This window comes from Bombus vancouverensis, chromosome 9 (assembly GCF_051014615.1).
Source record: "Bombus vancouverensis nearcticus chromosome 9, iyBomVanc1_principal, whole genome shotgun sequence".
Taxonomy (NCBI): domain Eukaryota; kingdom Metazoa; phylum Arthropoda; class Insecta; order Hymenoptera; family Apidae; genus Bombus; species Bombus vancouverensis.
The window spans coordinates 14,583,676-14,653,613 of record NC_134919.1 but is presented as its reverse complement, the minus strand read 5'-3'; the positions used below and the strand labels follow the sequence as shown (position 1 = coordinate 14,653,613).

Sequence of the window (69,938 nt, the reverse complement as noted above, 5' to 3'; positions counted from 1 at the left end):
GTAAATTGTCTCCTTAATGTCAGTGATTACGCGGTGACAAGTTAATTTCGAAGTGTATTCCCGTGTTTCAGATAGTTATTGCTTATCTATAGTTATTTCATTCAACGAATTCCGAAACGTGTGACGTCGGGACCGGATACACATTGCAATCCAAGATAAACGATATGTTATCGTCGAGCAGTATGCAAAATTAGCATAAAACTAATCACCGTGGAGTTTGTGACAATCCCTCGAGACAGCTAATGCCATTAACCGACAAATTAGTTTATTTGTTTATTCATATGTTTCCTCCATAGCGTATAATAAAACGATACGTATTAATATAACTTTGTTTTACGCTCAAGTCTTTTGTATAAATAATGTTTTTCTATTTTCTTTTCTTAACCGCGATTATTTAAAAAATCCTACCTGATAAATTAAAAGAAGAAATTGTTTCTCTTAAATCGTCTCAAACTATCTTCAATTTCTGTCTCGATTATATTTTTATTTTTTATCGATATCCGTGTATTTTCCTCGTGATTCAAGCGTAGTTGTGTACGTTGTGCATAGAGTGAAATCATGATAGTCGTATCTCGTTATAGAGCTGATAAAATTGCAAAATCTTTCGTATTACGTATAACGGTAGTTCATCGAGTGTTTTAACAACAGTTCAAATACTTTCACGAGCCTTTGTAATTAGGGTAACGTGTACTCCATGGTATCTCAAGTATCGTATTTCTAATATCTACGTATAAAGGCGTTTAAATAACCTTTAAATCGCGTAATATCAGTATAATTATTACGATATGGTAAGTTGATCGTAGGTCGTTCGTTATCATCTGGAATGGAACTATTTACGAGATCCACGGCTACCTTATTTAAAAGTTCGTGATCGAGAGTAGAAAAGTTTCGGCGTGTAATCATTTTCCGATCTTGTCGGTTGGAAAAGAAGGAGGGTCGGAAGTTCAGCAACTACCCTCGTGAACGGTTCGACGATTTCCGGTCGGCTGCGAAAGTGGATTGCCATTCGTGACAATAAATTATTTCACGCCCGTTAAAGCAACCTTTTTTGTCACGACGAAACGTTACAAAAGAGGAAATCGTAAAACGAGCTGTGAAACGATCCGCGATGTTGTAAGCCCGTGCTTCGCTTCTTCGAAGGCTTATTTCTTCGAGAGGAAAGAAACCGATTGTACCAAGAAAAATTTCTATCGATCAGTGTTTGGTATAATATCGATCGTAACTTACGATTATCTTTCGCCTTTCTCATAACTAATCCATTCCATTATTTCTAAATTGTCATTATTGTTACCTAAACGAGGCTCGATAAGCCCAGAAACCTGATTTTCAGTAGATTATGGTTTTCGAATAATTTCAGCTTTACTTAGATATCGATCGTCTCTCGTATATCTTTTCTTTTTTTTTCTTTTTTATTTAAAATTTCACATTCACAATTTGTCCAATTTGGACATTTGGTAGAATTTTTTATCTGTTCTCGTACATCTGACAATTCATTTACGGCATCGTTTTGGAATTTGTCAAATCCGGTAAACGAGGAAATTTGAAAAATTTCTATCAATCAGTGTTTGCTATAATATCGATCGTAACTTACGATTATCTTTCGCCTTTCTCATAACTAATCCATTCCATTATTTTTAAATTGTCATCGTTGTTACCTAAACGAGGCTCGATAAGCCCAGAAACCTGATTTTCAGTAGATTATGGTTTTCGAATAATTTCAGCTTTACTTAAATATCGATCGTCTCTCGTATATCTAACTATTCATTTACGGTATCGCTTTGGAATTTGTCAAATCCGGTAAACGAGGAAATTTGAAAATTTCTATCAATCGGTGTTTGCTATAATATCGATCGTAACTTACGATTATCTTTCGCCTTTCTCATAACTAATCCATTCCATTATTTTTAAATTGTCATTATTGTTACCTAAACGAGGCTCGATAAGCCCAGAAACCTGATTTTCAGTAGATTATGGTTTTCGAATAATTTCAGCTTTACTTAGATATCGATCGCCTCTCGTATATCTGACAATTCATTTACGGTATCGCTTTGGAATTTGTCAAGTTACTCCAACTCCGGTAAACAAGGAAATTTTCTACCAACGTTCCAAGCCAAAGGATATGAAATAGAAGACTTGCATAATATTTTCTACTTGTAGAATATAATTAACGTAATTTCAATAATCGACCATTGAATGTACGTATCGTGTCGTCTAACGCATATTCACAGGCCGTGAAAAATCGAGAAACAGGTCGTACGAGTTCGCGTATATTTCTGACGCACTGCAAACAGGAACGTAATATGTTTCGATTAATTGGCCTTGCCGTAATGGTGCCACCGTCTGATTCATTATCCACGTCGACCGTTCGACGACAGAATAACCGCGTGTTTTACAACGTCGCTGGATTTCGGGTTTAAACAACGAACCGGAGAAAACCGGTTGGCTTTTCACAGACTTCCACCCTATTCACCCCTTGTTCCGTTGGTTTCTCGTATTTTCCTCCTATCACTTAATAGGATATTTTCGATTCAGGCGACTTCGTGAAGCGTGTTACTTGTCTTTTATTCTAGTCCACTCTTATTTGAAAAAGAACGCTGTTCTGTACATCTAAGTATCTTCGTGAACGTTTAGATATTATTATTATTGCCACGAGGTGTAGAGTATTCGAAGAAAGTATTCGAATACTCGCAGAAACGTCTGACGAATAAATATTTACGATTATCTTCCAGCTCTCTTATAAATAATCCATTGGATTTTTTTTAAATTGTCATCGTTGTTACCTAAGCGAGGTTCGATATGCCTCTGAAATTACCTTGAAATAAATCTAAAACATTCTGAAATTTCATAAAGAATATAACCTAACAAACACGAAGATGGTACCCCGCTGGGGGTAGCCACCCATATGATGATCAAACAGCTAAAAAATTCTACCAAATGTCCAAATTGGACAAATTGTGAATGTGAAATATTAAATAAAAAAAAAAAAATTCTGAAATTTCATAAAAGCCAAAACCTAGAAAATGTGAAATTAAACGTATCCATGTGAACTTTGATTCTCTGAATTTTACGTTGAACCGGTTTGTACAGTAAGAAAAAGCCAAATATTTTCTCAGCGAGACGAAGACGAATCTTTTCCTGCCGAGCCAACTAATTACGAGAAAACGTATTTGAATCGTCGATGAAGTTTTATGCGGTACAAGAAAGTGGTAAAATTTTCCATGACAAATATGGATACCTTCGTAGAATATTTACACAGAAATCATTGTTCTCTGTGAGATTAATTTCTAAGGGTTGTAATAGCAGAGGTGTAAAATATATTAAAATTACACGAGAAGAAGTAACCGAAGGCAAACGAAACGAATTAACTTTTGTCGGTCTAACATGCGTTCTGTTCACAAGCCGGATAAGAAACTCGTTCCATTTCGGTTCAGATAGACGAGTTGCTTGAACAAATAACCGATCCACGAAAGTACTAGCGGAAAAGACAATGGCACGCGAGCCAAGATCGTCTCGAGCCGTTTCCTCGTCTCGTGTATGCCCTCGAAACCGTGAAAGCGACTAACAAAGAACCGTGTTGTAATTATTTTAGCAAGGAAAGCCCGTGCCGCGCGAAATCGCTGCAATCGAAAGGATAATTCACGAATTCGCCAGATAACTATTCATCGTAATCGAAAATTAAACGGCCACTTTTTAAAAAAGGAAATTTAATTACTTATTTTGTTACATTTGGGAAAATATTCTGCAAACAATTCGTACGTTTTATATACAAATACAAATTGTTGCTATGTTATTTATCGTTTATCTACGATAAAATTATCCCAAACAAAGATTCATTGGTATTAAATAAAAAGCCAATTGATGCGAGAAGAACTCTCGATGGTATCTCTTTTTCTACAAAAACATCGAAGCTATGTTGTGTTCTTTAAGGTAGGTGCCATAAATATTTATCTGTAATATTTAATCGGGGTTTTTAATCTTCTACGGATAAACAAATTTATGTATTGAAGTTATTTATCGGTCCTTTAATTTTCAAGTTCCACGTTTCCGAAGATTACGTTCGAGTAAAATTCCAAGCCAACGTTAAGAGACAGAAACAAGCGAAATGTTATAACGAGGACAGCACGTGATAATAAATTACGAATCGATGTGAAATTAAATAGTACAAAGTTCCAAGGCATTCAAGTTTCATGGAACAATTGTTTCCCTGGAACGATAATAAACTCACGATTTATACCAAGACCGTTTTGCAATTTCCTTTAAAAGCGAAACACATTCGGTAGCTACAAGGCCAGTCGTCGAATAACGAAGTAGCCACCAAGGCGCGTGTATTATAGTATTTCCAATTATTTGCCATTTTTAAACAATATCGTTGGAAAATGCTCGTGGGATGAACTTAATAACACGAATTACTAGCAAATAGTTTTGTTCGATCGATTATCGAAAAAATAACGGTTCCCGTATCGCGTTATTCTTTGGTTAAAATACGATCAGGTAAGCTAATTATTATTAGACTGCAGAGTTTTATGCATCTATGAAAAGTTTAAAGGCGTAAACGTGCAGAGAATGCATATACGTTATCGCTAATCAATATCCGGACATTTTACAATGCATAAAACAGTGGATGAATATTAATGAAATACAATAATACGATAAAACGTAGTCAAATGATATTGCAATAAATTCGACATTTAAATTCGTAATGATAAAGCATAGAAGTAAAAGCGAATCGATAATTCAGACATTCCTTTTGGAGGAAGAAAAATATAAAGAAATATTACAGAGGTAATTATTGGACAATAAATCAGGCAGAAATTAAAAAGCACGCAATTTATGGCTATTAAAGCGTCATCAAATGATTTGCTGTTAGCATAAATTCATTAAAATAATGATAAACTTTAACCCGTTTATAATCAAGCTGCGTTTAAAGCAAATAATTTCGTAGATAGTTGCAAGCGAATATAACGTTTCTACGCTTGAAATATTGTAAATAAGTCGTTAATTAACGATAAGTTTATTTGTTACGGGTAACTGTGATTTAAAAATTCACCGAATTCTATCTTCTTTGATTTATATTGTTCTGTAATTTTCTACCGAACGATTTAACCACCTAGATAAGTAGATAAGTATTGACAAATTAAATAAATAATAAATAAATAAATGTTTTCGTTTCTAAGTAAAAGGAGAGCAATTCATTGTGTTTGCGATTCATTAGTCAACCATGATAAACGAAGTTTCGACGGAGCTATTATCACTGCTATTGACTAGTTTCTGCGTCAAAGACTTTATCATGCCTGCACGCGTTCAATAAATCCGGCCAAGTACGTTCTTCCGATACTGCGCTCGATTTCATTGCCCTCAAAACCTTGAACAATGTTATTAATTGTGCAACTCATCGCGGAACTGCTTCCTTGTGTGGCTGCACGATCGTCCCATATTACGTGGGTGGTCAAGAACAATTATGAGAATGTGCTACATGAGAGAGAAATGGAGGCAGAGAGAGGGGGAGGGAGAAAGAATTTATCAGTCCGTGTATTTTTCTTCTTCGCTGGTTTTTTCATTTTTTGATGTTGCGAAAGACTGTCCAGGGTTATCGGTTTCAACATAATTTAGATTTACGATAAGAATTATGGCGAGTTGACAATTCTACGAGCATTAATTTTCAAGATATGGAAATTCTAATAACAGGTATATACTTATATTATCGCTCAAAACCAGCCAGACGCTGGTTTATTTCTCGAAATGAAAGAACCTTAAGGAAGAACACCTTTCTTTTTACAGATCTTTTAATTATAAATCAAATTACGAAATTAGAAATTACGTCACAGGTTGGAAGACTGAACGGAGGATAACGAAATCACAATGAAGTCAATAAAATGCTCACACGTGACTTTTACGTTAAAGGAAGAAAAGACAAAAGGGCCAACTTTCGTAAGTCAGAAATCCAGCAAACAAATTTCCTCAAATATTTTGGTCTTTGTTTGGACAACAAACTAATCTGGAAAATACACAGGCGAGAGAAAACGAAAGAAATAAAAAGTAACAGGGAAATTATGAACTGTTTCATAACCAGCAACTCCAAACTGAATACAAACAGTAAACTGCGAATCTATAATACAAGACCATCGCCAAACCTATATGGACATATTGAATTCAAATCTGGAGCATGGCTGTCAAATATCCTAAAGTAAAGAAAATAGACAGTCTACTGCGATCGTTTGTTCCAAGAAGTGTATTAAATGCACCGTGATATGTAAGAAACAGGAACAGATAACAGATAACACAAGGAAAAAATTCCAACAGGAAATTAAAAGATATTCCAAAGCACATGAACACGGTATAAAAGGCCACGAGAACCAACTTGCGAAAGTTGTTACTTTGGTTTATCCAGAAGCCTCTGAAGGAGACATCCTTTGGATCTACCTATACCCAAGTATCAACAGTTGATTTTATACCGATACAACATTAACATTTACTCTAGCGATTATGATAAATGCATCGAAAAGTACGTCGAAGTCCGCGCATTGTGTTAAAGTATTGCCATAAGATAAACGCAAATAATTGTAAGTATAAAATTAGGAATATTCGATAAAGGGACACTTAAAAAAAAAAAAAAAAAAGGAAGAAAGAAAAAAGAAGATTATAAGTTAGATCAGTTTCTATAAGGTACATTTTAATTAAAAATTGCGGATAAAACAAAAATTATAAATTTCCAGCGAAAATTGTATTGATCCGCAGGGTTCTATTCTCCCGAGATCTCTTCAAGATGCCCAACGAGAACTCATCTCTCGACGAACGATACAATCATAAGAAGCTATACTATTTTCCTTCTTGCGAATTTCCTTCGTATTCACCGAGAAAGGAACTCGAGCCTGGCCTAGTTCCCCGATCCACCCTCTTCGTGTATATTTCAAACAATGTGAAAGGACTTCGACTCAGCTTCATTCTTCGACTACTGTTACGATGCCTACCATACAGCGAGTTACAGAACAGAGAGTCAACCTCTATCTAAGAAACCTGTTATTCTAAACTTGTTCGTTCGAAAAATGACGAAAACGTAACCGGCGTTCGTCTACGATCGCCGGATTGGTGTTACCATATTTCAGAGCCTCGCTTTTAGATAAAAAGTTCTGCAACGTTTCTTGTTTTCGTCGACAGATAAGAAACGTAGAAACTGCGCGTTGCTTGCATTCGTAGGAAGATTTTGTTAAAGGGAATTGACTCTGCCGCGTTGCTTCGTAAATGGAATTGGAAGGTGACTGGCCAACAGGCTCAAACTCGATTAAACAGACTGTACCGTCTTCTGGTGCTTGGCCTGCAAAACTCGAGGTCCTCGCTATAAAATACGTCCTGAGTTGCAGATGCGCCGATTGAAAGCTCGCAAATTGCAGAGTTTAATTCCGATTCGTTACATCGACAAATTAATTATACAACGTTGATAATGCACCTCGTTAGATGTTGGTATGAACAATGGTTTAGATAAATAAAATCTTGTCATGGTGTTTCTTGGTGTAAAACCTGACAGGGTAGATCGGATAGTTTTAACAATTATACGCGGAATAGGACAAAGTCTGTTTTCCATCAGTCACGTTGTATCGACCTTCGAACAGCGTGGTAAAATGAAGAAGAATTCGGAACGAACGAGTTGGGAAATAATTGTCTCTTTATCTTTGAGAATTCCTGCATTTCTGCTATCAGACGCAAAAGATAATTCCAACTTTTTACAGAAAACGAATATTAATAATTGCACTACGTATGACTGCGTTTAAAACGCGAAACTTACGGTACTACGTTTCACGGTTTGCTCTTCGTCTCTTCGATCTCTTCGAAAGAAAATTACGGAAGCTTAACCTACCAAAGTCCCGATAGTACGATAATACGATAGCAAGCCTAATTCAAAATTTTCGTTTCTATCTACGGAAGCTACATCCTACTCAATTCTTGTGCTTGCAATTTTTTTTGTTTTTATTTATTATCTATCGTCACATCTGCTGGTAGGGTATTAGCGATTAGGATATTAATATAATTACAAGTATTACTTACATGTCTAAATATTTAAATGGTATTTACGTGCTTAATTTGGTAACCATAGTTTGTAATGTTAATTAGCAAATATTTAGATAGCTCTAAAATAGTTAACGAATTAATACAGTTTGTATATGTACGTATATCTATTTCTTTTAGGCAACTTAGTCTTTTCATGTTGTATTCTGTCAGTTAGAAACGATCGCATATTGTTGGGTATTTTTAAGTTGCGTTTCGTGTCCTCAAATTTGGTGCGCTAGCAAAGTAGATGTCCGAATTTTACCGTGCCAAAAAATTTCTGGGTCGACAATGCACAAACGCTACCAACTGCTTCGAATCATCATATATATAGACTGTCTAGTTGGAGATCAAAAAGGAATACGATAAAAATGTTAATTTCGATACCATCGTTGTTGAGAGACGTGTAAACGATTTGCCGACAAGGTTATCTTTGTAGAATGAAATTTCCCGGAAACACGGCGACAGTTTGCCCCGTGGAGGTTTAACTTAATTTTAATCTAATTCTAATCTGGAACTAACCCAGATTCTGCCGCGTTTAAATTGAATTAACCATCATTTCCTGGTGTCGTGTCATGAGCGCATTAATTAAATAATGATGAAAAAATAGGAGAAGATGTTAACGTGGTACGAACGTGAGAAATGTTAAACAGGCTTTAGATTCGTTGCTCTGAACATTTGTTCGTGATTTTCCATTTTAGAACGATGTCGGATGAGACAGTACGCGAACAAATTTTTTAAATCTTTTCACCTTTACGAAGACCGATTTCAATTTCTCGAGCGATTTAATGCGACGAAATTCTTGTGCATGATCCCTAAATCTCTTATCTTGAAAATTTCTTACAGTCCTTACAAAAACTATATTCGATCCCAAGAAGCTTTGATTCGCAAAAATATATAAAGTATACAATCATCGAAGTAAATTCAAGACATTGTATATAATATTTTTGAAAATTTTCCTGTCTTAGTAAAAACCCAATTTTACGTTTCTTCTGCGATATTAATCGGAATAAGATCGGTGCGATTGTATCAATACGATTGACTCGAGCGCAGAATTCTAATTTCGATGCAGGCGTGGTAATATTAATCCGAGCCAAATGAAATTCGGCCGATCTGGCGTAATTACATGCCTCGTAAATATTAACAAAGGATGCGCGTTCGCTGGATTTTCGTTTCGACGTGGAACACAATGGAATCGTTTTCAGAAAAACGAAAAAAAAAAACTACCGACTGGCTGCTGGTAACGAGTTTCTGATGCGTTTTTATTCCTTTTTTCCCCCGCGATCCCTTTTGTCGGTAGCTTGAAAAACATTAGTCGACTTTTTTCCACGTGAAACGTTTCACGTTGTAAATTGCTCCAAATTTTAAAACTCGCCTGTTTTTCGTTAACATTTCCATGAATAACAGATATTAAAATAATATTTGTCGTATAGTATTAAATGAGGCCCGTGAGACGATAAAAGGAAGCGAAATAGTGAAAATTCGTACGTAAAATAATTTCTAAAAAAGTTCCATGTGAATTAGATCGTAATCGTGACTGGTATTTCCGTTTTTGTCCTAATTAAATTAACGGAATCTTTGGTTTAAAAACACGACGAGATAAGTGAATACAGCGAGTGTAACAACCACTTTGCGGTTGACTTTAATCGCATCTCGCGTTGGTAAGAATATAAAATATTAATATTATATATAGATATGAATATAAAATATAAATATAAAAATATGAACGAACGAATATAATGGAAATGAATGAAAAATATGAATGAATATAAAATATGAATACCAATGACTAAAAAACATTGGAAATGCAAAGTGGCTTTGAAACAAAACAATATGATACACGACGTTGCTAATGTAGAAGCCTACTTGCTCAAGTATTTCTAAAAAATGTATGGGTCAGAAGGAACGGCAAACAGGTAATATTCATCTCTGTATAACATCATGCGAAGACATTCTTTAAAAACACAATTAATCGCCATTAAAAGATTCCTATCGTGAACGGTCTAAGACTTTTGCAGAGTACTGTATGCAAACGGAGTTCGCGTCCTCTGCGAAACTCTTCGCAGAATGAGCGGTAATCACGATGCATTTAAACATCGATTTGTATCAGGTTTTAAACCTTTAAAGGTCCGCAGATTTATTAGAGTGTCAGTAGCGGCCGCTGCTCTGAACGCGACCCGATCAATTCCTCCTCCAAAGTGATCGCGTCCTACTGAACCGCGTCACGTCACGCTTCCTCGAGAACTTCTCTCACATAACATACATCGTGGATAGTCCTTTCCATTCACCTGTGCCCCACAAAGATATGGCCACACGTAGGAGTCGGCGTACAGAGGCCGTACGTGTAAATACAGGGTGTCTCAGTAATCGTGGTACGATTGCCGATAGAACGATTCTATGTAAAGAAGCAAGTCAAGAATATAAAATAAAATTGTTCGTGTAATACTTTTTTTGCTGAGAAAAATAATTTATGAAAATTTATCACGCGCGTGTATCTATTAGATCAGTTTCCAATTAAACACGTCCAAATTTTATTTTCCTGACAATATGGCCTTCAACGGAAAAACTTTATCGTACGTTTTTAACTTCTTTTTACATGTAGAATAATCTGCTGTCGACTATTTGCTCATACCTAGATGGTAATCGGCCAAGTTTAATTTGACAGATTTCTAAACTCCATTTCCTCGAAAACGGAGCATCATATGGAAAAATGGTATTCTACATTTTCCACTTGTCTTTTCACGTAGAGTCATTCTGTAGCCGATTGTACGACGATTGCTAGGTCACCCCGTATACATGTAAATAGGTTACGCCTTTGTCCGTGTATACATAGTACGATATACACGAGCGTCTCTATAAGCTAGCCAAACGCGCGACAGGGGACAACAAACCGTAAAAACGGTCCAACTACGGGCTGACAGGGCAAGAATCTGGCTGGAATACGCGGTCGAAAATCGATGCAGCGGGAGGAACGCGTGAAACGCTTTGTACCACGCGACTAAAGCGGTGCCGGATTGGTAAGTGTACTCACCTAACCTTGCTCCGCAGGACAGCTTCTTAGCTTGCGTTATCCGCGTTGTCCTCTCTCCACGAGGAAACTTCCATGAACCGGTTTTTCTCTTTTAATCGATCTTCGGCTTAGCGTTCGGGGTATACCAGGTATACCGTCGATTTATGCAGCTTTAGGGGAGGCATCGAAACGGAGAAACGTTCGTGAATAACGGTATATCCCTACCATGTCGAAAAAAAATAAGAAAAAAAGAGGCACACAATTTGCTGCCCGCACGCGCTCTTAACGACTTCGTTACTCGAAATCAGCGAGACACCGAAGCCGCTGAAGCGTACTTCGTCGCGCACGCATCTGTCCGTCACTCACCGACCAGATCTCCCACGGAATCGAAAGCGTCCGTACGCTTTTGCCTCTCCCGCGCCTCTACATTACGCTCAGCAGCACGCTCAGATAAGCGAGTCACAGTCACAATACTAACGAGCTACACTCGCGACACTCGGTCGCTGACTGAACGTGTTGCTCCCGACTGCAGAGACATCTGGAGGCAGAAAAGAGAACTAGCAGCGCCATCGTAGGTTTCGAAGTCGCTTTGAATGAATTACGGATGAGTTGTGGGGATGGTATTTACGTGTTCTGAAATACCGACCTCAAAAAAGATTACATTTTACACAATCACAATTCGATATGAAGAATGAGGAAATTATGTTTAGACTTTTTTTTATTGTCGAACATAGTGGAGACAATGGTTATATAAAATTCTTCCTTTATTAAACCGGCAACGATAGGTACGCTTTTATTTGGTAATTACGCGTCTCTGTTACGCGTATAAAGCGAATCTTCAGCTTGCTGTAATTTACTTACATACATACTTATTTACTTTACGTACATGCTGTCATTTCTCTATTAAGTATTTCCTATTCTCTAAATGTTAGAAACAAGAAAGTGTCATATGCATGTTATGTGGTTTTATAAGGCAGAAATGTAAGAACTTTTTCTTCCTTATCTGTATCTTATCTGTCATCATTTTATATCATTTTATGCTATATATTTTTGTGCTTTGTTATTTTAGAAACTGTATTAAGAAGATATAAGAGATCATGATATACACCTTAGACCATTTGAATTACCCGCGAAAATTTAAAAATCGTATTTTAAAGTACGAACTTTATATACTACAAAAATTACATGGCTTAATTAGAAAATGATTTCTTTAAACAGTTTTATTTAATTTAATTGCTCACATTTCTTTTCGCAATTGCTCTAGTTATGTAGAAATCGATTTATAAAAGTCGATTTGACTTTGATAATACTATATCATAATCGGTATAATACAGTGGCAATGTGGCAATTGACCAATAAAGGGAAGGGTTTAGGCTATTAATATTATACCAAATTATACGTATGCAAACGTTATTGTAAATGTAACGTGTGCTGATACGTATCTACAAGTGCAATAGTTTTCTAGTTGCGTGATCTTTATAAAGATTTTTGAAATGTTTCATACTGTTAGAAATAGAAGGTTAGGGTGCTTCTAACAATATTTGACGTGTCAATGCAACTGCAAATGGCGGACACCAATGGTGACATTTCCTCGGTAGAGCAGAAAATCGAGAAACTGGCGATATCTGCGGAGGACTTGGCGAAAAACAAAAATGACAAGGAGAGTGGAAAGAGGTGGGAGCCTCATCTATGGGGTTTTGAAACTAAGGAACTGTACAAAATCGCAGTCAATTTTTATAAAGGTGAGTCAATCATATTGTCAGTTTATTAAAGTAGTATCGCTATTCGCTTCTTTGAGTTATGTTAGAAAAACCATATGTCTGTGCGGATACGTGCTGTTACATTGTTATGTTATATATTTCCAACACGTCTAAAGTTTGAAGTATAAAATTTCATGAGAACTTCACTGTTGATTGGTGTATATGTATATAGTTTACTGTTGATTTTGTAACTTATGTTTTCTTTCCATCAGTAGTTTAATGTATAGATAATATTATCTTCCTTCGATGTCAACATGTCAATTATACAAATTGTGTAAAAATTGTAGAAAAGGAAGGCAAAGCTGTCCATTTGTCTTATGAAGACAAATTAAAGCTAGTGGCTTTTACCCAGCAAGTAACGCATGGCAAATGTACTGCAGAGAATGCACCACCTTTGGGTGTGTTGGATGTAATTGGAAAGGACAGACGCTTAGCATGGCAAAATCTAGGAAACATATCCAAGGAACAGGCAATGGAAGGATTTATAGTTTTGCTAGACAAGCTATGTCCCCTGTTTAGAACAGTTGTAGAAGCACAAAGAAGGGACATCGAAGAGAAGTTAAGGTTGAAAAGGGAGGAGGAAGCAAGAAAAGTAGAAGAAGAAAGGAGGTTAAAAGAATTAGATGAACAAAGAAAGAAAGAGGAGGAAGCTAGATTAAAGGAAGAAATACAGAGGAGACAAATTCAAGATGCCTTAAATCAACAAACATATTACCAATTCAAAATGTATGCGGAGCAACAATATCCTGGCAATCCAGAGCAACAAGGAGTACTAATAAGACAGTTGCAAGAACAACATTATCATCAGTACATGCAACAATTACATCAAAACCAATTAGTCATAGAAGATCAAATTCCAGAAATAAACACTGCCACAACAGAAAATGCTGAGAAGGAAGAGCCAAAAGAAACAAATGAAACGGCCACATTGAACAGAGAAGATTCTGATGAATTGCCAGATGATTACCCACCTATAGCTCCACCAGAAATGTGGACTAGACAGGGTGTAGATGCCTTCAAGCAACTCATTAGGAGAGAAGATGGTGATGCAGTTATTAAAGTTGGTCATGGAGAAATCGTAACGGTTAGGGTGCCAACGCACGAAGATGGCTTGTGTTTATTTTGGGAATTTGCAACGGATGGCTATGATATAGGTTTTGGACTATATTTTGAATGGTCAAAACCAGAAACAAATCAAGTATCAGTACATATTAGTGAGTCTGAAGAGGAAGAGGAAGAGGATGATGAATATGAAACAAGAGATGATTTAGAAAGTGGAGTAACAAATGGTATAATTCAGTCTGATTACAAACCATTGCCACCACCTATAAGCGTGATAATACCTGTAAATATATCAGTTTACCTTTTAACTTTAGAAATAGAAATAAAATTTCCATGGTTCTAGTATTTTTATGCTAATTGTTTTTGCAGATTTTCAGGAGAGATTCACAAGAAGAAGTCTACGCAGGAAGTCATAGATACCCAGGGCAGGTAAATGAAAATATATCTTTGAAAAAATCTAATATTTGTAAATATTATCGTACTTATATATTCCAATTACAGGGTGTGTATCTTCTTAAATTCGATAATACATATTCACTTTGGCGAAGTAAGACGCTTTATTACCGAGTCTACTACACACAAAATGGTTATGTGAAAAATTAGCTTTATTAAGAAAAAAAGCTACTGCGCAATTCACTATCGTTGAGAACTAGCCTGATGCGATTATTTGCCAATATTGCTAGTCCAACTAAATGAAGAGTCCTATATGTTATTTCTGTTCACACCAAGTGTTTACAAGAAGAAACACAAATATATATTTATTATGGTTATGTAAAGACACTTTATTGTTTAATATGGCAAGCAAAGTGGGCACAAGTAAAAAAAGAAAGGTTCCTATCTTTTCCTTTCCCATGGATGTTTATAAAAAACAAAGTAAAACGAAAAAGTAAAGTGTATAAACGTCGGTAACAACAGCAAACCGTGTATCACGAATAATTGTTTTAACAGTCCGATATATTAATGTCATATTCGATTGTATAATATGCCAGTAATGTATCGGTCATTTTATGCGTAATAATTTTTTTTTATGATAAAGATTTTACCCCATCTTTGTTATTATCTCATTCGTGTCTGTACTTATACTTTTATTAATACTCTCCCACGTTTTAGAAAAATACATTGGAATCAAACCATTTCGTTATTTCACTTTTTCCTCATAATGGTTTTTATATGTGTGTAAAAGATTAATCAAAAGTAGTAAATATTTCGAGGAAACAAGTTCCTTTTTTTGTGTCAACGTTTATTATACTATACCATATCGTTTCCTTCTTTTTTTTTTTTGTTTTTACAAGAATGATTTGTATATCGTCGTTAATAATAATCATAATAATTACATATGCAGCAGTATACAATTACAGGCTTTTTTACGCAAACGAATATGCGTGTACGTAACGCATGTAAACGCATTACCCAATTATCGCGCAATAATGGACAGAATTCACCGCATATTAACAATTTTTTATTTAGAAGAGCACTTTTTTTGAGACGGCATGGGTACGTTTATGTTCTTAAACATTGCATGGCAATGAGTATTCCAATACCACGGTTTCAGATCGTGTGAGCATTAAGCAATAATCCGCGAAAGCCTTCTTGGCGTACAATTTCTTTCTTGCTATAGCCAAATTTTCGTAATATTCATTTTTAATCGAAATGCTTTGACGGATGGTTGATTCGTAACAACGCAAAGTTCAATTCACGTTTAAGGATAAACACCATTCGACTATTCAAACTTGGATAGTTAATGTTCAAAATCGTCGATTACATCTTAAAGCCTAGATATCTGCCACTATAAACTTATGAATCGATGAACGTTGAATTCTCAAACGTTAAAGGCTCGAATATTTCGTTGGAAGAGACACTTTCAAATTTTAACGTTTAATTCTGATGTTAATCAATGTGCATCCTATTTAATAAAATTATTTTTCTACAGCTATTAAGTTGTAATTTAATTCTCGTGTTAATTAATTATACTATTTATATTTTAATTATATCATATCAAATTCCAACACGATGTAACTGCATTTTTAAATATTTTGCGTTTAGTTTCTGCATTATGTATTCGAGTCATGATATCCGCTGCTACGGAAAGTGCCTCTTTGCAGTTAGTTTTGGTCAGACGTATTTATCGAACGTTCTATCGTACGCAGAGCAAAAAATTCGTCATACGCTGTTCGTTTTAAACTTAAAAAGTAGTTACACGCGTTATCCTGAGATGCTTAACATTTATACATACATACATCGTGAGTATCGAATTTCATTATCACATGCTTCGTCGATCGTCATTTAACAAATTGCAATAAGCCTACGTCTATATAGCGGTTCAACTACGCTTTTGTTCGTTTGAATTTCGCGCTAAAATGACAGGCGAGACTTGATTGCGATTCTCGCGATATTCTTGCGATTCTCGCATCGTAATTGTGATTCTCGGTGATTTGGTAGTTCGAAATGCGAACGTGTGTACGTCGTGTGATCCGGTAGCGTCGAAAATCGAATAAATATCGGGATATTTTGGAAATTTTGGTGATTTTGTGAAAGATTTTGTTAGCTGGACGAAAATTTAGTGACTATGGAGCAAATTTTGTCGGTGTTCTCGTAATTAGAATCCGGAAATCGTAAGTACAGACTCAACAGCTAACTGGTATTCGAATTTTCGAATTTCAGATATTTCTACGATGCGTCTAACGAATCTCAACCCATTCGAATATACGTTTTTTTGCAGAATAAATGTCAAAATTGAGTATTACATTAGAAAAAAGATTTATACGATCATGTAGTATTTCATACATATTCTTCGTTATTTTTGAAAGAATTCAAATTTCGATTAAAGATTTAGTTATCCTTTTTCTATCAATAAATAGATTAAAATCGAATGGGTTGATAAGTAGCACTTACAATTAGTTCATCTTGCTTTTCGTTAAAGGCGAATCATCGTGTAAAATTACACGTACAAACACATGTATATATTACAGATACCAGAATCTTGTGTGTTTAATTTATTCTAGATAAAAATAATCATGCTATAATTAAGGTTATTAATTCTTTCGTTGACTAGCCTCATATGCATCAAATGAATATTAAACAATATTATCTATGTACTATGTAAAAGATATAGAATATAATAATCAAATACTTTTCAAGAATACACCGTCGACTTGTTAGTTCATTTAGAGACAATGGAAAATGGAAGAAAAATTTTAGACCCTTAATCATACCATGATTATTTTCTTTTAATATAGTGACTTCTATCAATGATTATCACGATCAGCAATTGGCATCAATACACATTATTCGTATATGAAAAATATCCTCCTAAAAGCATTAACGGTGCGTTTTGTTTCCTCGCGATAATATTACGATAATAATAGTATATGTATATATATATATATCTAATAAATACAAAGTTCTCGGTCAAAATTTCGAGAGACCGGTAAAAATGATCGGAATTACGGATAGCTTCTTTCTTCTCTGTTGCAGCGAGCAAACATGTAGACAAAAATATATATGTGTGTATGTATATTGTATATATGTATATATATACTTATGTACTTTTTTTTCGTAATTCTATGTGCACGGAGAAGCGAAAACTTTCAATCGTTTTTCGGCACGGATTTTTCCTTTTCGATTTATTCGATTATTATTTCGATTTCCTATATTTCTTACTTTGCTTCAATATCTTCTTGTTTGTAAAATCTACGTGTTTTTCCTTGCTTATGTTTGAGCGAACATTTTTTACGAACAGTAAGTTCGTACGAATTAACCTCACGGTATGGTTTCCATACTCTATGTTTCTGAAGGACATAGAGGTACTTTGAAGTTAGGATAAGAATAAACCAACCCTCATAATATATACATTCTTCTTATTTTCTTTACGTTTTCGTGCCAATGAATTTTTATTTATTTATATTTTGGCGATAGTTATTATTTTTCAGAGTTTCATCTGTGATTTTTTGATTCATGTCTATTAATTTATATTTTTTCTCCTTTTTAATTTTTATATACAGCCTTATACAGCCTTAATATTGGCTATAATATATTTTAAATGTGGTTCATTAAGAATCGTACAATTTACGAACAATCTAGTCCAATGTTTTGTAATTGATCTATTAATTTCTATTAATTTACTTTATATAAAATGCTCTATATATTTAGTATAACGAGGGATTAGTTCAATCTCATCCTACTAGCCGAAAATCGAAACACTTCATCGAGGAGAATTGTGGAACAATACGATCTAAATATAATTGAAACCCCATGGACATAACCATAAACATGCTATCTTACTTAACACAACAGGATAAAAACGCCTGTATACAAATAGCTCTCATTTTCAAATTTCCTACCCCTGAATTTTATATCGAAAGATCTTGTAGAGCTCTTCGAGGATCTCTCATTTCATGAAGCTCGCGCAAAAATTGCACGCATAATTGACGCTGGATCAATTATAAATCGCGCTCACGACCATTAGCAAGGTGCATCCCTCTAAGAAACAGAGAATTTTCTTTCCAGTCCATGGCACAACCCCTATTGACAAGATCGACAGCGTTTCACGCTCGAATTTCAAAACAAAACAGTCGGCTGAACTTTGTTTTTGAGGCACACCGAATTCGTGACTCTTTTTCAAAACGTATAACGAATAATTTTTTACAAATTGCGTCTCATTGCAATATTTTACGGTTCCTTCGATAAGAAAAGCTTTTTGGCATGAAAATTTTTATGCCAAGTGTTGAAATATTTTCGTGAACGAATGTAAGAAAAAAATATGCATGAATTTTGTTATATAACCTTGGAATATATACAACGAATTTAAAATAAGCATCTCCGCTCCTTAAGAGTAAGATACTTTTGGATTCGACTAATTAAAAAGTATTATATGTTGCAAAGGAAATTCACAAAACTCGGTATCATTGCAAAACAAAGTTCGACCAAAAGATCAGTTTCTTCCTACTCGAGAGCAACTTCCGGCTCGATGCAAAGGCGGGGCCGATTAAATCGCATTTACGCTGTATGTACAGGATGTTGAAAAGTGGCAGGACGGATATTTATAGTTATCATCTCGTGTCCCTTCGTTATAACGACGTCTCCATATTCAGATTCGCCCATTTGTTGTTCTCCGTTCTGTAATCCTCTACTCTTCCTGTAAAGCTTCGTCGAAAATTCGCGTTGTTTCGAACCGTTTTCGTTCGTCTTTCGGTCAATGAACGGGTCAGTTCTGCCTTGTTCGATGACCTAGGAACGTTCATCGGAGAAATTCTGTGTATCGTAGCTTGCTGATCGGTAAATTTGTCGCTGTGGCCGGAAATCGATCCTTCGTAAGGTGGAAAAGACGTTGCGTGTTGGTAAACGCGAGCTGAGGTTTGTCGAACGTTCTTGTCGAATTCTGTGTTGTCCACGGCGTCTGTGGACGCCGAGAAAGCGTATGGATAGGGATGTTGACGATCAAGTGGACAGGAAAAGGAAGAAGGATGGGAGCTGTCCGAGTAACGTTGTCTACGAGACTCTTGGAATCGACGTCGAGCTGATTTCCGGTCACAGGTGAGAGATCGTCCGAGTTGGCTGAGAACTGTGTGGTTTGGTGACTCGTCTGGCGAGGTGGAATCTACTTCTTGTCGCGTTCGAACTACGTCTTTTCCTCCGAAAGGATCGCCAGGACAAACTTCTTGTATCGGACTCGCAAAGATGAGAGTTCTGTGGGGGAAAATTTCAATTCGTGGGAGGATTCTTTGAGCTTTGTTTCGTTGTCTCGGTTTGTTTAACCAAGTTTGGTTTAACCAGATAGATTATAAATAAAGCCTTGGTACTAAGCCATTAAGCAATTTTCTTTCCAATTTTAAACAAATTTCTTAATCAAAAACTTACCTGTTGCTTTCACGTTTCGATCCATCTTCATTCTTATCCGTGGAGATATTCTCCAATAACTGTTTCTTCCTCCTTCCAGAAGCTGCATCCAAGCTTTCTCTCGATCTCGAGAACAGATCGAATTTTTCTTCAGCACTGTTCTTCGAAGCAGAATTCGGAATACAGCCTTCGTGATACGACGATCGATTCTCCAAACGTCTGATCACATCGTCATCCTCCCTGTCCGAGAGATTCTGAAGCTCCCTTGCGGTAATCAGAGTGTATCTCCGTTTATTCTGTTTAAGAATCGACTTGAGACAAAAATACGTTGTCGAATCAGGCAGTCCGCAAGTCTCGTTCGACATGGGATTCGCAATTACTCTGCTTCTGCTGGCTATCCTTTTCGGTATCGCGCCTCTACTCGCGTCTACAGCCACTGTAGACCTGGAATTGGCTTCGTCGAGGAAACAAAGGGATAACCTGAAGTTTCTTCCTCTTTCTGGCTCGCTCATCTTATCTTCACTAATCTCTTCCACTCTGTCCTCGATACCAAATTCTTCTTCCTGGTCGCTCTCTAGAATGTTCCTCAAGCTTTGTCCGTTCAATCTAAGGAACCTCGTGTCAACTTCCATCAGTTCCGATCTGGACCTAAGATTCGGTTCAGACATGTCTCTAGGTATCATACTGATCCTCGGACCTCTTCTAACGTTCTGCAACCCTGTCATCGAACTTGTCTCAGGGTTTTCTACGTTATACTCGCTTCTCGACATCTCTAAGCTCTCCAGCTGTGCCTCGACCAAGAATTTCCCGCAGCTTCCACACTTGCCGGTCTCTGTCTCGCTGACCAAAGTGCAATTCGAAGGGTGTACTTCGATCGCGGTTTCTATCAATGGCTGTCTGGCCTGATCCACCGATTGGCCGTGTTCTTCGTCTTGTCTGGATCCTTCTTCCTGCGTGTTCATTTCGAAGGTAGAGGAGACGGCGTGGCAGGGACAGGTACATTCGCGCGACGTTACTCGACGGTTCGAATCCTCGTTCACTTCCTGTGTTACGACGCAGCCTTGTTCTGCTCGCTGATAGAGTAACGCTTCCGAATAACTCGGCACCATTTCCATTCTACTTGCGTCTTGGGACTCGGCTGGTCGTTGGTCCGGTGCTGGGTCCATGAGAAGCGCTTCGCTGTAACTCGGTGCCAGCATGTACGAGCCGGGCTGGTTGATAGTTTGTTGGCTCATGGATGCGTGTATTGGCTCGCTTCCGCTTGGTGTGTCATAGTTGATTCCGAAGAGCTTGGTGATCTGAGAATTGTAATGCCGTTTCTGTTACTCGACAACTCGATGATATCGATCAAAATGTTCCTCGACTTGTTCATATCATTCGAGATAATGTCATTTTTATTTGGGATTTAAATTAGATTCAGATCAGACGAACTACGACTATAAGTAGTAGTTGATGGAGTAGCTTTTCACCTGATAGTCAGCATACTGCGATTTGTACTCTATGATCACTCTCAAAGGCCAGCTGAGCAATAGAGCACTCAAGCACCAGTAGACGTAGCGATTAGTGAACCAAGGGTTGCCAAGAACAGCCACCAGCATCGTGGGGTTTGAATTATATCCGAGATCTAGACCTTCTTTCATCTCCATGTAGTCGTCTCTCAGTTCCTTCGAACAATATGGCATCTTAATTCGTTGAATCGCACTCGTTCACTGGATAATTGTCAATCAAGAATTGTAATCATTCATGGACCGTGGATTCTTACGCAAATTTGTCTTCCATAGACTTAATTAGAGAAATAGAAATTGGATAAAGATTCGTTTCATTCAGTGTAAAACTCAAGTACCATACCCTGGACTCTACTTTCGAAATTTCAAATTTCGCACAAATGAAAATAAAAACAAAAATCCACGATCCAATCGGTTCATTCCAATTTAGCCAATACTTGTTCCGCGAAGAATCTCGACCTAGCCTCTTCAAACTCTGTCGCCGATCTCATGTTCGAGAAGGCGAATCCTTTGCTGAGATTGATCTTCGTGATCGGCACTTTTGGATTCAGGATCAACTCTTTGCTGATGTCCTTTACGCCACAGTAGTCGTAATAGTAGAAAGATGTGGCGGCGTGGGTGTTTATCCTTTCGTAGTAGACCTGGAAGACGAAAAGCGTCAGAAAGAGGGATAAATCGGGGATAGATGGGCCATTGAGCAAAAGTATAGATCGCCGAATTACTCCTTTGATGCCAAAGAATTTTCGCTTGAAACATTTTTTCGTCGAATTGTTATCCGAACCAGCTCAAGCGTCACGGCAGCCGATTCGTAAGAAATTCTTTGTACCTTAAATTATGAATTTGTAATGGGTGTAGAGTTGATATCGTATAAAGTTACTAGTAATATCAGATGAAATAAATATTAAGCAAGAATTTTAACAAAGAAAGAAGGCGAAAGAGCGAATGGTCCATCTGTCCTCGCAACAAGGTTCGGCGAGGCTCGCGCGAAGCGTATCAACGATTTACCATCCCGCGACTTCCTTTCGTCTGGATCACGAGATATGCGTTGCACGTTGCGCATTATGCGTTACCTGCGTCGTCGTGTAATTGTCTCCGTTTCTGTACCGGGTAATTTGACGTTTACGTCGCACGTAATGGTACGAGACAGCTTTCCACCAGATGGTCGGTTGTGCCGACTTTAGCTGCAAGATCTTCAATAACACGCTATCCTGGCTCTCCGCGTGTAACAAATCGATCCTGATCGGTGAATGATAACATTCCACCAAATAGACCAAATACAGCATCCCCATGAATGCCACCTGCAATAGAATGAAATATTTCGTGTAAATTCTCATCCTGTCGCCTTCCCCTCTCGTAATTTCCACTTTACGATACTTTCTGGATTTTAATCCGTCAAGTTATCTTTTAATAAAAAGTTCGAAAAAATTCTGCAGAGTTTAATGGCCAAACTTTAACTTTATAGAACGTTATATAAATATAGATTGTTATAAGAACAATGTACAAACAATTATAAGAAAAAATGTGAAATACACAGCGGTTATTATATTGTAACGCGAATATAAGTTTAAGTCGAATATAATCCTTGGCTGGTCGTATTCCGTTCCAAAATATTCACCGTTTCTGTTGATACGAAACTGACAACGATAAAAGATTCAATTTATTGGTTTATACGTATTTATATAGACGGAATATACCGACAAAGTTTGGCTAGGGAAACTTGGAACAGCCAGTATAGAAATTTGGAAAAAATGCAAAGTTAAGATTAAGAAAAATTCATGGAATTCAAAGTTGATCAAGACAAGTTAATTTTAGTCAGATGGACTTTAATCTCTGCGAATGAAAATTTACTATGTTCGCCGGTTAACAGATTACAGAAAGCTGCTCGTTCAGATTATTTTAAGGAGAAAGAATTAATTTTAACGAATTTTAAATGAAAATCCACGTTTCGATTTCGAATATTCCAGGGTTGATTAAATTTATTTTTATGACAAACTAATTTGAAAAATTCGATTTTTCTGTGATAAATATGGATGTTTCGAATTGATTTTCCTATATACTTACGAGAATGTATATGTAGCTATCGTCACAGGGAGACACGTGTCTCGTGCTTTTAATTGGGTACCTCGAGAAATTGATTATCACCTACGAACAATTACCACTCAAAGTCCCTTCTTTTCTTAATTTACGAACGGTCAAGTGAATCGAATTGTTAAATTTTCGTAGTACAATGCTCGGATTGGATTTCCGTAATGCAGAGGAAGTGACGTACCTTGGTGACATTCGCGCATCTACACCACGTCACTGCGGCAAGGCATCCGTATATTAACACGGACAGAACCAAACATTTGCAACTTGGTTCTTTTTGCAAAACTCCGCAAAGCGTTTGCGAGACTGGTCGCTGCTACAGAGACATTATCATTCAGACAATTATTTCTAAAAACCTTCCGAACGTGAATTAGATATTATCCATTAATTTCGCATAAATTTCTCGTCAATTTTTCATCTTTCTCTTTTTTTCTAAATAATGACAAGGTAAAAAATGTAACGTTGTGAAAATTAATAACCATGTTAAAAGTAATAAAATTACTGAGAACTTGGAGGGAAAACAAAGCAAAGAAGAGTTAAGAGAGGGACGTTTAAAAGAAACGAAATTCGAATGCTCGTTCTGCCAAGTATTTCTTGAAATTAGAAGTTTAAACGTACTTCCTCGTTTTCTCGATTCATCGTTGAGACAATCGAGCCAGGATACTTTCGAACGTGTTCTTCGATCAAGATTGGAATATTCCCATTTCACGAGTGCTCCTCGATCTTCCTTACTTTCCCGATGCTGGTCTTTGCCCTGTAAGAATTTAATTGTTTGCTTCGACGGGGAAACGTGATTCGATAATCGATGCTAGATCGCAACGATCAAAAACAGAATTTTTCTTTCGTTCGTATTTCCAGAAGAATACGACTCGGAAAATATACGTTTCCGAAGGAAACAGAAACTGCCATTCTCCGAGGGAATCTTCCGTCTCCAACGAGTACGCGAATCAAAAATTCAAAAACTGCTCGCTACTTCACCGAACTCCCGGCAGAAAGCTACGGCATCCTCCGGATTACGGTAAACCGCGACACACGTTCCTCGATTCACCGATATTTTCCACGCTCGCGGCTGCTTTCCAGCATCGTCGTTCCCGCCTTTTAACTTCGCGAGTTATAGCAGTTTCCGGCTATACGTACACCCGATTACTCCCCCAGCCAGTCCACGTACCAAATAATCAACGGATCAACGGATCGATCACGATCAGCCACCTCGATCAGCGAAACGAGGCTAAAACCATTTTCCATCGCCCTTAACCGAGTCTGTTTAATCAGAAGCTAGGAACAACAAGAAGAGTGGCACTTTTGAAGCGTTTAAAAAATCGTCGCCCGCAGTAACGATGTTTACCTTGCTGTTAGCCGCGCTCAAAGGTTAGCCATCAGTCGCTCGTGCACGAAGAATCGTTCATCCCAAGGCGAGGAATAAAATCGATCGCGTTCGGGGGATAGAAAGAAGGGACGCGTAGGGTGATCGTCGCCGAACGGCGTCTACTTATCGTACGTTTCTCTCCTTTTATCTCTGAATTCTTCCTCCACATCGTTCCTGGCATTCTGGTCTCTCATCTCACTCGTTTCTTCTTGATCCTTAATTTTTCTTCTCGATGAACAAAATTCTTCGAAACAATCGAACGAGAATGTCTCGTTAAATGTGTCGTGTTTACGACAATCGAACGATTCGATGGACAAATTGGATGAAATAGAAGAAGAACTCGGTGAAAATGGGTTCGAATCGGTCGAAGCGGAAGTCGCAGGACGCTCGGTCGGTCGCGTGAGCGTCAGCCGCGTCCTGACGCGCCCCTCGCCGTACTTTCGCCTGGAACCACCCCGATGCTACCCCGTCGGGCTAACTGACACCGTCGTCGATACGCGTTGCTCGCGGACGCGGCATCTCTACTGACATCCCCGCGTCGCCACAGCGTCCACGGCGTCGCCCTCGCCGGCGTCGGCGCTCATCGCGCTCAACTTACCCGCGGCTGCGCCCGCTTCCGCGTTCCTGCGTCCTCGAATGGCCCGCCTTTGTCTTCGTGCCCATTCACCTCCCATCCTACCTAGCCAGGACGACGATCGTGGCGAGGTGCTTTGCATCCACGATGACGTGGAGGGTTGAAAATATTTTTCATTAATTTCCCGGGCTTGGAAGGACCGAGGTCAGGTGCTTCGCCTCCACCACGACCCCGAGCATTGAAAATATTTTTCATTCATTTTGTTTGTTAGCAGAGTTTGAAATTTGGATAGGTAGCTTTGGCACGGAAGGATTATTGGAATATATATATAGGAAGGTAGGATTTATTTCTTTTTGTTTGCATTTGATCAGGCGAAAGGAGGATTGAAATCAAATAGAATTCCTTCCGATGGCCAGCGCAGGATTGACCATTGTATGTAACATGTAATGTCTTTATGTTAGAAGATCGATACGTGATCGATGTACGTTGTTACGCGTATAGTGATTGGCTACAAGGAGATTTAGCCTATTAAGATCCAGGCAGTGATATAATGCGTAAAAATTGTGGAACGCACAATGTTTTTTGTTTTATATTAATTTATTGAATTATGCACGAAAATAATATAAATAATATAATAATATAAAACAGAAATTGTTGTTCATCTATTATCGCCTTATAAAACGAAAGAAACTTTTCGGACAACCTAATACAGTAATTTGGTGTTCTATCAAGAAGGCCATTGTATCAGTGGGAGATACAAAAATGAAGAATATCCTTGATTTGAAAAATTTGGTTTGTTATGGCGGCGTAAGTATTATAATTGAAATAATTTATCGTAGTACTATAAGTGCTTCAATTTATAATTTCATAAAATTGTTAGATTCTGGTAAATGAGGAAATAACGAGAAAAGATATTAAACGAGTCTTTAAAAGTTTCTTCCGTGATTACGATGGTTTACGGAATTGAACAACGCGAATTAAATAGATAGAAGTTGCAAATAAAAAATTCCATTAATACCACATTGGTATTTAATGGCTTAGGGCTGCAAAGAATCGAAGAAAGTTTGCAACGTGAAAGTTAGATAGGGTTGGCAATGTTCTCTCGTAGGGTGAAATTGATCGAAATTGCTGGTAGGAAAATGTTTGCTTTTGTAGTAGTCTCGATTACGTAGTATATACTTTAGCAAATTGTCCTTTTCGCTATCTCTTAAATATAATATGACGTAATATTTGTTAACATATCTGTATTTCCTAACGTAGCATATAACTAATACATATATCCTAAATATATTTTTTCCAAGAACAAGCAGAAATAAAACTTTGCATCGTACGATTAATTGAATTTTCGAATTTATCCTTCCATTTTCTACTTATGCGCCCGACATTGTAATTTTCTGAATAAATGCGCCTCTAATTAAACATGTCGTTAACAAAGTTCGTCTATCGTATCGCGAGGGCGTGGAAATATTTTTTCCAAGAAAAAGCAGAAATAAAACTTTGCATCGTACGATTAATTGAATTTTCGAATTTATCCTTCCATTTTCTACTTATGCGCCCGACATTGCAATTTTCTGAATAAATGCGCCTCTAATTAAACACGTCGTTAACAAAGTTCGTCTATCGTATCGCGAAGCCGTGGAAATATTCTTTGATACTCCCCTATCCTTTTTTTAACAAAACATTCCTCCACGACAGTACAAAAGAAACCCGGTGGAGGGTATTTAAATCACCTCCCACTCTCATTAATCCTCCTCTGCCTCCTCTTTCTCTCTGTTACCCTATTCGATCGCGTTTCACACGAGGGGACAACTGTTTATCGAAGTAATTAAAGAGGCGAGAAATACAGAGAGCCTACCGGTCGTTACGACGACGAAAATTACGGCTGGTGTTCTCGCGCCGTTCACACAAATTTAAAAGCCGCCGAGATATTACGTCGCGTCGCTCGCATTTTGTTATCCGCCTGAGAATCCGCGTCGTCGCAAAATGAATTCATAAAGGCCGACAATAAGTTTTCCACAGCGACACTGGAATTATATCAGTTAATGTTAATTTCACGGTGGAAAATGCGAATACTTTGAAACATCGTTGGCTATTACGAAGCTGTCCGTACGATATAAAAAAAAAAAAAAAAGAAAAAAACGAATTTCCTCTTGCGAATAAGAGAACCTTTCATTCAAATTACATCGATCGATGCTTCATGGAAATGTTTCACGACATTTGCCTAAAATCATAACGCCTCTGATAATATCTGTATAGAGACACGTGTCTATGAGATAGTAGATCGATCACTATCTTTGGAAAAAAAGTGACGAAATTAACGAATAATGATTTCTAAACGATTTATTTAAAGCCATAGCCTTTACGACGATATTTTTATGAGAAAATATCGTGAGTTTATTAATTAAAAGATTGATGACTATCTATAACGCAAAGCAACGAAATTTGTATGTGTAGGTACTTGCAAGGAGATTTTATTAAACATTTTATGTTTACCGTTCGAACGAGCAAAGAGTTTTAATACCGTGAGAAGGCTATTATCATAAAAAGACGAGGTATTATCGATGCATTATGCGTTAGACGGTGGATGGTTTCTAATTTTTTAAGAGTACAAATTATATCCCTTTGTATAGTATGGGATGTTTTCCGAAGATAGTTAGAGAGTGAGAAAATGCTGTAAAATTTCTTACAAAGAGATTCAGCTGGATATAACGTCTCGAGGAATTGAGAACAGTTTCTTTAGAGCCGCCTCAGCGAGGCGGAATCAATCAGAAATCTTTAGTCAAAGTGTCGATAGCAGTAACGTACAGATTTAGGTTCGATTTAATATTAGTTATTCTGGACAAAAAATTTCTTTACTCTTCAATCTGCAAGATATATTAAAATACCTCTTTTTGTTCATAAGGCGATATTGAGTAAAAAATAAAAATTGACAAAAGCGTGCTCATCATATCTTCTTCCTGCGATTTTTGTATATTTATAAATTTCAAAACGTGACAAATTCACGGTCGTCGAATGTTAGTATCTAAAAATACGAAAGAACTTATTATTTCAATTATATTTCCGCGTTCGATTTGACCACAAAAATCGGTCTTTATCGTAAACTTGATATCGTAAATTTAAAGCTTGAAAATTGCTATTTTCTTATTTAGATATATCTTTTCTCTATACCAAAATACAGATATCTAAATACATGGATCTTTATTCCTCAAACACCGGATCTTATAAATTGAGGAAATCAAAGACCGATCTCTCGTTATTTAAATAATATCGTTTCTCGATATCGAAATACAAAGAACGAGAGGTCTCTTAAAACTTTCATAAATGCCAATATCTCTGTAATTATCGTTTGAAAAATGTTTGTTCAAAATATCCGTTACAAATTTCGCTCAATTTATCAAGCAGAAATTGTCAAATAAAAATCTGATCGACGTTATCACGAAGCTTCATCACCGAATATCTCGGTTCGAATCAATTTAAAACATGGAACAACCCGCGTGTAGGAAAGTCAAACATTCGAGTGGTTGAGCAAACACATCCGCGTTAGCATTGTATGGTAGCGAAAGTGACATCGGTTCGAACAACAGGACGTGGGAGTTTGCGCGATGTACTGTCTCATGACTTTTAGGACACCCTCTATTTGTATTCTGACCATGTTGGATAAAGACACGTTTCGGCGCCGTCTCGTCGCCTATCTATTGATTGCAATTTGAGATGATGGGAGACGAGCGAACACGCGTTTATCCGAAAGTGTATGCCCGTGTCAAGTTCTATTCGGACAGCAATGAAATCCCCTTTTCTACCGGACGATCAAATCCCCTGGATTACCCTGACATCGACTAGGGTTGTACTCACTCGTTACATTATCATGTAGAATTTTGGAATCACCTTCTCGTATGTTCCGCATTGTTGATTTTGTTATTAATTTGAAATCGGTGTCATAGTATAAGTACGACGACAGTTTCCTTTAACGCGACAGACTTTTAATCTCCGAAAGAGTCTTTTAAAGCAAGAGAATATCAAGCTGAGATTTGTTCAAATTCTTGAGTTTTACGAAACGCGCTTAATGAACGACACAGGTTTGTTAAAAGAGCAAGTAACGCAAGTAAATGTTTCAGAATATGCGTTCGAAATAGAAAATGACTTAGCGATGAAAACGTATTGAGATCGTACGTAAGCGTAATATCGTAGAATCAAAGTCACTAGCATTCGGTTATACTTTTGTATCGAACGAAGTACGAAATACGTAATATCTAGAAAAAGGAAAAAGCAACTTTGTATTATTTTGAAAGCATACGTCCAACTTAATGGTGGAATCGAAGTTTTGGAGGAGTGCGTCAGACGTCCACGTGGGTTTCTTGTTTGATCGTCAAAGTATCCTTGAACGTCGGGAAGTAGGTTCTCAGGCGCCGTTTAGCCGGCATAAGAAACACGTCCCAAGCTCCGTGGGAGAACAGAGACCATCCAAACGGGAAAAACAGAATAGAAATCGTCGAGCAGAAGGGTGTTCGGTCGACATGGCTTTCAATGTTCGAAACATGGTTTTTGGAGTAATAAATCAACTTGGAGAAAGATGTTGCTATACAGAAAGTTGGAAATTCTTTAAAAATTGTGTCGAATTGAAATGGAAGATTTACAGGACCTTTGATTTCGGGTCAATTCACAGTATCGTCGTTATTGAATTATTTACGTTATTTTTTGAATATTCTAGTTGATAAAAAAATTGATGTCTAAAAAATAATTGTATCTCCTTTATAAAATATTATTCAAAATTCTTCTGTGGTTCAGGGAAAATAGAATCTCGAATTCTTAATGAGAAACGGTAGTTTTTCTTGGTTTATATGCTATCAAATAGAGCGTCATCCGTGTCGAAATAATTTTCATGTTAGAGATTCGTATTCGAATCTCTTGGGAATAATATTCAGAGAAGAAAATAATTTACTCGACTCGATAGATATCGAAAGTCGAACTACTTTTTCCCGTATTTCATTAGATTCATAAATAAACATTAGATTTCACTTTCAATAATATTTCAAAATCGCCTTTCCCTAATGTTGCAACTTGTTTTCAAGTACGTAAGAAGCCGACTGTTCTCTGTGTGAAGAATTGTTCCGCGCTCTTAAGCCTTTCGAGGGTGCAGGCCAGTTTCCAAGAACGAAAAGTCTGGTAGAAAGTTGCCGCGCTCGTGGAGGAACGTGTACGACTCTTTAAGTAGAAAAGAGCATTGCAAGAGAAAAACGTGTCTCACTGCGTAATAAACGGCAAGTGTCGCCTATAAAGAAACATCACATGGCAATTAACCTTGCTTACTACCCAATGTCGTAAAATAACATTTCCATTCTTCTATTTTCCTTCTGTAAGAGTTATGTTTCTACTGCAAATGGAAAGCTTATGATATTTTGCCAAGAACAGATTGCGATTTAAATCAAAATTACGATATCAGAATAAAGAAAAAAGTCCGAATTAAACGTTACTTCAATTTCAATAATTTGGTATTTAGATTTAATATGTAGAATATTAGCTGTTTTCTTTTTTTTTTTTTTTTTTTTTTTTAGAAAATTAAGCATAATTGATACTTTTACGCGAGAATTATAATTATGTAACGAACAAGAAATTCAAAGCAAAGTTTTGTTATTCTTTGTAAAGCGAATTCTTTAGCTACGTTTCTCTTAAAAATGTAATTATACATAATTGGTGATTTTATAAGAAGAAGACTCGCACTTTTACGATAAACAGAATGTTACTTTCCTAGAAATTTAATCTTCACATTAACCATACGTAATTTCACAGCAGTAATTGTAATTAACGATTCTACGCGATAAATCCGAACATTTCCACTGAATGAAAGCGTCCTACAGTATGTACCGGGAAACGAGCTATGTTTCGCGATATCACGCGTGTTACATCCTACTCAAGTAGACACGTATTAAACGCCACCCGACGTGATACAATCCCATTTTTTGGATGCTGGCCAAAACCGCATTTTCTCTATAGCACGAATCCTCGAACGTATAGCGATCGGTATCAAGGATTCTGAATACGTCGCAGGACCATTGACGTATCATCTCAACATTAGCATATTATATACACCTCGCAAAATTCATTCAGTTTCATCGATTCGAACAAATAGTACACTGTTCTTTCTCCTCCTGTCTTTCGCCAAAAACATCCAACAGCAGATTATAAAAGCTGTCGTTAATTATCTAGTTTCGACTGACGACGTATTTAGGCCAGTTGCCTGTTATTTTTGCAGCCGGCGACATTGTCTAAACTGCTCGGCATCTAGTGTCGGGAGGTTGATTAAAATCAAGCAAGACTTAATTAGGCCGCTATCATTAGGAGAGAAGCAGCGCTCTACTCGATCTCGATAACACGCCTCTGCTTGGTCAAGAACTCATTTACGTAACAAATTCTTCGCCCCTTCGCGGATAACTATGTACGATATATCCCGTGAACTTAGTCTCGTGCAAGATATTTCGCGACTCGGTGAAAACTCTCTTTCTCAGGCATTAGCGGAGGGGGAACAAATATTTCACTTATCGAAAAGAAAAAGAATTTCGGAAAAGATTATATATATATATGTTTATATATATGTTATATATATAATAAGAAAATATACATGCATAGGGAGAAATATTAATATACGAAATTTTGTTGAGTTCATTGAGCCTTTCGGGCAGTATCACTTTGTACGTACGTAGACTATGAATATTTTACGATCAATTCGGTATTATCGATTAGGGGTGTGAATTATTGAAACCGATTCTGGCAGTGATAAAGGGGAATTTCGTGCTTTCTTTTCCGGCTGAAGCTACGTCGAATATTTTGCGAATAGTTTGTGACGTTTATTAATGTATCAACTGTTTTCCCTTAGTAGAAGATACCTTCATGATATTTTTATCAATTATTTAGCCTAGAATGATAATTGTTTAATCGAGAATTCTTTTAATTATTCAACACCATACATCGTTAATATTCAGTATACATCCACTGAATGAAGAGATAACTGGCTAGACTTCTTTAAATATTTCATTGCTCTTTGGCAGGAAGAAAGTGTTGTTAAAAATCTACACGACCTTTTTCTTTGTAATATCAAGTTCCTTCCAAAACCGTCGTTAAAATTTTGTTCCAGCGCCCAGCGATTGGCGATTAAAATAAAACGAAAGGAACACCAGCCTGTTGCCTGTTTTTGTAAACAACGGGTGTTGATGCACTCTTTCGTGGCTCGTGCGAGAAAGACTGCACTCTGATATTGTGCAACGGAGCTCAATCGAACGGAAAGAGCCGATGATCGGTGTACTGTGACTAATCATTGCCCGGTAGCCTTGTCCATGAAAAGGTAGTGCAAGTTGGAGCGCGAATAATGCGCATGCATGCACTTTGTATTTATAGCAGCGATCCTATCGTGTAGCGAAAATTTAAGTGGCTCGAGTCTATCCACCTTGCAAACCTTTCTAGTCGATGTCGTTACAAAATCTCGTTCGTTTGACAAAACGCGATATCAAAAAATTGTTATCAATTTAATTACCAACTCTCATCAGCTTTTTTCGTCGGATCCAAAGGGTTAAGTCGAAAATGATCAAGGTTTATAAAGGGAGGAATATGTTAAGGTTGATGAGATACTGGAAACCACCGTGAAGTTACTCAGTGATATCGGTGTTACGAGTTTCTAGCTCCAACGACTATACATAGTCTTCGGCTAAAGATAGCAATAGGGATAGAAGCTGAAGGCTTTAGCTTCAGTGGAAAGATAATATTGATATCGATCTGTTCGCAAGTAATCTGGTCTTCTATTTGTCATCCTATGATTTTGTAAAAATTATCGCTGGACGATGATTTGGTTATTAGTTAATTATTGATCGGTTTAACTTTAGACTGAAGTTAATTGTAGCTTAACGAAAAATATATCAATTTCTTTCTAATGCGTAATGGCTCGTATAGACTGAGATACAGTTGCTAGAAACACTGTACCCCAACAATTGGCCAATCGTATAGAAAGAAGATGCTTCCTCGTTTTTTGTTAAAAATCGATTGATTCGAATTCGGATACGGTATTTCTGGTAATCGTATTTCTGTTTGTACGAGGCTTGTCTGGATGGGATTCGTAGAAACGAGAAAGAAAAGTCTGAAAGCGTTCGATTGAAATGTAATTTTATTTTCATTAAATATATAATCATGTTACGCGATCCGAAGTATTGCCTTTCACATTCCACCCGACAATTACAAAAAAAAGCCTGATCACGATGGTCAGACATAATTAGAAGAGAACGCCTGGTAGAATTAGAGTAGAACGAGTTAGTGTGTTTAATTACGTGTACGTGTAAGTGTGAATGAATCGACATTGCAATTGACAGAGAGATTCGGCCTCCAGAGAGCTTTTGATAAGTCTGTTCGTGGTATTTACACAGATCCGTACGGATCTGAACGTTAGCAAATGCGCGAAAGGATGTGTAATGTGTATATTGCTGTTCGATCATAACCGCCAATGATCCTCTAAAGGAGCAATCGAATTATCGAGACGAGTTTAAAATCACCACATCGAACGAACATTTTTGAAGAGTGATTTCGAATCTTGAGACTTTGGTTCCTGACTAAAGTACATTTAAAAATGGTACAAAAATCGTTGGTTCGCGTTAAACATGGCAATGTAAAGGGATCAGATCTATACGAGGGGGAAGAAAGATTAAAAGGAACCGTTTGGAATGCCTCAAAATGTCGATTATATCGTATCAACGCAATTGTCTTAACGCATTACGCTCTGAGGATATTAATTAGAGTAAAATCAATGAGTACTTATCGCCACTGGTTTCTGAATGATTCGTGTTACGTATCAAATTGAGAAAAAGGCAGACGAATTTTGTCGTGTCCGATGCGGCTCTGCCAGAACTAGCACGTTCACAAATACGGACATACAATATCGATAAATATAACGTTATGTATTCTTGTATATATAATATATAATATATAATATATTAGTATATAAATAGCACGATCCTTTACACTAGAATACAGGGTGTATATACATATTACACGATGGATGGAGTCTTTCGTAAATAGTTTCAACGAAGTACCGAGGAGTTCTCCTTAAAATTCTAAGTTTTTATGTTTCGATCCTCGCGAGTAAATCTTTATGCTCGTCACGGGAACCATTCTCCAATATTGTCCTTGCTCGTCGTTCATAAAATGCTTTCTTAATTGCAAAAGTAGGAAAATAGCGAGGGAGGTTCACCATGGATCGTGCTCAGATCTTTCGCTAAAGTCAGAGAGACCGGGAAGGCCTGTCTTTGGTGAAGAGGACGGAGAAACGATAAGCAAGTTGTCGAAAGTCGAATTCAACTGATGAAATCTGTCTCGAGAAGTTAGCAGCTCGCTGACCATTTCGATGTCGACATAATGAAATGCTTTCTTTCGTACATCGTCTAAACAGTTTCCCTAACAGTACGAATCATCTAATCGATTAAGTACGAAACTGTATTCGCCTGAACGGAGAATAAGAAACTCAACCTTATCCTTTTTCAAATAGCACACGACCGCTTATTTTATCTTGATGCTATCACAAGAAATAGAAGTGAAATCAAAAGAATGATTCATCAACGTTGCACTGTTCTAAAAATGTTCGTAGCGACTAGATTCTTTCAGTGAAATCGTACGGGGTTCTTTCGTTCTAGTTTCATTCTTTAAAGGGGAGAATCGAACGATGGAACACGGTTTTTTTTCAATGGATTTCGCGCAGTAGTTCACTTTCAATGAAATTGAACTCGATCGTTGAACTAATCGTTGAATCCATGTTCGTGACCGTAAATGTAAGTCGAATCACGCCAGACACGATCAGCTCGTTCACTGTTGATAACCGTTCACCTGGGCTTGGCCTTCTTGACTATCTATACTGTAACCGGTTATGCTATCCGGACTCTGCAGAGACGCCGCGTACAGTGGATTCACCGGTGTGGAGTTTGTGTCGAACTGGGTCGAGTCATAGACACTGTGATTCTGCGAACAAAAGAACAGTTCTCGTTGCACCGTTTAACAAAGCTGTGAGAAGTGGCAGCGGACAATATAGAACGTTTCATCATAAACAAAATTTGGATGATCGTAAAAGATCTAGAAACTTTAAAAATCTTTAAAATTGATAAAAATTTGATTTCGTGCAAAGACATTATACAGTGAAAATTTCCACTACTATACATAACATAAGGTTCGTGTACTTTCAAGCTGAGTGCAAATAATTCATATATCCCACTTTTCTTTTGTGTCTTTGTCTTTTCTGTTTTTTTTCTTCTTTGAAGGTAAAAAAAGCGAACGATAGGGTTTGATGTGAGGAATATGTTGGTTGCAACACAAAACAAAAATATTAGCGTTATCCACTGCCAAGTTAGTGTAAATAAATAAAACCAAGTGCATCAGCTACATTAATGAGTTTAATTAAATCTAGACATGCTATATATGTACACATAATAAAGCATCTTGTGCGCACCTCTATTTTACACTATGATACATCTATATTGTTATTTAACAAATACGCGTTATAATTCTTCCATGTCAAAGGATAATCCACTTTGTTCTAATTGATCAAACGAATTGAGTTTAAGATTAAGATTCTCTTATATAAAACTAGTGACTTAGACTTTACACCGATTATTAAAACAAATATTTACAGCAATTCATTCTGCATATAAGATTTAGTGTAATGGGGGGGAGAAAGACTAGGATTTACTTCGATATTTTTCTCGTTGTTCTGAGTGTTCGAAGTTGTCAGAGATAATAAATAATCACTCAGTCCACCAGACTCCTTTTTCTTTGTATTTTGCTTCCTTTGTTTTTCGTATACCTCCTCTTCGCTTGTTGAAGAAACAGGTTTAGATAATAAATGTTGCGTGACGGTTGAAGTATCTGCTGAATCAGACAATGTGTCTTCAACATCGACTTCAGACATTGCAGTGCCAGTGTACTGCTTCAAAGGAGTCGGTTCTTTCTTTTGTATATTTTGCAAATCTTGCGCAGTAGTATTGCCTTTCGTCAAAGACTCTTGATGAGGCGTACTGCTATCCAAAATGGATTGCAACGTATTTTCTAGCGGTGGAATTTCAAAAAATTGGCTGGATACGTTACTTTCAGATCTCTGTCGTTCGTGCGTCAAGCTACCCTTTCTTGTTAAGGAGAATAAATTAGTATTGCTATCGTTTAACCGGGGTTTATACAAGAAGCTGCTAGCGGTGTTTGGCGCGAAAAGCAAATTTGAGACGCTACTAGGCCCACCGTACTTGAATTGTGACGTAGACCTGCTTTCCCAAGTATGGTGAGTCAACTTTAGGTCTAGTGAGCTCTTTTTGGAATCGATAAAATTGTCGGATTTCGTTAGGGGATAGTTCTTGAGGTCGGAAGTGCTTTTTTCTGTGCTCAGGCGTCTGGAAAAGCTTTTGATGCCGGATGTGGATCGATATAAAGCGGCTGGGGAATCGTAGATACGTCCGCTACCACTTCTGGAGTCTTTGGTGGATGCTAAGGAGTGCAGGGAGGTTTCATGTTTTGAGCTGGATGATTTTAACACTTGCGAACCATACAAGGGCATGTGAATAGATGGAGTATGGACCTGATAAATATAATCGCTGTCTGTTTTTAACGAGGAGAAGCTCTGTTGATGCGGCAACGACACCGTGTCTTCATCCATTGCATCGTCTACTTGTGCCTTGTATGAAAACATTATCGAAGGTTGTGAAACTCTGTAACAAAATTTTTCATTTGTCCCTGTCCGCAATTTCTCGGATATTAAATTATTTTTGAACATACGTAGTAACTTACCCAAAAAATTCAGACAGGAATGTATGATAAACCAAAGGTGTAAAAAGTGTCAAATAAACTGCAGCAGTGAAATCCACGACACATAATCCTACCGGATTTTGTGTGTAGTTTAGAAAGCCTGCACCAATTGATTGTACTAAGTCGAGCATAGCTAATGTACCAGCATAAATGTAAAAACTTTTTTTTGCTGCAAAAAAAAAGATACTTTGTGACATATAGATACGTATGAAGCACCGAATATGATGAGGTTGATCAACATACTTGGAAGGGTTAAACGGTCTCGTAACCGTGTCCATGGCAGTATTAATATAAAAAGATATATCTGTAACAAGATTGTAATAATAACTAGGATTGTTTGCAGTGAATATGCATCGATGCTTATTTCATTGTAGATTTACCATTGTGAAAACAAGACTGCTGCAAAACCAAAACATCATTCCCCCATGACCAAATACATAAAAATCTCTACTAGGGATATGGAATGTATCATCTGGTAAAACTAGCTCCAAGGTTCCTTGGGTTATGGTAAAAGCCAATGCTATAAATGACGTGGCAAGTAATACCCTACGAATACTTGAGCGACTATCCAAATGTCCTACAAATAAATAGTTATGTATTTGGAGTTTTTTAAATAAGCAATCTTAAATAACAAAAGCAAAATCAACTCACCAAAAGCCAAACCAAATATAACCACGCTCATCTCTGTGGACAACAGGAAAAATCTCACTGTTACCCACAGTATTTTGTCTGCTTTGCCACCAACGGTGGCTGCTGCATTTACAGTCATTGAAACGATACATCTTATCACTGAAATCACTACATTACAAATGACAAGTCCATAAAATGCTAAAAATATTGGACTACTCGTTGCTCGTAATTTAAGCCGTGCTCTATTAAATCTCACTGTGATAAATAAAAGAAACAAGAGGTTTGGTATCAATATGACAATGTCCCATATTCGTACTCTGGAAAACAAAAAATAAATTGGTACAGGAGATCTGTAAAAATATCTCTAAATTAACACTTACCTTGAATCTTTGATTTCTTTATACAGGATCATCTTGCAAAAATGCTCCTCATCATCCATTGGTGAACTAACATTAGGAATCATTGTACTGCTCAGATCATACGTGTGTAACCAACTTTCAGAGACCTCTTCGCGCACTGCACCATACATATTTCTCGTTTTGTTACAAACTTTATATCTGAATCATCTCTCAACTTTACACTGGTAAACAAAAAAGTGACAGTATGTGTCATCCTAATGTAAAGTACAACAAGCAACGTCTACAACGTAAAAGAACATCGCGCTTACGAAATCGTATGTTTATTCAATCGAAAAGAAGGTATAAATTAGAAATTCCTATCTATCTCATTAAAGCATTCGAACTAACTTTTCTGAAGCATTGCTTGCTAATTAAGGTGACATAATAAACATAACCTAAAATACTTGGCAATATTCCCAAGTGACGACCTTCGAACCTGCTAGAAACCGATGACCGACCAAAATAACGACATATAAACATTGAACTAACCCCGAAACTGTTCCCGCGAAATAAATGCTCTTTCTTATTGTTTAATCAGCGGAAAATCGATAAACGGTAAGTCTATTGTGTACCTGTCAAATTGACACGATGCCACCGCGTATAAAATCAAGAAATTACATTCGAATAGATTACCGCTAATTGAATAAGGTTCACGGGCAAGATTTACGCGACTTACCCATTAGGTGCATAATATTATCGCTCTCATCTTCTCCGGAGGTAAACTATAACTCGCCCCTAGCACCGCACAGTTTCGAATTGTTGTTCGGCGTGTATAATTTCGCGCAGTTATTTTACGCTGCTACCGCACTTATTTATCCGTTTGTCTTATCCACACACAGTCGTCTGGTCTGATTGGCATTTTGCTATGAAATCCCAGTGTCCATTCTATCAGTCAGCTTCACGCCGATCACTCTGTCCCTCTCTTTTTTTCGCTCGCAGTAACGCCACACGGAGCTACCAAGAACGGTGTATTTGATAACCAGTAAGAGGAACGCGTAACGAAGTGCGCGTGACCGCGTAGTACGTGATTTCACGTCCGTATCAAATATACGTTTATACGAGGAGAACGACGATAGTAGACGAGAAACGAGAGAAGGTATTCGCAGGTGACGCCACGATTTAACGCCTATCATAAAGGCAGCGCTTCCTCTTCTACTCGTGAAACAACGACTTTCGAACGACGATGCGGACGCGTAGATCGTAGATTACGAAAGGTTTTCTCGATCGTCAGTCGCTTTCACTGAATCATTATTGCAACGATGACGGTACGGTGAGCAAGTTAGTTGGATAGGTTAGGTTGTTGGAGGAAAAATACACGGAATGGCCGCGAATTACTGCTGAACCGGGAAATACGAAGCTTCGCGCTCTATTTACCATTCCGTACGAACCACGGTCTGTTTAAGGATTTTTCGAAGCGGTTACGACAGACGCGAAAGTAGAGTGGCTTTACGTGGCTCGTTGGATGGAACGAAACGGGTAATTGTCCAATGATTTTCGTGAGATAACGATGACCGTCGATTATTCGAGCGACTTATTGAGAAACGTTCATCGTGATATCCCTGCGCCGGAAGTCGGTCAAAGTTTTTTCGTTCAAGGGGATTACGAGTATTGGCACTATGGTTGCGATGGTTTTAACGATAAGGTCTGTAATTTGAACTTATTTTTTGGGGAGAATATCAATGGAGAAGAGAGAAAAACGATGAAATATTGAATTTAGGGTTGGGGATGTGGATATAGAACTCTGCAAACAATATGCTCGTGGGTTATAAGGAATCGGAACTTGGACCAATCCGTCCCAAATATCAGACGTATACAGGAAGCACTCGTCACGCTGGATGATAAGGAACAATCATTTATTGGATCGAGGGAGTGGATAGGGAGTTTCGAAGTAAGCCTATGTGCGAAGAATTACCGAAAAGATATCTTGCAAGAATAATTATTATACAGAATAATTATATATATAATAATTATACAGCCTGTATCATAAATCCTGATGAAATAAGATGAAATAAGAGAGGCATTGATTTTCCTTGCAGAAGTAATTCGAATTTTTATATTCAGAAATTGTATTAGATACAAATTTATTCATTCCACTGAAAAACATTTTTTTATTCCTACTGAATATTTATCAAGTGATACAAGCGCACTTGACTTACCTTTTATTTATAAGAAACAGCTGAAAAGATAATACTAATTTGATAGATCTTTCATCCGTACTTGCAGGAAAATATCTTCTTTTTGTTCGTACCACGATTTCTGATATACTCTGCAGCTAACTAAACTGTTCTAAACGCAATTTCGGAAAACTTCATTTTTAACATTTATGTCCATATGTCCATTAGCGATACGGCCGATAAGCAGTATCTACTCTTTTGCCAAAAATAGAAGTAAACAAGCTAATTTCAGTTATCTTATAGGTATGCCTTGTATTGAATCACTTGTACGAGGTTCTCAGTAAAATCGTGCATGTTCCAAATGGTAGAGCCTTGCGGGACCAAGTTCCAGTTATCAAGGGTCACTTCGAGGAATTCGGTAGTCCAATCATGATGGGAGGAGATAGGGATTGTTCAAGTAAGTGCGTTGTAGGAATCCACGAGGGTGCAAACAACACCTATTTGTTAATCGTGGATCCGCATTTCGTTGGCCGAGCAACAGGAACAGAACAATTAGAGAATTACCGTTGGGTGAAATGGCAACGTTTGGATGATTTCATCGGCAGCTCCTTTTACAATCTCTGTTTACCTCAGATCAAGTTCATAAGTGGATACAATAAATAGTATACTGTATATACATGTAAATACATCTGCATTTTCCATAATTATTTATCGCCTATTTTAATTCTATTGAATTATTATATAATTGAAGGATTATCTTTGTGAAAAAAAATTGGTGTATGGGATATTTTAAATAAGAAAGAAAATATTACAAAGTTACATAAATATAATGTGATGGTTGGTATTTTTGGAAAGATTTCTTTTAATATATTTAATATATTTATAAAGATATTTACTGTACACGGGATGTCTTTGTATATTGCGTTTCTTATAAAATAATAATTATTACTGTAATCGTATATAATTCTTAGCCATTTAATCGGTATTTAACACTAAACAAACTCCTTGCAATACCCAGTGAGATATGTGTTCCGTGGTGGCGAGGTTTGCCTCGAAAACCAGACCTACCCCCATGGCGTTCCTTCGATTAGACGTAGTGTACACTGGCGTTCTGAAAGTATTCTATAATTCACGAAATTACATATTAATTATTTAAACAATTTCAATCAATTTTACGCAAATTAAAATCATTTCATTACCTGAAGTCTGAGTCTATGAGCTTCTACTGGAATGATGATGAGAATTGGTAATTCTTCTATCAGAATTTTTGGATGTGATCTTTTAAGACATTGCTCTTGTAGATCCCATCTAGCCCCTTCCAAATATAATCCACTCACGTAACAACCCTACGGTATTTAATTATTATTTATCTGTATAGTTTGACAAAATTCAAATACCATTACTATAAATCAGTCAAAATATCAATCGGAATTCTTATAAACGCTTGTCTGTCTGTATTTCTATTCGTTCAACTTTTGAAATCAGGATGGTGATGTATGATGAATTATTGGTTACCTGGTCGGGTCTTTCCTCTACTTTCTCAGGTCTTGTAAATCTCGATACTGCTGTGTACGTGAGAGAACGATCCAAAGACCAACTATTTCTCCGGCAAGCCATTTGCACGAGAGCTGCTAAATAAGTTTCCGGGATGTGTAGTCCGGCTAACCAGAGAACTATAGGCTCGCTCGTCGAAGACTAAGAATTTTGGAAAAATCTATTACGGTATCTATATTAAATCTATAACGGTTCCTTTCAATGAACGGTTTTCAATGTTTTTGATAAATCAATAAATCGTGAAATCTGTGCTGACTGTAATATCTCACCCAATTAGTGTACTGTTGTATCCTCTTCTCGAAATGTTCGATCCATCCACCAAGATTTTTCCTCGTGTCTGGCGCTAGTATGGCCCATTCTTGCGGCAATACGCCATTGTATAATGCCGCGGATATATTTTCCAGGGTCGTGTCCATTCCAATTTCTCCGGCGATGGCCTAACGGTATATAAATATATCTGATAAAAATATGCAATCCTTAAAAGATTATCAAAGTAAATCACATTTAGTCTATCACAGGAGAAATTTCACTCTAGCGCGTCTCTTTTATTTCGGAAATCAATAAAGTCGTGCACTCGTGGAAGCTTTGAAATGTTGAAAGTTGATCTACGCTTGTACGAGAGGGAAGGAAGTATAGACCTTTCTCAACTGCGTTAATGTCCTCTTCATTACTCTAATCAACGTATTAAATCTCTCCAATTCTTGGAAAAGAACAATCGTGGTTGGAGTTATCGTTGGACCAAAATGTTTCCTCACTTTAACGAGATCATACTCGACAGGAACTTTATTCAATATGTCTTTCGCAATGTTGTCAATAAATTCATCTTTACTTATTCCAACTCCGCTGACTTCTAAATAATAAAACAGTGTTTCTAGTAATTCGGTCAAAAAGAGAATTATTCGTAGACCGTTATTCGTAGAAAAAACTTACTCCTTTTATCCAGGCGTACTAGAGAGAAATACATTTTTATAGCACGATATCAGAACGATAAATTTGGAGAATTGGACAATTTCGAACGAAAGCTTGTGAAATTTTTCAATTTTATAATATTAATCCAATTCGAACGTAGCTCGTACAAAAATTTATCTTAATCGAAAGATCTACAATTACACGATTCTGCTCTACGATGTACAGGTAATTTACATTGTAACATAAAGTAGGATTATTCGAGACATCTACAATATTCTTTTGCTCGCTCGAAAAGAAAAAAAAAGAAAAGATGACAAAGCTTGTTTTTGTTATGAACTCTCCAATTATTCAGACGACAAATTATCATTATCAAACTACCTTGGTGCTTACGTGCTTACCAGTTTGCGGTTGCAGCTCTATAAGATTATTCCACATTTCTTTCGCAGCTTGAGTGAAGTAGCCAATTTCGGCATTTGGGTGCAGTCCAAAGACATCTGGACTGTTCACCAGAGGTAATCCCTCGATGAACTCGAGATAATCTTCTAATTCGCCTACCGGAGGGATCACGTAATCGACTTCCTCGTCGTGATAAAAGTGGAAGGGTTGAAAGCTGTCGAAAAGGAAATCTCCGAAGTATTCGTCCATGTAGGTTTCGGATACTCGACGATCGTAGCTGTCTATCACTCGTCCACCGTACATTACCTAAGTTTCGTAAAATTTAGAATTTCTTAGCTGAAGATGGGAAAAATAGATGTTTAGAGTAGAGCTTCTCGTAGACAGTTACCTGAATTCGTATAAAATTCGAAGTTTTGAATTTAATCATTGAGAAGTTGTAAAGAGGAAGAAGTTCTACTTAAAATTGTGAAATGTTTCAAGGTTCGGCAAATATCTAAGATCTGCAGATTCTTTAACTCGAAAAGTTTGAAAATCCGTGTCATATTCGGAATATTTTACGACAGGTGATAAAACAAGATAATCTCGTTTAAAACTAAACTACCTTTCTTAAATATCGTAAAAGACAAAGCTATGGCTAGTCATGCATAAAACATACTTCTCCTATTAAATATTTCAAGCTGTTCCAAGGGAGCCTGGGATCTTTCGCTGTGAACGCCTTGGTCAAATAAGTATCCAGAATAATGCAGCATACATTAAAATCCGATTCATTGAAATCGTAATTTATATTCCAGCCAATCTTGTCGTATCTCCTTCTCTCCTACCGGGCGTAATCAAACAGTCAATTCATCGTAATATACGAGACTTCGCTCTTACTCGGTTAAGCAATACTTGGGTTAATTCTGGCCTGACTCACTTGAATAACCGCGTGATAGAAAGCTAATACGTAAATTAAATGTTTGTAGGCAGGATGTGCACAACTTTCAAGCATTCGAGGTCTGATTTTTAAATAAGTGTTCTGGAGATTTAATTTCAATCCACTAGGTGGCTCCGTGACCACTAAAAACAGAAATTGAATATTATTTCATAAAAGCTTATTGAAAGGAAGAAATGGCGAGGAATTTGTTTACTCTGTAATAACCTTTCAAAGATTGCTGCAATATTCCGATAGGAAAAGTGGGAGTCGGATCAGTCGTGAGCCACAACCGGAAATCGGGATGAGGCTTTCCAACCTCGTCCAACAGTTTCTCTAGTTCTTTGGTGAAACTTAACAGTAAATGACAATTTTGGAACATTAACCATTGCCCTCTAGACACTGCAACTTCTAACAACTCTATCGCAGTCTGAAACGTCAAATTGAAGAAAGTATGCATCAATTTTTCTCAAAGTCTAAAGAACTTCGGTCCTACAGGGGTCAGTTAAATAATTAACAAATTAAATAATCTACCTTCTCCTGGCCCTGTCCAAGGGACAAATATTTGAATCTTCCGCCTCCACAACCGTGTTTGTCTGCCAGTTTCATTAGTTCCGAGGAAGGATCAGATCCAGGACTTAGAATGAAAATAACAGGCATTGTAGGCGTGCTTTGTTCCAAGATTAATTCGAGACTAATATGTGGGGGTGTGATGTATTCTTCTCCCATAATCTCGCTGATGTAATCGATCACACTGCGATAAACTCGATCGACGCGGAAACAGCGTATCAGCATAAGCTTCTCGAAGGGTTTTAATTTGGCGGAGTAGCCCAGAGGAAAGTCCAGAGCCTCTGGGGCGTCCAAGTCGTACCACTGAAAGATTTTTATTTAATACCTACATGTCCTTTAAAATGGTAACACTGAGTTTATTGCGTCTGAAATCAATTGGTAATATTGAAATTTTCATATTTAGTAGCAACGCGGTATTAATTAATCTGAGAATTTGTACGATTCTGTCGAATGACTCAATGAAAATTATAAGAATAAACGTTCGAAGAAACAAGTTTGCTCGCCACTTACAGCTTGCCAGTCATCCGCGTGTGAAGCCAGTTCGTCCGCAATGTTTGCAAACTTGTGCGGAAAATCGTTACTCAGTTTCAACAAATCCGCCCATCCAGCAGCTGGTAACCATTCCGTAGGATTAATTTTTGGCGATTTTTCCAAAGTGATACTTCCTTTAATGAAGAAGTCCAATTCCCGCTGACTGACGTTCCCTATACTTTGCTCCAATTTCGTGCAAATTTGAAACGAGAACAATAATTTATGCCTCTCGAAAATTCCCGTGCAACCATAGTCGTACACGTTCTTCGTCAGCATTGGGATAATATTCTGCAGACGACGTTGTAACGTTGGATCCGGCAGTGCTTTCCTCAGCGAATAAGTGAACACCTCCACGTAGCTGATCAGAGAATACTGATACATCGGATTTACCATGGCCATGTCGGCCAAAACGAAGAACAATAACGCTCCTCTTTTTGCCACTGATCGATATCCATCTCGGAGCTTGTTCACGTCAGAAGCTGTCACTTCAGCTAGATATAACTTCCTCATTACTTCTGCGGCGCTAGATTTCGTGCTTTCCAGAGTTTCGATCAGCTCGATGTTATCTAACATATTGCCTTTATTCGTAGCAATTTCGAGAAGTAAACTGTCTTCTAACTGTTTCAGGAGGTTCTTGTTCTCGCTGGTCTCGATGATCAAGCTTTCTCGTTGTTCCTCGATGTCTGGTCTCTCTGTTCGAACGACCACTGATAGTAGTTGATCCTCCAGTCCCTAGAATTTGATAGTTTCATTTCTTTAATTCTTTTATTTTTGTACGTACAATTCCTTAGTAGTCAGATATTTGTTTTTTTAGCAGAGATTCTTTTAAATCGTGGTAACCATCGTTTCATTTCGCACTCTCTTCGGCAAAGGTTCTTTTTTTATTAGACATTCTACTAGTCTTTTGAAAAGAGATTTTTCTAAGCTATCCGAACTATCGTTTCGCTTTAATTTAAGATGGATGGAATGAAAATGAAAGAAAAATTTTCAGAACGAACCCCTAGGGTCACCATGTAATTGATCACGGTGGTCTTGGCATATACAGCAGGATCGAATATGGGATTCGATATCTTCGTAGTGAGGTACATCCTGAATTTCGGATCATAATCCACTTCCTTATCACCGAGGAGCACGAACATTCTACCTCCCACATCTGCAATAAAATTTTATCTCCCATGTCCATTTATTTTTAAACATAAAATACACATGAAATACTTTGTATGTTCTTCGATAGGACGTTATCTAAAACAGGATCAATTTCATCGACGTCCTGAAATAGAACTGGGAGACCGTATTTTATTGCAAGTTCCACTTGCTTCAAAAAGTCTGAATCACTGAACGATAGGATCTTTAAATTCCTCTTCTGTTCTTTCTTTTTGATCCAGTTCAGAGCTTGTTGCTGAGGATCGATGCAAACTGGGAATCTCGATGCTCTCGTAGTTAGAATTCCGTTTTGCACGGATAGTTCATCAGGTGGTAGGCCTTCGGATGTCCATCTTAAATAAATCGTCTAATGAACTTTTTTATTATTTATGAAAATAAAAAGACGAGAGAAAAGAGTGGAATAAAAAATAGCAAAAAGGCAGAATAAAAGTATCTTGCTAACGTGCTAATTTCAACGTCGCTGCTTAGTTCCGTCTGGATCTTGAACGTATCCGTGAATGGAATTCCTTTTTGCACTATACTGTTCCACCAGTCGTCGTATACCATCTGATTCCTATACTCGTAAGAAAATGGTCCACAATATGCAAGAAATCCAGCGGAAAGCAAACAATTGCCAGTAATTTTCTCTATTTGACCATGCAGCGTCTCCAAATCTTTCTTCCATCGTTCATTTTCAGAAGACAATCCGCTAATTAATTTATCAGCAGCTATTAAACGCCTCTGAAGCAAGTCTGTCTCTTCTTGCAATTTTTGTCTTTCTTCCATAGCATTCTCATATTTTGTATTCAAATCGGCAATGGCTCTCTCGAGCCTCCTTAATTCTCGTTCTTCCCTTTCCAAGGCCTTTCGTGCTCGTTCCGATTCAGCTTCCAATTCCTTAACGCGTTCTATCTTTGGTTTCACCTGAGGAAATACGACGAATTCAACGTTGAGATGAAATTTTCACTTTTACTTTACTTCGTTCTATTCAAATTTGAAACTTTGGATATTAACTGTGTTTCATTAAAGTTGCGAGTTTCAGACATTTATTTCGCTTGTTCATTCTAATTTACAGTTTTCCTTTTCTCAAAATTCCGCGCTTCAACTGTGCTTTGTTAGAATTACGAATTAGAGAAATTTATCTCGCTCCTACAACACGTTGAAATTTAAATATCGTACCTCTCTGAAAACGGCACAATAATCTAGCACAGCGAGTACGAATCTGTACAATCCGTACCCAGCCTTGCTGATATGCTGCATTTGATCCAATTTAGTAGTTTTCTTTAAATGAGCTTTGACTGCTTGTTGTTGTTTCAACGTGATTTTATCGCAGTTCATCTCTTGCAATTGTCGCAGAAATGCTGGGTCGCTCATCATTCCTTTTGCGCCTTTCCAAGAAATGTCCTTTATGCCTCGCAGCATCGCCACGCATTCCGAGACGATTTGCACAGGTTCCGGCGGAGTTGCAAACGATCTAAAAATATTTTTAATATTTCTTACATTTTTTACGCGTTTAATATTTTTCACATGTTTCTATATTTATTTCGATGTTCCAAGGAAATGAATTTCTGCTAGAAATTTTATTCGAGAGCTGTGTTTTCCCAAGGGAAATTAAAGTTAGTAACGACGTTTACTCAAGTTTCTCTAATGTTTTTCCAACAGTGCAAAAAATTAAATTTCTGTTATATCTTTTTTATATATATTTTTTATATATTTGCAAAACAGAAAGAAAAGTTAATAAACCTTATTTCAGTAATGTCTGCTTTCTCGAGTTCCCCAAGGGCCGCTCTGGCTGCATCTAAGGCAGGTTGCGCGTCAGCCAATGCCTGTTTAGCTTCCGTTTCCTCCTTGTCGATAATCTTCCTCTGTTGTTCTATCGATTGTCTTTCCTGCTCGCTCAGCTGTTTCTTTTCCATCGCAATATTCGTACTTTCTCCTATGGAAGCCAATAGTCGCTCGCAGTTTCTCGTCTGATCAGCTACTTTTACCCTTTGCACGGCCAGAATTTGATTTAACTCGTTCAAAGTCACCGAGGCCTCCGCGATCTTCTGCAGACCTTTAAAATTCAAAATAATACAATTTCACATTTTGTTAGAATATTCCCTTGAAGATACTTTACGACGTAATTGCGATCAATTAATTTCTCCGACTATTTTCAGCGTCGATTTTTAATTTTTAATCCTTCGGCGAACAGATAATAAACGCGGTGCAAAGGTTGAAAGCCTTTGCTACGAACCTCCGGAAAGTCGATCACATTGTGAATTTATGTAATCCCTCGTTTCTACCAACAGATACAGATAATTGTTTATAAAATCTAAGTAGTGTTTGGGAGTCACGTAATTTCTTCTTCGTAGTATCGTTTGAAATTCCACCGTGTAGTCGCAGACTGTCCTATGAGTGAACACCATATGTTCTACTAGGGCATCTCTGTGAGTTTGTGATACGTTTGGATGCTGAAAAAAATTGTACAATTCATACGTTCTAGATATTACTGTGGATTGTTTTGCATTTATGAATAAAAGATCTTTCGAATTGGGTCGTTCAAAATTGACCAAGCAATTACATACGTCTCTAAGAGTGACATTAGCCACGGAAACTAAAGCCTGTTCAGGCCAAGGGAACATCCAGTCTATGGTGGTACTGTTCACCAGACCAGGATAACTTCGACATCTTGTCCTTAATAAATCTCCCGATGGACTCATCGACAATGCTATCCGTAAATTTTGAAGGCTGGTTTTCACGAAATATGACCATACACTTTCTCTGAAGCACAGCAAGAATACCTCTATTATTTGTCTTTTCACGATCGAGGAGTCAAAGTAATTAATTAGAAACTATTTCGTTCTTTTCGTATTAATCTCTGTTTCATAAATTTTCTCGCCCAACGAATTCGACTGGAAAAACTGTAAGCGAACCTGGTTACACCGAAGCCAGCATCTACAGCCTGATTTCTGCAAGAATTGACGATTTCGTCCTTGTCTTCGTCGGCGAACAAGGCTGGTACGACACCGGTCATCAACATATTGTTTACCAACTCCAGAAAACTTTCGTCGATGACATGAGCAGATGTAAATAAAAACACGATTCTCTGATTGTCCACGCCAACCTTGTTGTACAGTGTTTTCATATCATCGCGAAAAGAAGCTTCGTTGTAGCCTCGAGATAGACTTATTTCGAAAATTTGGAAGTTGGCTGCGTAAGCTGCTAATTTGATCACCGATTTCTTCCCACTTCCACCGATGCCAATCACCAAAACGTGCCCTCTGTGCATTCTGAGTGCACGGTGAACTCTAGTCAAGTGCTGGAGCGCATCGTTGAAGAGGACCATTTGCAACGTGGTCGCGCTTCTCTCGTTATAATCTTCGTAGATCTGAAAAGTCAATTTTGTGGAAAATAGTTTAATACAAGGTGGAGTGAAAATAATAGTACGACCGAAAAACGAGGTGATTTTCTGCAAAAGCGTAAGCAAAAAATGCTTTATAAAGCTTTTTTTTTGTATCTGGTTTCGCCCAAATAACAGTAAGTGACGGAAATTTTTGTTTTCTACCAAGGAATGTTAATTACCTCTAGGAACAAACTGTAGACAGCCTCGTAGTCCAATAAATCTTCGTAGAATCGTGGTTCCCCCTCGTTAATCGCGTTTCTAAAATCACCAAATAGCAGAGGATCCCTCATTACATATTTGATAACGTCAGGCTCTTCCTCCCAACGTTCTTCGATCTTCTCTTTCACGTATGTAGCTACGATACTCTCGTCCTACGATCGAATTCTAATTTACATACAAAGATTTCCTTTCTTTCCTCTATTACTTACGTCTTCGTTTATCAAACGATCGCATATAATTCTGGCGAACTCGTTCCTCCAAAGTCTAACGATCTGTTTCACTTTTGGAAGATAATCAGGATGGCTTTGAAGAAGTCCAGCCGTAATTCTCGACAAATCTCGCATATTAAAAATGTAATGGAATTTATTCGGCGTGGGTAATAATTCCGCAGTAACTTTCTGAAGAAATAGGAAAGTGAGAAATTATGTCTGGTTAAATTTTAAGAATCGAGAAAGGAGCAGAGTAAATCAGTCTTTCGTTAAAGGAGAAATACCTGATAGAGGTCCAGAGTAATTTGCACCAGGGTTTCCGCAATTGCTTGCACTTCCTCTGAAAATGTTTGCAAGTGTCCGCTCAGTATGCTTGTGTAAATGTAACAAAGCGTCTCATTTGCTGGAAATATAACGTTATAGACGGAGAACATGGAGATGAATCTTGGATCCACTTCGTTTCTTCCTCCACCAGGCTTTCCCATAGCCGCTAAATAACCTTGTAAAATAATAAACCCTTCGTAATCCGAATTTTAAATCGATATAATGTTGATAGAGAAAACTCGGTAAATCAGCTTACACATATCTTTCATGTACATTAGAGAAAGGTCCTTTCCACGATCGTAAAATCCACCCTTTTCGAACAAAAACTTGAGAAGCGCGATAGGTTGCTGGGTACCATAAGTGTCCACCAGTGGCATATTCATGTCATCGATGAAGAGTAACAACTTTTTACCAGGAGGTGGTCCATAAGTTTCCCTCGTTCTCTTCTCCACAACAGCCTCTATATTTTTTTGCACGTCCATCGAAGTTGTCCTCGATGAGAAATTGATGAGAAGTTGATTCTAATGGAAATAGCATCAGAGATCGGAGAAATGAAACGATGAGGCAATATATGTATACTTGATATTGGATTTTTCACGATAAATTTCTTCTTTTCTCTATATTGTTTCTTTCGCGTTAAATTGATTAATTTTCTGCCGATTTTTTTTATTCGTTTTTAAATCCTACGTATATATTAAAACTTACGTATTTCTCGATGCTCAGATTTCGAAGAAATTCTTGAATTATAGCGGTTTTCGAAGTACCAGTTTCGCCAACTAAAAGAGCTGGCCGATCTCGTTCGTTCATCATGTTAACGAACCACGTAGTTCTTAGAGTGTCTATGGTGGGAACCAAAATATCGGAGAAATTTTTCTCCCTGTCATGGACATAATTAGGGACCAGAGCTCTCCATGGGATCCATATATTCTTTTCCAAATCCAAGAAATAATCGTACAACAATTTCTCCGTCACGGGTATGTATCCTGGTGATAATTCGAGAATTTATTCATTTTGTGTTTATTTATTTTAGTTAAACGAAAAAGATGATAAATTACGATGGCATCGAGTTCAACGTGTCTTAGATTGTCCAATGAGTTCTCTGCTCGTTTTTCATAGTTTCAAACAAATTGCCAGGAATTTGAACACAAATCGACTGGCTGACGATGCATATGTATAGAAATAAAAATATCGTTAGTTTGCGAAACTCACGCACAGTAGCTCGTTTTTCAACGGTATCTTGGACAAGCATAAATCCAGAAGTTTTCTTTATGTAATCGTCAAAGTCAGGCCTGTTTTCAGTCACCAGGGAGGCTCCTAAGGACCAGTAGCAAGCTTGAATGTACATCGCCTCGAGAATTTCCCCTCTGGAGAATAACGCTTCTGCCCTTATTTCTTCCTCTTCCTCGGTCTTGGTAGTAGGAGTTGGTCGAGTATCCAGAATAGCGAGCAGACCGTCGAATACGTAACAAAGTTGTATTACCTGAACGAAAGACGTTCACTAGTAATTCTATACTTGATTTTTGACATAATTTAAAGTAATCAAGCGAAAAAATTATATATTGTCAACGTGAACCAGATAGGAAACTTTTGGATAGAGAATTAGAAAATTGTAGCAAATTTTTAGTTAAATTTTTTGAAATTATTCGGAACGATTCTTCGATTCTATTCGTCATTTTCCAATACTACATCTCCTAAATCTTGCGATCCAAATTTTCTTTCTTTTTCCATATTAATCGTAACATTCGATTAAAGTCCATTAATGCTCGATCTTGAATCGTACAAATTCTTTCCCTGATAAGTTACAAATGGCTAGATCGCAGTTTCTTTTTCGACATTCTGCATTCACATAAAAGGACGAATTAATTAGCGTATAAAAGTTTAATTGCTACCATGTTGAGTCCGGTTTGTGGTATGATCATCTTAAGCGGTGTAACTTGTTGTAACCCGAGCATTCCTTCTATAATGAGAGCTATCCCGCCGTGCACGTATTTCTCGCACATTCCGTTCAGTAGCTCCTGGTCCGATTCGCTCTTGCTCCGTATCCATTTGTCCATGTAAGGCTGATAACCCAAGTTTTTTGGGTCTACGTACACCATGCCGGCTCTGGATACAGTCGCTGGCGAGGCGTACTGCAGGTCGCCTACCTTTTATAAAAAAAAACTTCAGTGAAAATCGTTATTCAGGCGACCAACGAGTTCTCTCTTTCTGTATCCTATTTAATTTAAATCGTGTCACGTAAAAGTAACACGCGATCGACCGATTTAGTTAGAATCACCTCGAACAGTAGACTACAATGATTCTGCATCTTGATTCTTTCTTGATTGGCCAGAGTCAATAATTTGTTGTCGTCCATCACGGAATTCATATTCTCGATCCATTGTGGATCTACGTCACCGTCGAACAAAATATATTTTTTCTCGTCCTTGTTCGAGTTCAATGGTCTGTTCACTTCCCGAAAAATACAACTTAGGAGACCGTCTGTCCAATCGCGTGTCGCTGGATCCAACACACCATAAAGTTCGTTCACGGTGCACGCCTGAGTACAATTTCATTTATTACGTAGAAAATAAAACGACAGGTGTATCGATCTTGATCCTAAATATATCACGGACTCGTACAAATGGCATATTTCTATTACGTGTTCGTGTTATGATTGTGAGCATCGAGGAGTTAATTATAGCGATGCAGTACCTTTGGATTTAAAATGTAGAGTTTGGTAGGTTTGTCGAGACGAGTTTGAGCTTTGCAAAGAGTTTCGATCACGACGGTCTTCCCGCCTCCTGTCGGTCCAACCACCATTGTCGAGTGTCTGGTCATCATTACTTCGTATAGTTGCACCACTTTGTCAATCTGTGCAGTTGGGACACTTTCATGAATGTTTGTTATTCGCTATATTACGCAATTGGAATATTTACGATACTGATGGAATAATACGCTCCATGGTAATTTTTAGGAAGGCGATTGTAAGTGTCCAATGATTTATATCTATATCTATATACAGGGTGGTTGGTAACTGGTGGTACAAGCGGAAAGGGGGTGATTCTACGCGAAAAAAGAAGTCAAAAATATAGAATAAAAATTTTTTTTTAATTTTTCCATCGAGACAACGATCTACAGTGAGATCCATTATAACGAGACGCGATAAAGTGCACGCGTACCGAGCGAAAATTCAAAGTCGGTTTTCTCGAAAACAAAGCCTTGAACGAAAAATTTTTATTCTATATTTTCCATTTCTTTTTTCGCGTAGAATCCAGTTACCAACCACCCTGTATATCGAGAACTTTAATTTTTTTTATTTTCAAATCGTAACGTAACTTTGCATATAGCAGATCGTCTTCTTTGTTCGACTATGTAAAATACTCTTTTAGCCATCAAACGATATGAAAATCATGAAATCGACAAATATAAATTTATTACTGTTCTTACTCGTGTGCTTTTCGAATGAAATTGTTCGAAAGTAAAAAATACTACCTGCTCAGACAAGATAATATATCGTTGCTCCTCCAGTACTTGATTAACAGCGTTGTTAAAATCAGGATAATGAACCCTCGGACAGTCGAGGTTTGGGAAGAGGTCAGCGATTAATCCCAGAAACAATGGGACGTCGTCGAATATAAATTTCGGCAAATTCATGTCTCGAAGCGCCCTCATGAGTACCACGTCTTCAGCCAGGTCACCGGAAGTCCTCTTCAATTGGCCGGCCATATTGAGCACGGATTTGAGTGCTCTCAGACCGAAGTCGTAGTGGTTCTGCTTGCTCAGTTGTTCGCGTGCCAATTTGTACAGAACAGTCATCTTCTTGGCTAGAACTTTGGCGGTCAAGAAGCCGGAGCTGAACAGCTTTATCTGGCAAATCAGCTCGTTATCCGGAACTATGCACACCACTGGCCTGAACAGCGCTTTCACCGATTCCGGAAGTTCCGTTCGACCCGCGTACCCTGGATTCATTGTGATGAATATGCCCACTTTCGAGTCGAGCACTATGTCTTGGCCCTCGAACTGCGGTCGCAGAAAGTGGTTAAATTTAATTAGACGTAAATTTGGTTTATTGGTACTGGTGACGAGAGATGCCAACGAAAGGATAGTGATAAATATCGAAATACATAGTCATGAAATTTTTAGACTGTGACTAATCGAGTTTGATGTACGCGCTAATCTACATACCGTGGTAATCATTACGGTAAATAGGGGCATATCGATTCAATAAATTTAATTCGATTTATCTCTCGCGTCGTGGGACACGCGCCACGAGTAAAAGATACCGGGCGAACTTATTATTTGTTACCAATTTTTTATAGAAATATTCGAGACAAATTATTGTTCGAATGTACTTGTCATACGTATCGTTGGATTTATCTCCAAAGGTGACATAAGATAGCGACAGTAAAAACATGCGATTCAATTAAAAAAAATTAAATTGATATTGATACGTTAGAGAGAATAAGATGATTTATTGTATACGATTTATACGTAAGAAGATAGATAAATGATGCAGACAACGAGTTTTTTAAAATACCTAAAATACTTGATAAGAAGTTTCGGAGAATTTGCAATATCGTTCCTTTATATTTTCTTACCATAAATCTTGATGCTTTTGCCATCAAAGCGGAGCGTATAGTTTGAAGCTGAGTAGAGATAACCGATAGGACAGAAATATCGATGCGATTAAATTCGTCGAAGCAACCCCATACTCCGCACTGTGCCAGGCCACTCAGTGTATTTCCTATCGCCACATAATCCATTCCTTCACCGCAATTTGTGACGATGCACAGTAATCCTAACGCCTTCGCCAAGTCTTTCGTGGTCTCCGTTTTTCCCGTTCCAGCAGGACCTGGAGAAATAAAAAAATATCTACGTTCTGGGTATTTTTTAAAGTAAATACCAATATGTACTTGATCCCCCATTCTTACTAGAAAAAATTAAATCTGTTAGTAATAGTAATAATTATGTCTGTGAAATAAAAATTTGAGAAGTTACATCAGGATTGTTAACAACCGCTAAAAAATAACTTCGTAAGTAGATACTTTTAGAAATCACTGTGTCTTCTAGAATATATCTGAAAGAATTTTTCAAAGTCTTTCACTTCGAGTTCTGTTTTCTGAGTTATTAATGATTAATTAATTAATGTTCAGTTATATTTTCCAATCTTAATGTTATCGTTTCTCTTAATTTCATCGCGTGAATCGCTATACCTGCAGGAGCTCCACCCAGGTGCATCGAGAGAGCTTGTGTGATGGTCAAGTATATTCTGTCTGTCAAAGGTGTAACAACGAGTCTTCCATTGAGTCCCATGTACTCGTAGCCGTATTCGAATGCTCCGGTGCACTGGTACATCCAAACATTATCCAGATCGTGAACCCAGTAAAACCTTTGCAAGAAATTTATACTTCTGATACGCGATAAAAATTTGTACAGATATTAAGCGTCGTAATTGGTACTTAATAGGAATAAATAAAATAGAAAAGATAACGAATAAAAATAAATAAGAAAAATAGGAGCGAATAAGGAGGAACCTTAATTGACTTTCCCACTCGAATTCCGAAGGATCCATGATACTGTCTCTGACGAAACCTTCCACGATATCTCTCATATGAACATCGAGTGTTAACACCATGTCAAATTTTTTTCTATCATTGTTCGTCAGCGTATCACCACCCATCAATGTTACCACTTCGTTTAGTTGATTGTTCAGTTGCTTCAAATACTGTAAACGAGACGATCGATGTATCCGAGTCCTCCGTATACGGGAACCTTATTAATTTAATTCAAAGAGAAACGTACATCTTTCATTGCACGCATCTGTCCTCGAGACATTTTCTCGAACACGTTCTCCACCTCCGCTGTCCACCATATTTGATCAGCCGCTAGGATCATCATTCCTTGGAAGTCTAGCATCCATTTTGTCCTAGGTCTTCTGACCTGGAGAATTCCATTCGATTTTCTTAAATCGACGTTAAAGTATGGTAATTGTATAGAAAATGGTACACCTCGTGGATTTCAATAATTTTGTAACATTGATAGCACTAAATCATACGGAATTTAATGTACTTGGATGCGATTAATTAGTACGTGAATACCATAATAAATACAATGGTGTATAAATACTTTAAGCAGCCACTGTATAACTGTAGCTTAGTTTTAATTTCAGGCAAGTAGAGGAAAATATTTTCAATACAATGATATTTCTACTATTTCGTCGTATTTCCAAAGCTTGTAGCAAGCTTGGCACAAGTATAAAAATTCCTAATTTTCTGTAGTAAATTCGCTGAAGTAGACTCACCTTCCCATAGTCGTAGATAGCCTTTTTCGTCAAGAATCGGTTCGATCTTTTCATCTCTTCCAATGCAAGCACCATCCATTCTTCGATTTTTCCTTCGGCTAGAACCACGTTTCTGAAGTCCATCACCTCTTTCTCGCAAGAGATCAAGCCAGTGGCTATCACGCGTTCGGTATTGTTTATTTCGAAACGGAATTTGTCCAAATTATCGAACATCTTGCCCACGTGTTCTTGAATGGCGGTGGGTTCGCCGCTCCCAAGGATACTCAGCAGATCGTCGTCACTGAGGAAAGTGAATCGCGGGAAAACTGCTCGTTTGCTGTTCAAGTAATTTGTCAGTGACTTCTGACATTTGTCCAGTGCAAGAATCATCGATTCGAACTCTTCTTGTCGACCTGGATCACGGATATAATTTATTTAAACTAATTTTTTTAAAGCGTTGTTCTTATTTTGATAAAGTGATTGTAATCGATCGAAATCGACGAAAGCATTGAAATTATGTATTTTAATTTCTTGAGAATTTTAATTCGTTTGCATAATTTATGTATGCAGAATTTTCAAATAATCTAATTACCAATAATCTAATTACAATTAATCTAAGCAGTTTGTTTCAAAATCATAAAACAATTCAAATAAAACAATTTTCTCTAATTTCACCTTTAATCATGCAACATTGGAGAACGTTCAGCCTCTTCGAAGTGTCTGTCATAATTTTCTTAAAAGATTTGTCAATTTCGTCGAACTTCTTCGCTTCGTCTGGCAATTGGAGTCTTATGTCACCGCCTACGAAAATGCCCTCGAGGTATAGCCATTTTTTCTGCAGTTGCACCCATAATTCGATAACTTCGGAGATCGTGTGCATCGTGACTTCCCAGTTTTGCACTGTACTGAGAAAAGGGCCGATGAATTGAGAGGCTGCCATGCCATTCACGTTCATCATGTTGTCTTCTAGAATCTGATTTAATTCGTCTATTGGTCCCAAAATGAATCCTCGATCCTCGGTACCTAAAAATCGTGCATTTCGTATCACTTCATTCAAATTTAGTCCTCATATTATCCTCGAAGTTTCGTACAAAGCACGATTTTATGTCGATCTCTTTTTCAATTTTCTTTCTTAATTTCCTTACTTTATTTACATTTTCTAACACTCGCTATAATATTGAAAGCAAAGATTTACAAGACGTACCTTTGTAATGTTTCAGTACAGTAAATTCCATGTTTTTCCAGACTTCAGCCAAATCTTTTAAACCTCTTTCTATAGCGAGCTCTTTCACGGCATTCGTCACGATTTCTTTGGCTATCTCTTGGTATTTTCCTAATTCCATAGCGAACATGTTCTTCAGAGTGAATCTTAAACGTAAATACGCAAATTAAAATTTTAAATTATGAGCCAACGGTGACCAAAAATTCCCTTCGATCGGAACGTCATTGGGGATGAACTCACCCTTTCAGTATCTCTATTTCTTTTTCCCCCATGTTTTAAAAGATTCACATATATTGCAACAAAAACACTAGGTCTTGTGTTACTATGAACAGTTAGCAAAACAAAAATTCTGTAAAGAAACGAATTAAGCGTCGCTTTAAGCTTCTTTACCACACAAATTTCAGAATAATACTTCTAATCCTACAGTTGTAATACATAACACGATACTCAAAATACAATTATGATTGATCATATAAAATGATCTTAATATTAAACTATTTCCTAAACCTAATTATAAAACCTTCCTTCTATCTCTTTCTAAAAAATGTACAAAAGAGCCAAAAGCTGTCTGATTTTCTATTTTATCTATCTGATCCAAAATTTCCTTCTATTTTTAAATTCCTCTACAAACACTTAATAACTTAAAACACACACACACACACGCACGCACGCACGCACGCACGCACGCACGCAGGAATCCACTTTGAAAGCATCATAAATATTTCGCACAAATTTGACACTTGTCCATCCACAATTTTGTCATTTATTTTTCACCACCACCGCACCTGTCTGGGTCCATATCGAAATATCGTCCAGTTTTCTCCATTAATTGCTTCCAGTGTCTCTCCCTCATCGCCTCGTTCTTTAATTCGATGAACAGTGGCACAGAGTTCTTGAAGCTCTTCATATTCGCATCTAAGGCCTGTCCAACGCTGAGATTCTTCACGAATCTCGAAAGTTTGCGAAATTCCCTGATAAAATGGTCCATCCCATCCATCAGCTGTTGAGGATTCAGGTTCACCCAAAGCGTCTGCGCCCACACGTCCCTCATACTTTTCTGTTCCTGGTACAATTCGAATAATAATTCCATGCCCTCGTAGTCCTTTTTGACTTTTAAGAAAACCGAATAGTCAGTGGCTGGCAGATCGAACAGTATTTCCGAATTGATCAGGCTAAGACGTCGTTCTTCGTATTTTGCGATCAGTTTTCCGTATTCCTGGGCAATTCGAGATTAGAAATTTAAAAATAGAAGAGTGCAAATCGATGAAAATTGGATGCGCAAAGAGTTTCGTTCAACGGTCTATGTCAAATATATTAGTTTCATCAATATATTTGCAATAATAATAATTAGTTTTAAGGCCGAATAAAATAATTTTTAAATAATTTTCTATTGGTTAGCTCTTTCGAATAAAATAATACGCGATTTAGATTTTATATATATCTGAGTTATAAATGACACGATCGGACTGTTTTACAGCATAAAGAAAAGAAAAATATTAGAATATCGTATCGATTTAGTAGTACTATGAAATTTACTTTCTTTTCTGTTTTTAATTGATACGAAACAGAAGATGTCGATAAGAACAAAAAGGAAAAATACGAAACTCACGTCCATCTTGAGCAGTCCAAGTTCGAGATCCTCGCCGACACTGCCAGGGCCATTGGCCTCGAAGTCTGCTGCGAACTCTTCGAGTTCTTTCACGAATGCATTAATCTGCTCTTGCGTCATGTCAGAAAATCTATCAGAAGTACTTGCTAAAGTGGAAGCTCTGTATAAAGCGCCCAAATATAGAGACTCCCAGTCACGTTGCAGAGTGTAAGCCAATTGTTCGTCTTCCTCAGGGAAAGATATCCCGTGACTGCGCAAAGTTCGAAAGGTTTCCTGAAAATTTCATATAATACGATCATAAAATATAACACAATCGGTTTCGTTCTTACGCGATTTTCATTTAGTATGATTTTTATAAAATCACCAGTTAGATAGTATAAGATCACACTCGGGAAATCTAATTAGCATGCAAAGGCAGAACCAAATCGCATATTCAAATTTTACTGCTTCTTTCTATTTTGAAATTTTGTAGTGACACTTTTATAAAACAAACCTGATAGGTCGTATAACGAACTTCTGCTTGAATCGCTGTCTTTTTTATGTCGGAGATCGCTTGCATGACAGATGTGAAACGATCTAATCCAGTGATTACGAGCTCCACTTCGCTTCGGTAATTTTCGATTATCAGATGTAAGCTGTTCATATCGTGAACCGTTTGATGCAGCAGAAAATGACCGAGAACCTGCTTCCATTCGTTAGCGTGTTGTTTGATACCAGAAAGCAGGAAACTGAGATTGATGCTAATTAACAGAAATCATTGTCAAGTACGTTAATGCTTCTAATTAGATTGCTCGTGTCTGTACGCATTTTTTGGAAATTTATCTATATAAATATAGAGAATACAGATACGTAATATGCGAAAGTAAATCTTTCCTAACGTACCAAGTTAGTGTGAGAATTTATCCTTTGACTTTCTAAGAATTAGAGTAATCTATTATGAGACAGATATTACCGTACGCAATAAAAATCGTGATAAAGATCCATTTCAGTCAATTCCTGGAGAATATTGTCGTAGAAAGAGAACTTATCATCATATTGGTGGAGAGTAGGTTCGGTTGCTGCGAACTTTTCAGCAGCTAAGTTCTTGTCGAAAGACCATAGATTACTATACTTCTTCCACCTGTGCAAATAGTGCCAAGCTTCCAACGCTATTTTATGCGCCGACCTTTGAACCATTAGTATATTATCATTCACTACCTACGCAGACGTATTCACAAGATTATACACTCGACATAAACAACAAAAATGTTAGTTCATACATTGGCAAATTTTAATCCGTAAAATAGATAATCGCAAATGTATAATCGTAATTGTAAGGTTATGAAGTCAGAGAATCAACAAAAATCGGCTTATCGTACTTTTTCCGCGTATTCCTCAATTACTTCAAGAGTGTAAACAATCATAATCGTAGAGAATATAATTATTGGAGGAGACCGAATCGAATGAAAATTATCGAATTGTTTGTAATTTAAAAATGACATCATGTAGGGGACATTATGTTCTTAAATATTTGTATTTATATTTTTTACTATCTGTACTGATTCTACTTTATCGGATTTTTATCTGCTCTGATCTCGTTTGATTCTATTAAATTCCATTGATTAAATTTTACGAATAACTTACTTTAATACTCATGACGTCCTCAAAGAATGTCACTGTAGCGAAGTTTTCGTACTCGTTCTTCGTTTGCGGTTTGCACTCTAAACAGGTCCCGTTCATCCATCTAGGAAATAATTTCAGCTTCTCCAATAAATTCTTCACGTTCTGTAGTATTGTAGCATAAATTTCGCCAGGAGATGGTCTTATAACAGCTTCTGAAGCTATTAAAATGGCGTCCACTTGAAATATCGGCTTGCATTCCATTAGACTTCTGTTGAAAGTCTCTATGTTCTTCAGTATACATCTGCGCAATTTATAATATTGTTATGGGATCGTTTCTCGTGATTTATTCTATAAGATAATGTACCATTAACTTAGTTAACCATTTTTAAGATAATTTTTATTCATTGATAAGAAATTAATTTTCTATTGAGAGTTCCACGTCGTGATTGTCATATATTAGATCGTCCCGAAAGTTTGTTTCGTTTCACAAGTGAAATAATAGATACACGACATTTTTTATTTTATATTATTTTATGGATTTGTGTATGATCCATTTTATAGTAATAGAATAAAATGGATCAAACGTAATTCAATAAAATGACATAAAACAAAAAATGTCGTGCTTATAAAGCGAAAGGAACTTTTCGGACAACCTAATACATGTAACCAAGATTGAGAAAATTTGATTCGAAGCAAAGCTAAGAAGTGGCAATCTGAAACAACGAATTAAAAAAGAACTTTGTTTTGTATTAAGATGAAACGAGTTATCTTTAAATAATTTTCTATTTTAATTCGTTCTTTCAAGTAAAAACCGGTTGAATCGTTTACAAAGGCTTACGCGATAAAAGAGCAAAATATTTTCTTTTCGTATTTCTCGTAAAGCAGCTGCATAGATGGGCTTTTTCCAGTGTACGTTTCCAATACCAGACTTTCCAATTTTATCAGTATCGGACTCGTTGACTGATATATCGTGGACATCGCGGCAATTAATTCGATTCTTCGATTTTCTATCTCTTGGAAATAAACCTTCGAAAAATAGGAAAAAGAGAAACGTTTTCAATATTTCGCTTCCCTATTTACTTTATTTGTAGCTTGAATGGCAAAGTGTTTCGTGCCGAGAGGAATATCGGGCGCGATGAATAAAATTCTAGGGGGACGATTTGAAAAATAGATGAAAGGAAATATAAGAAAATACCTTGCAAGGTAACAATTCTTCGCTGTTGCAGATTCTCAGTGGAAGAGAAAAGAGGTTGTAACTCTGAAGATCGTTATTTATTCTGTTATCAAGATCGCTCTTCATGTGGTTCACCTGATCCACGATCGAGTTTAGATTTTTCAATAATTTTTCACAATCGTGAGCGTAGTCAGAGATATTTAAAGAGTTCCAATTAAAACGCATTACTCCAGGCTGAATATGTTTCTCAACATCTAGTAACGTGTTCCTCAATAATTGTATCTGCGATGATAAATAATTCGTTCGTGGATTTTTGCAAACCATTTCTGCCTTTCTTAGTTAAAAAATCCTATCTACCACCACTTCGAAATCGAAGAAAACCAGAATTTTATCATCTTCTTTGTGCCATCTTTGTTTTTCTTTGTTCAATTTAAAATATTTAATCCATATATTTCAATATATCCTTAAATACGAAAGAATCCTAAGCAGGATATTTTAACTAAGTGGGACAGATTCATTGAACGTAACGAATATGAATATTTCTGTATTATTTTGTACATCAGCTTTGTCCATTTTATCGATCATCCCGTTGTACTGGTCGGTCACTTTTTCCATCAGTTCGAGGTCGCTCTTTAGTCGACTTTTCTGGATACTAGCATCTTTCACTATGGGGATTAATTCGAAACCTAATTGCTCCATCAACTCAGCCTGTAATCGAAAATATAAAATATCAAATATCAATTAACAGGAAGCGAGGGAAAATTTTCTCAGCATACCTCGTGAATAATTTCGAAGAACTCCCAATCGAAATTCACTTGGAAACGAAGCTGACACTCGACGAGAATCGATCCGCTCATAAATTCCATCCAAGTAATCTTTTGCGTTTGGACAGCCTGCTTTTCCGAGGAGGTTGTCCACGATTTTTGATCTTTGTGGGATTGAAGCGATGCTTTCACCTCGGCTCTCGTGTCTGACTTAACCTGTCCTTTCGTTCCCACAGAACTAGCCGTCTCTGTCAGAGTGATTCGCAAACTGTTAGAAAATCTTCGACAGATGGCCTAATATTAAAAAAGATTCTGTCACCGATGCTTGGTTTCGACATCACAGGTTCGGCCTTTTGAAGAGATCCCTGAGGAGTTGATCCAGGTGATCCAAAATCTCTGCTCTTTTGTCCTTTTGGCAAGTGAATTGTCTGCAGATTCTTCGTGCTTTTCTCGATATTTGGGAATGTTAATACACCTGTAACAAATTCTTCTCTTCGTTAAACAGATTTGAAGATACAGAATAATAAAATGTTTCGTAGTAAAATTAACAATTGCTGCAACAAGGTTCAACTCCTGACTCATTTGCATGTTAACTTTTTCGCGCTAAATGTTTCTGCGCGTGATCATTCTTTTTCAATCAAAATTTCTGGTTTAGGGTTTCGTTATTTCTCTTCGTTATTACGAATTAATTATTTCGGCTACTCTGACGATTTTAGTGGAGAATCGAAGGTTGGTTTATGTAAAATTGTTAACCTTGTTCCGGTTCAGAACGTTCCATCTTCAGGATACTCCTCTTCATGGTGTCCAACACAACGTACTGGGCCTTATCTGCCCACGATTGGTATTTTGATTCCTCGTACGCTTTCATTTGTTTGGCCACCTCGTAGTATTGACTGAAAGCTAGAATCTTCAGCTTGCTGTGTTTCAACTCTTCAATGTTTTGGATTATCAAGACTGGCCTTCTTAGACGGTGAAATAACTGTCTCACCCAGTATATAGCGCCAGCCATTGGAGGATGGTACGTTAATAATGGAGGATTTTGTTTCCCTAAACATAATACCATACGATGCACTGTTAAAAATATTTCGTACAAAGTAAAGAATTTTTATTCGAATAATTTATCAATAATTTAGAAATAATTTAGAAATAATTTGCTAATGATTCAATTTCTTGTATCTTCGTATTTTCCTTGTAGCTGTTAATTTGGGACAATTAACCCTTTGACAGTGTAACTTTGTTATAAAATGACAAAGAATTCAGTCTAACGGATTTAGAAATAGCATTATCTCCTTGTATCCAAAAAAAACTTTCCTGCGTTTCTCTTATCAGATACGAAAAATACAACAGCAACTCTTTATAGCAAATAAATTTTAGTTTGCATTAGACAGGCTGATATTAGGTTGTCCGAGAAGTGTCTTTCTTTTACAGACACGTGTTTTACAACAACGCATCTTTGTACAAACATGAAACCTGATCTGTCAAACGTTGTGATTTTTATCTTGATAAATAATATAAAACGAAACATGTTCTGTATTCGTTATTTCCTTATAAAACTCCATATCCATAAAGTACATTGTAGCATTTCTATTATTCAAATTACGTTAGCTATAAAATTTGATAGCACGTTTACAAACTAATTTGCCAGTAATATGTTTCAAGATTTGCTAAAACCAAAATAAATATCTTGCCTCTATTGAATATCCCCTCAACGATACTGACTTCCTTGCTGAATTGTTGCATGATAACGTCAAACTTTCTCAACAGCTGCTGATGAATTGTGTCTCTAGTCTTGGTGTCCTTGAACTTGAGCAACATATGAAGCGCATCTTCCGCGCTTCTCAATACCAGGAAGCACTCGTCGATAAAGAACTTAGCCTCGTTCTCCAGGAAATGTACCTCTTCGTAAAACAAAGACATAGTAGCTTCCCAATTTTCTTTGTTATATTCGTCGAAAATATTGAAGTCTGCGTCCAATATTAGGACGATCAATCTATCAACACGTTTTATTATAGTGTCGATTTGAGCTGGATCACTGATGATCGATTTTAAATCAGGTCCAAAGATATTGTGAAAGTCTCGAAGAACGTTTGCAACCTGGTTCAAACCATCGCAAACGGAGGCAATGTATTCAGTTCCTTTAAACAATCGATTTTGATCGAATTCCCAGCGCATTCCTCTGCCAGAGATTTCGATATCTTCTCGATTTTTCAAGTAAGCTTCTTTCCAACTCTTCAGCATCGCGCGAGCGTCTTCCGTTTGTTGTAGAATCACTTTCTGAGGTTTTCTATATTAAGAGCGCAATTTCAACATTGTGTCTATGCTATGGAACAAAATTAATTAAATCGAAGTAGACGCAACGACGAGACATTTTTATCTACTGGGCAAAAAGAGAGAAAGAAAATTTGTAAACGAGTATTTCTGTATATATAGAAAATAGAATATAGCAATAAGAGTTAAACGTATAAATAATCCACAGAGTATTGTTCGCTAAAATATGGTAAAATGTTGGAAATAATTTGAAAAGTTCGTTGAAGCGGAACTTACTTGAATAGGTCTTTGATGGATAAATGCTTTATGACAGTCTGACAGAGTTGCCATGAAATTCTTTCCATCAGACCAACCATTTTCTCTTCGCACGAGTAATAACTCGAGAGAATCCAAATCATTCTCATTCCCTCCATTAACTGAGGAATGGCTTGACTGATTGTTTTGAAGCAATCCGACTCTGTCATCAACTACGATACGTCTTAGTTATTATATCAGTTATCGAATGAACTTTTAATCAAAATTACACGATAATGCCCTTTCATAATTCACCTTGAAGTGTCTTAAAATAGTCTGCAGGAATCGATTATTATCCCTGGCTTCGGTATAACATCTCCATAAGTCTGAATAAAAATAATCAAAGTTCGAGGCGATTGGCGAAAGGACATTGCTCAATAAGCTCAACATTCTTTTGGCCATAGGAGTTTTTAATTGCTCCACCAGCATTAACAATCCTACTTCTCGATCCTTCCAGTAATCACACTCTGCTAGTGGACCTCTACCTTGTGGCACTTTTTGTTGGAACGATTCCAACACCTGTATATTAAATAACGTGATATAGACGTTGAAAAGGTGTCTAATTTTCTTGAAATCAATGTCTGGCAAGAATTTCATTTACCTTTTCTATGTGCACTCCCCACAGCATAATCACATTTTCCAGTTGCTCGATCACTTCCTTGTTCTTTTCTAACATCTCGTCAGTAACATTAGGATCATCGAGTTCCGCTATATTCGGCATCGTCAGCAAAATATCGCCTTCGATGTTTTCCAATGTCCTGACGAACAGTCACGAATTTATTCATTTTTCTTTTTTTTTTTTTAATTTATTTCTATGTTAGAACTTGGTAAAAATTGCAAAGTTACTTTTATCGAGACGAAAAATAATTTATAATCAAATATTCTTGTAAAGCGTCACGAGATTTTATATATCGCGAAATGTTCTCTCCTAATAGATTCCGAATATTTACGCATTTGTAAGGAATTTCAAGGTGTAAAAATATGTAGACTGTGCAAAATACGTAAAAATGCGTAAGGATTCAAAGCTTATCGACAACTGACCGCGGTCTATTGACGAATAATGAGAAATTACTAACCATTCGACGTTAGATATCAATCTATCTAAATAATATAGGATATCGTTTCTGTTCTGATCGACCGACACGCGTACAATTGGCTCTTTGGACGCCGTTTTGCTTCTAGCTTCTTCGAAATTGACTACAGTTCTGATGCGTTTTCGTCTCAGTTTCGCCCTCTCTATCGTTTGAAAATGTTTCGGTTCTACTATTTCATCGTCATCGTCGTCGTCCTCTGCGTTTTTATCAGCCTCTTTCTTCGCCATGACTATAGATATCCTGCGGAATTCTGACGGTCTTCTGAAGATTGAACTCTGTTCGACAATTTTAATAAATCATTTTCTATCATATAGGTTTCACCATATTGTAAATCTAATTTCTTACTACTGGAATCCGTTATCATGTAAAAAGTTGAACAATTTGATAAAAATCGTTTTCGTTACGAGCTACGTATAAGTGTCACATTACGCACAGGTTACATGTACAATATCTTTAAATGCTTTAGACGAAATTCAGTATTTTTATCAAAGAAAGTAATATTAGATACTCGAGCTGCCATGATGTCCGTTAAACTTGGAGGACGTTCCTCGTCTATATCAGGCTCTTCTTCTTTGAGTGCTTCTGAAAGTTGTGGTCCTCTGAATTGAGCTTGAACCAATGGTTTAAAAACCTGAAAAAAGAAAAAAACAGAAGAAGAAGAATAGATGGAATTTCCGTAACTATAAATACGTTTACGAGACGAAGAAGAATATGAATTTTACGAAAAAAGAAACAAACATAGAATGGCTGTCAAAAGTCTGTGATCAAAGTATACTTTTAACATATATCGTCGAGACAAAGAATCTCCAAGATAAAAATCTGTCGTGTAAAAGTTTTCGCAAGCAGGATCTTATCGATGTATAATTTAAAAGTATAAAATAAATACACTGGTGCGTTATTCGGACTGAAATAAAATTACTGAAATAAAAATATAAATTATTGCAAATATACTTTTCTACCTCAACGAGCATCCTGTTCAACGAAACCAAAAATTTCCCCTGTAGAGATCCAACGACCAAATACTGCGTTATTTGTTCATCGCAATCGTTGTAAGAATCGAAGTTTGGTATACCCTCGTCGATAGTCCTCAGGAAGTAGAATAAAGTAACGTCATGCAAGTCTGTTCTGCTACCATCCACTTTACCGCATATCATGTGCAAGTTTGGTATTTTTCGTACTTTTTCCACTAGTTTCTGTGCAACAGATTTTCCTTTCGTTTCTTTCGTATTTAAAATGTATTCGTGTTGTAATCAACGAACGATAATGTCGTACGCGGATGTAATCGAGTACCTTGGTCATAATATATTTGTGTTCTTCTCCTGGCGGTGGTACGAAGCCTGGAGTGTCTAAAAATTGGAAGAATCGGGATCGTTTCATCGAATATGTTTATTTTATAATTGCAATAACATTCGTGTAATTTACCGATCGAAGCACTTTTCTCCGGGTCTTTCGTTTTAAAAACTGTATCGCCACTTCCTATCTCTTTCGCTTCTCGCGAATCGCCTTCTTCTCCTTCTTCCTCCTCCTCCCTTCCCTCGTCCTCCTCCCCTTCGTCTTCTGTATCTTCCGTGTCCTCGTCGATACGAGTACTTATCATTGATTTTTGCTCCGATTGAATTGTCATCGTGGATACCTCGACTTGACGCAAAAGAGCAAGCGGATCGAGCTTGGACGGTTTTGCTTTTGTTTTCTTTACTCTTCGTTTCTTTCTTTCCTTTTGTGAAACTTTCTCCGCCTTTCCTGTGGATTATCATTGACGTTATAACTCGTCGTACGTTCGACGCGCGACTATCAATCCAGTAGCTTAGCTGTAAATACCAAACACGTGCTTTGGCACTTTGATCGAAGCATAAATCCATAAACGACAATCCTACGCTTTGATTGACCCCACAGAGACAAAAAATCTAACAAACTGTGCATAGAAAATTCGTTTGAAGCGTTGAAAATACAATTTACCAAAAAGGTGAACTATGAAAAGGGCAGAACGTAACAGAAGGTGGAAAATTGTGGATAAAAAAGTCACTTGGATCGTTGGAAATATGATTTACCAAACCAGTAATCCATTGGAAGGATGGAATGTAACAGGATTCTACCAAACTGTGCACGACAAAATTGAATTGTTAAAGATACAATTTACCAAAGGTTCTTCCTCTCAACTTACGACTTTTCCTTTTCATCGACAATGCCGTCAAAGCGGCTAATTTACCAACACCGTGCTTGCCTATCATCCATCAATAACAAAGTAATTTATATCCTTAGAGTCGATACAATAATCTATCTGATTCGTGTTCGCTGTAATTAGTTTAAGAAAGATGAACTACTTACTTTCCCAGACCGGAACTTCCACGTGGATGATTTCAGTGGAATAGGTGCAGTAGAAAAAGATCACCTTTCTCTCAAGATCGGTCACACCATAGAGATCCAGTAGCAGAAAATTGAGTAGCTTGTCCTCGAAGTATCGATTGTTTGCCTATAGTTTCGAATCGTGCGTTTATTTTCTCTCTCGTGGCAAAGGTGAGGTAAAGGCGAAAGTTGACGAGAAAGTATGAAAAATCGTTTAAAAAGAAATGATTTTCTATGTCTTCAAGTATACCGATTCTTTCGAGTGAAATAAATCTCTGCACTGATTTCGTTTTCGTTGTACGGACCATTCTAGAATTTGCATATTCGTGACTTTGATTCGAAAAGGACGAGATGTTATTTTATTGCAGATCGGTAGAAATATCTAAAGAATATTCGATTGCTTTTCAATAATTTCGATATAAGTTGTTATTTACATTTAGAAGTTTGTAGAAGAGCAGCTCGTGACCACTTATACCCAAAAATTTCATCACTCTGTCCCGTATCCACATTATCCTATCAAAATTAATCATTTGTTTCAATTAATCATTTGTGTTTATTAAATCGTAGAAATGTGTATTTATTTTATTACCGATAGTCCATGTGTATCAAAGATTGTTTACTTGGTAAACTGTGGGCATCCGTTTTGTTATCTTCATCTTCTTCGTCTTCGCCTTCGACGTCAGGTTTTACAGATTCGCTTTCTGACTCAGCCATAATTTGATCAATTAAAGCTTTCGTAATGGTATCCTCTTAAAGAATTTTCAAAAGTTTGATAACTTCAACGTGTCATGCAAAATCTTTATTCTTTTAGTACATTAAAATAGCTGTGTCATTGCTCTTGCTTTTATAATAATTCTGACTCAAAATGTTAATTATTTGACTACTTAATCGTTCGATAAGATTCGTAGACTGTTTATAAGGAGGCTTGAGCACTTTAACCTAGCACTGTACACTATGAATCGATTA

At 37.1% G+C, this 69,938-nt stretch overlaps 7 protein-coding genes across 13 annotated transcripts in view; 2 read left to right on the top strand and 5 right to left on the bottom strand.

Annotated features, from left to right (window-relative positions):
• Positions 1-11,547, bottom strand: part of fdl (fused lobes) — a 39,940-nt gene extending 28,393 nt beyond the window's left edge. For 2 of the 3 annotated variants that reach the window (XM_076621208.1, XM_033337964.2), the window contains exon 1: positions 11,072-11,547. The gene's annotated coding sequence lies outside the window, so the exon portion shown is untranslated. The remainder of the gene's footprint in view (positions 1-11,071) is intronic. The other variant, XM_076621209.1, reaches the window with a different exon arrangement.
• Positions 11,548-12,375: 828 nt separating this feature from the next.
• LOC117158800 (Golgi resident protein GCP60) lies at positions 12,376-14,652 on the top strand. Its single transcript, XM_033338088.2, has 4 exons — positions 12,376-12,792; positions 13,098-14,155; positions 14,242-14,301; positions 14,374-14,652. Exons 1-4 carry the CDS (start codon positions 12,603-12,605, stop codon positions 14,473-14,475), a joined length of 1,410 nt encoding a protein of 469 aa, XP_033193979.1. The 5' UTR covers positions 12,376-12,602; the 3' UTR covers positions 14,476-14,652.
• On the bottom strand, positions 14,652-25,164 carry LOC117158799 (uncharacterized). Of its 4 annotated transcripts, none has more exons than XM_033338080.2 (9): positions 24,643-25,164; positions 23,916-24,051; positions 23,482-23,613; positions 23,274-23,354; positions 22,283-22,510; positions 21,650-21,853; positions 21,177-21,371; positions 19,729-21,005; positions 14,652-19,557 (listed from the first exon to the last, which is right to left on the bottom strand). In XM_033338080.2, the coding sequence occupies exons 2-9, from the start codon at positions 23,934-23,936 to the stop codon at positions 18,939-18,941; spliced, it is 2,757 nt and encodes a 918-aa protein (XP_033193971.2). In that variant the 5' UTR covers positions 23,937-24,051; positions 24,643-25,164; the 3' UTR covers positions 14,652-18,938. The 4 variants fall into 4 exon arrangements, with proteins under 4 accessions (XP_033193971.2, XP_033193975.2, XP_033193976.2 ...); XM_033338084.2 differs by having other exon boundaries at positions 24,796-25,164; XM_033338085.2 differs by lacking the exon at positions 23,274-23,354.
• An 8,204-nt stretch (positions 25,165-33,368) lies between these two features.
• LOC117158747 (transmembrane protein adipocyte-associated 1 homolog) lies at positions 33,369-38,896 on the bottom strand. 2 transcript variants are annotated; one of them, XM_033337970.2, is made up of 8 exons: positions 38,756-38,896; positions 38,062-38,261; positions 37,703-37,998; positions 37,432-37,628; positions 37,295-37,355; positions 37,034-37,220; positions 36,825-36,954; positions 33,369-35,224 (listed from the first exon to the last, which is right to left on the bottom strand). In XM_033337970.2, exons 2-8 carry the CDS (start codon positions 38,208-38,210, stop codon positions 35,072-35,074), a joined length of 1,173 nt encoding a protein of 390 aa, XP_033193861.1. In that variant the 5' UTR covers positions 38,211-38,261; positions 38,756-38,896; the 3' UTR covers positions 33,369-35,071. The 2 variants fall into 2 exon arrangements, with proteins under 2 accessions (XP_033193861.1, XP_033193860.1); XM_033337969.2 differs by lacking the exon at positions 33,369-35,224 and having other exon boundaries at positions 35,635-36,954.
• Positions 38,897-39,586: 690 nt separating this feature from the next.
• On the top strand, positions 39,587-40,900 carry Ufsp1 (UFM1 specific peptidase 1). Its single transcript, XM_033337972.2, has 3 exons — positions 39,587-39,721; positions 39,797-39,967; positions 40,497-40,900. Exons 1-3 carry the CDS (start codon positions 39,587-39,589, stop codon positions 40,854-40,856), a joined length of 666 nt encoding a protein of 221 aa, XP_033193863.1. The 3' UTR covers positions 40,857-40,900.
• Positions 40,901-40,985: 85 nt separating this feature from the next.
• LOC117158936 (dynein axonemal heavy chain 10-like) lies at positions 40,986-63,112 on the bottom strand. The gene is made up of 46 exons (XM_076621292.1): positions 62,986-63,112; positions 62,768-62,917; positions 62,231-62,491; positions 61,874-62,061; positions 61,057-61,336; positions 60,386-60,630; positions 59,927-60,173; positions 59,434-59,706; positions 58,610-59,040; positions 57,807-57,970; positions 57,278-57,625; positions 56,624-57,015; positions 56,125-56,262; positions 55,857-56,047; positions 55,536-55,711; positions 54,921-55,174; positions 53,815-54,342; positions 53,035-53,193; positions 52,619-52,879; positions 52,233-52,487; positions 51,553-51,823; positions 51,049-51,326; positions 50,600-50,864; positions 50,304-50,518; positions 50,020-50,208; positions 49,771-49,962; positions 49,122-49,576; positions 48,774-48,969; positions 48,443-48,659; positions 47,950-48,262; positions 47,386-47,680; positions 46,670-47,130; positions 46,279-46,559; positions 46,062-46,216; positions 45,043-45,795; positions 44,497-44,835; positions 44,191-44,392; positions 43,966-44,108; positions 43,708-43,869; positions 43,055-43,358; positions 42,678-42,695; positions 42,386-42,597; positions 42,017-42,184; positions 41,709-41,888; positions 41,393-41,539; positions 40,986-41,315 (listed from the first exon to the last, which is right to left on the bottom strand). Exons 1-46 carry the CDS (start codon positions 63,073-63,075, stop codon positions 41,169-41,171), a joined length of 11,589 nt encoding a protein of 3,862 aa, XP_076477407.1. The 5' UTR covers positions 63,076-63,112; the 3' UTR covers positions 40,986-41,168.
• A 112-nt stretch (positions 63,113-63,224) lies between these two features.
• On the bottom strand, positions 63,225-69,686 carry LOC117158935 (uncharacterized). The gene is made up of 15 exons (XM_033338344.2): positions 69,562-69,686; positions 69,407-69,485; positions 68,955-69,099; positions 68,791-68,850; positions 68,052-68,369; positions 67,920-67,975; positions 67,589-67,822; positions 67,138-67,260; positions 66,612-66,904; positions 66,137-66,293; positions 65,791-66,054; positions 65,518-65,708; positions 64,689-65,257; positions 63,727-64,020; positions 63,225-63,448 (listed from the first exon to the last, which is right to left on the bottom strand). Exons 1-15 carry the CDS (start codon positions 69,684-69,686, stop codon positions 63,225-63,227), a joined length of 3,132 nt encoding a protein of 1,043 aa, XP_033194235.2.
• Positions 69,687-69,938: the final 252 nt, after the last annotated feature.

Excerpts from the sequence above, each read along its gene's own strand:
- LOC117158800 (XM_033338088.2), top strand. The coding sequence starts at position 12,603 with ATGCAACTGCAAATGGCGGACACCAATGGTGACATTTCCTCGGTAGAG. Across the intron at positions 14,156-14,241 it reads CTATAAGCGTGATAATACCT|ATTTTCAGGAGAGATTCACA; the intron begins GTAAATATATCA and ends TTGTTTTTGCAG. Across the intron at positions 14,302-14,373 it reads GTCATAGATACCCAGGGCAG|GGTGTGTATCTTCTTAAATT; the intron begins GTAAATGAAAAT and ends TTCCAATTACAG.
- LOC117158799 (XM_033338080.2), bottom strand. The coding sequence starts at position 23,936 with ATGAATCGAGAAAACGAGGAA. Across the intron at positions 23,355-23,481 it reads GATGCGCGAATGTCACCAAG|GTGATAATCAATTTCTCGAG; the intron begins GTACGTCACTTC and ends AATTGTTCGTAG. Across the intron at positions 19,558-19,728 it reads TCGAAACGTGAAAGCAACAG|AACTCTCATCTTTGCGAGTC; the intron begins GTAAGTTTTTGA and ends TTTCCCCCACAG.
- LOC117158747 (XM_033337969.2), bottom strand. The coding sequence starts at position 38,210 with ATGTATGGTGCAGTGCGCGAAGAGGTCTCTGAAAGTTGGTTACACACG. Across the intron at positions 37,629-37,702 it reads TATATTTGGTTTGGCTTTTG|GACATTTGGATAGTCGCTCA; the intron begins GTGAGTTGATTT and ends ATTTATTTGTAG. Across the intron at positions 37,221-37,294 it reads AGACCGTTTAACCCTTCCAA|CAAAAAAAAGTTTTTACATT; the intron begins GTATGTTGATCA and ends TTTTTTTTGCAG.
- Ufsp1 (XM_033337972.2), top strand. The coding sequence starts at position 39,587 with ATGACCGTCGATTATTCGAGCGACTTATTGAGAAACGTTCATCGTGAT. Across the intron at positions 39,722-39,796 it reads GCGATGGTTTTAACGATAAG|GGTTGGGGATGTGGATATAG; the intron begins GTCTGTAATTTG and ends TATTGAATTTAG. Across the intron at positions 39,968-40,496 it reads AGTGGATAGGGAGTTTCGAA|GTATGCCTTGTATTGAATCA; the intron begins GTAAGCCTATGT and ends GTTATCTTATAG.
- LOC117158936 (XM_076621292.1), bottom strand. The coding sequence starts at position 63,075 with ATGGAATTTATGAGCGGATCGATTCTCGTCGAGTGTCAGCTTCGTTTC. Across the intron at positions 54,343-54,920 it reads CAAAAGCATCAAGATTTATG|TTCGAGGGCCAAGACATAGT; the intron begins GTAAGAAAATAT and ends CTGCGACCGCAG. Across the intron at positions 53,194-53,814 it reads ATATTATCTTGTCTGAGCAG|ATTGACAAAGTGGTGCAACT; the intron begins GTAGTATTTTTT and ends CCAACTGCACAG.
- LOC117158935 (XM_033338344.2), bottom strand. The coding sequence starts at position 69,686 with ATGGCTGAGTCAGAAAGCGAATCTGTAAAACCTGACGTCGAAGGCGAA. Across the intron at positions 68,851-68,954 it reads GGAAGTTCCGGTCTGGGAAA|GCAAGCACGGTGTTGGTAAA; the intron begins GTAAGTAGTTCA and ends GATGGATGATAG. Across the intron at positions 67,976-68,051 it reads GGAGAAAAGTGCTTCGATCG|ACACTCCAGGCTTCGTACCA; the intron begins GTAAATTACACG and ends TCCAATTTTTAG.